Genomic DNA, 72,089 nt, shown 5'->3' with positions numbered 1-72,089 from the left:
TCAATACATACATCCATACTCCCAACCAAGAGGGGATACATCAGAAATTTACATATAACAACCAATTACATTACATCATTCATCCCAGGCATGGTGGGGAAACCAACATAGGCCGTTACATGACCTTGAGATCATAAAAGAGATAGCACAAAAGAGATACATGACATAGAGACGAAAAATCTAGACCAAGACTTATGCAAGTCACCAGCATCATCTGATAATCCTCTTTTAGATCAACAACCAAGATTTCCTTCTGTGCTCCTTCTCCTGAAACCAACAACAGTTGTGAACAAGAACCAAAAACATCTAAATGCCAACAATGCTTTATTAGACTTTAAGCTGCTCCCCCTGAAACTGTGCCTGCTGCACCCCTTGAAACTGTGCCTGAAGGACTCTGGCATACCCATCTCAGACCTTCTCCAACCAAAGTCTGCCCTTGCTGTTCAGCACTCCATATACGCGACTTCACCTGCATAAATCAGCGTATGTACGCGGATATCCCTTATACAACACGCGTACACCAACTTTTCTTTAGAACAGACAAGCTTCAACAGTAGGATGAAGCATCAACTACTCCTAGCTTTTGTCTAAGATATTCAAAAGTCTCCCTGGGCAGTGGTTTTGTGAGAATATCAGCAACTTGTTCTTTAGAAGAAACATACTCCAACTTGACCTTTTGTTCAAGCACTTGTTCCCGGAGGAAGTGATACTTGATTGGTATGTGCTTGGTCTTTGAATGCATGACCGGATTCTTTGAAATGCTGATTGCACTTGTATTATCACATAAGATAGAGACAGGTGGAGTGCAAGTGATTTGAAAATCCTGCAAGGTCTGCATCATCCAAAGAAGTTGTGTGCAACAAGATGCCGCAGCCACATATTCTGCTTCAGCTGTAGATAAAGCAATCGAACTCTGTTTCTTGCTGAACCAAGATACTAATCTGGAACCCATGAAGAAAGCACCACCACTTGTGCTTTTCCTGTCATCCACACTTCCGGCCCAATCTGCATCTGTGTAAGCATGAAGAGTGAGATCTGTATCTCTAGGATACCATAAGCCATAGTTTTGAGTCCCTTGAAGATACTTGAAGATTCTTTTGACTGCCTGAAGATGAGTTTCCTTTGGGTTGGCTTGAAATCTTCCAACAATTCCTACTGCATGCATAACGTCTGGTCGGGTACCTGTCAGATAAAGCAAACTCCCAATCATGGATCTATAAGTTGGTTGATGAACTGCTGTTGATTCATCATTTGTACTAAGGCTGCATCCTGTAACCATGGGGGTACATACTAGCTTTGAATCTTCCATGCCATATTTCTTCAAGATCTGCTTGAGGTACTTGGTTTGAGACAAGAAAATACCTCCTTCATTTTGTTGGATTTGCAATCCAAGAAAGTATGTCAATTCTCCAAGTAATGACATTTCAAATTCTTTCTGCATAACCAAGGCAAAGTTTTGACTCATAGCCTCTTCATTGCTGCCAAATATAATATCATCTACATACACAACAAGTATTAGCAATTTGTTATTTTCAACTTTCATATAGAGATTGCTATCTGCTGATCCTTTTGAAAAACCTTGTTGGTGAAGATATTTGTCCAAACGATAGTACCAAGCCCTTGGAGCTTGTTTGAGACCATAGAGAGCCTTTTTCAATCTGCATAGAAGGTTTGGATCATTCCCAAGAATGAAACCATCTGGCTGCTCAATATATACTTCTTCTTCTAAGTCTCCATTTAGAAAGGCTGATTTCACGTCCATTTGAAATACCTTGAAGTTTTGAAAGCTTGAGAGAGCAAGGAACATTCAGATGGCCTCAAGTCTTGCAACAGGAGCAAAGGTCTCTTCAAAATCTATTCCTTCTTGCTGTGCATACCCTTTACAAACAAGTCTGGCCTTGTTTCTAATTACTTCTCCATTTTCATTCAATTTATTTTTGAAGACCCATTTTGTCCCTATGACATTCTTATCTTTTGGTCTAGGAACCAATTCCCAAGTGCTGTTCTTTTCGATCTGCTCAAGTTCTTCATCCATTGCTTTGACCCAACATTCATCTTTGCATGCCTCTTTCACATTTTGTGGTTCAGTGGAAGAGAGTAATGCCAAATAGCTTGAAGCTTCTGCAATTGTTCTTCTTGTTTGTACTCCTGCTTCTTTCTGCCCCACAATCTAAGATTCTGGATGATTCTTCTGAACATATCTGGATGGACTCTTCTCTTCTATTCTTGTCTACTCCTCTGGTTCTTCTTGAGGTTCTTCTTCTTCTTGAGGTTCTTCTTCATCATTCTGTCTTTGAGGGTAGCCTTCATCTTCTTCGATGTCTTCATGATGAACTTGCCTAGGAATGTATCCCTTTTCATCAACCACAACATCAATGCTGTCAACAATTCTGCCAAGTCTTTTATTGTAGCACTTGTATGCTTTGCTATGTGGAGAATAACCAAGAAGAATGCCTTCATCTGCTCTTGGTTCAAGTTTGCCAAGTTGCTCATCAGTATTCTTAATATAACATTTGCTCCCAAAGATTTTGAAGTGCTTCACCGAAGGAGTCTTACCACAGCAGAGCTCATGAGGAGTTTGAGTGTTGTTTACTCGGACATTTGTTTTGTTGAGAATAATAACCGCAGCATGTGCAGCTTCACCCTAGAAAGTTGCCGGAGTACCTGATTCATCAAGCATAGCACGAGCCATTTGTTGGACTGTTCTGTTCATTCTTTCCACAACTCCATTTTGCTGAGGAGTTCTAGCTGTAGAGAATTCTCTTCTTATCCCATGTTCTTCACAGAAATCGAAAAATTCATTCGAGGTAAACTCCCCACCTCTTTCAGATCTGAGGCACTTAATTTTGTGTCCTGATTCATTTTCATCCAAGGCTTTGAAGGATTTGAATTTTTCGAATGCTTCATCTTTGTGCTTCATAAGTCCTAACCAGACAAACCTGGAGAAATCGTCAATGAATAATACCAAATATTCTTCTCCTCGAGGTGTTCTTTTTCTGAATGGACCACATGTATCTGTATGTACTAGCTCAAGAGGCATGCTAGCTGATCCTTCCTTCTCAGGAAAATTAGTTCTGGTTTGCTTTCCAAACTGACATGATTTGCATATGGTGTTGTCAGGAATTTTGATATCTGGAAGATCACGAACTGCCTGATATTTGCATGCTTTCCTTATTTGTGGAAAGCTTAGATGCCCCAACCTCCGATGCCATAGCCAGTGTTCATCATCCTTGCTCAAATAACATTGTTGTTGTCTTTCTTCAAATATGTATAGATTATTTGGAGTCCTTCTTCCTTTGATCACTGTTTCACCTGTATCAAGATCATGAACACAACATCCATTTGATCTAAATATTACCTCTGTTCCTTGATTGCACATCTGACTGACACTCAGAAGATTATGCTTCAATCCATCAACATACAAAACATTTCCAGCTTTGACCTTCTCTTTCAACGGAGCAACGCCTTTTCCTTTTATCGCTGCAGAGATATCGTTTCCAAAAGAAACTTTCTTTCCCTTTTCTAATGCGGTATATGATTCAAGTTTTTCTTTGTCACCTGTCATATGCTTCGAACATCCGTTGTCAATGTACCATAGACTTTCTTGACCTTCTGCATAAAAGGCTATCCCACATCTTTCTGGTTGCGGTTACTTTATTCTCCATGTTCTGACATTTGAGGTTTGTTCCTTCTGAGTTGTCTTCCAAAACCTGCTCCTGCATTCAGAGTCTTCATGACCAAATTTATTACAAATAGAGCATTCAACTTCATTTTCAAGAGCCGAAAAGTTGTTATAAGTCCTTTTCATGGTTCCAGTCATACTTCTTTTCTTTTGAGCTTCTCTAGTCATGATTGTCTTGTAGGAAACACATTGAGCTGCTTTGTGACCGAAGTTATGGCAAGAAAAACATTGGCCATTAAAGAAATTTCTGCGATAATCAGATCTATCATCCAACCGATTGTAGCTTCTATTGACATCCATTCTTGGGGCAAATTGGGAAGATTTTACCTGTGGCTGATTGTAGCTTCTGTTTGTCCTTAAGGAAGCTTGTCCCCGAATTTCTTGATAGTCTTTATTTGTTCTTGAGGTAAACTGTCCCTGATTCACCTGATGACTTTTATTTGGTCTTTGCTCGCTCCTCCTTGCTGCATCAAGATAACTTTTAGAGGTAGAAGCTTGAGATGTTTCTCCATTATATCCCAGACCTGTCTTGATCAGAGGAGAACGCTGCACATTGATAATCTCATCCAAGGTTTCAGATCCTTTAACAAATTTAAGATTAATCGCTTTTGTTTTCTCAATCTCCTTTCTAAGAAAAACAATCTCACATTCCAATTTTTCAAGATGTTTTTCCTTTTCCGCCAGTTGAAATTGTAGAGAATCAATAATAGCATTTTTCTCTTCTAAGAAAACTTTGAGATTATTCATTTCTTCACAAAAGCCTTCTACATCTATAGCATCCATGTAGTCATCATCTTCAAAGCCATTAAAAGTTTATATCTATTACCCTGTTCATCTTCGTCACTATTTGAAAGACCATCACTATCTTCATGAGTGTAATAGCTTTTCTTCTTTTCATTCTGTTTCTTGTTCCATTTAACAGATTCCTTTCCCTTGTCATTCTTATCTTTGTGAGGACATTTGGCAGCATAATGACCTACTCTTCCACAAGCAAAGCATTTAAAAGGTAACTTACCTCTGAACCTTCCAGAACCCCTTTGAAGATTTCTGACAAAATTTGATTATTCTTCTTCATCTTCTGGCACGTGACTTGCTTCATAATAATCTTCTTTGCCTGAAGCCTTGAAAGCAGCTTCTCTTCTGTCTGATGGACCTCCTTTTCTCATTTCATAAGCAGTTAGAATTCCGTGAAGCTGAGACATAGTAAGAATTCGTAGATTTTCCTTTTCTTCTATTGCAGACACTTTAGATTCAAATTTGGGGGACAATGATCTTAGAACCTTTTCAACCACAATAGCCTCTTTTATTTCTTCACCCAAGTTTTTCATGCAATTAACAATCTCATCTACCCTAAGGAAATAGTTAGCCACACTTTCATCATTATACATTCTGAGAGTCTCATACTTAATCCTGAGAGTTTGAATTTTAGCACGCTTTACCTGTTCGTCTCCTTCATAGCTCGTGACAATTTTGTCCCATATTTCTTTTGCGGATTTATAGTGCATTACCTTCATGAATTCCGATTGGGATATACATCCTAATAGAGTACTGACTGCTTTCGCATTTGTTTCATATTTCTTTTTCTCGGCTGGATCTGTAGGAGTAGCTGAGGGAAAAGTGTAGCATGTCTCTACGATGTCCCAAACTTCTGTACCAAGAGATTGAAGATAGGCAGTAACTCTTACCTTCCAATGATTGAAGTTTGTCCCATCAAAAACCGGTGGCCTGATTGATGCTTCTCTCTCGTAGTTGCTCATGATAAACGATCTACCTTCAAGCGATCAAGCTTCTCTGAAGGACCTGCTCTGATACCAATTGTTGAAAATAATACTGAGAGGGGGGGTGAATCAGTATTATCAGATCAATAAAACTTTTTCAATACTCGGAAACATATACGCTACTTCAGTTAAGTGAACCAGCGTGTACACGCTACTGTGTCTAAAGCAACCAGCGTATAACTAGAAATCTTATGATTTAGTTAGTTTATCTTCAGTAAATGCATCAGGACGTTATTAACCATATTAAAAGTAAACAGGTGTAGTATAACAGAACAGATCATCACACAAACGCCACACACATGAACACCATGATATAAGGTGGAAACCCAATGTGGGTGAAAACCACCTGTTGCAAGTCGTCTCTATCTTTCTTTAATAAGAAACTTCAGTTTACAATCTTTTGTACTGGTGCAGCCTTATACCAGTACGCAGGCTACAACCTTCTCTCGTTTTCCAAACTCTCCTGGAAGGGAGTTCCAACCCCCTTTGCTCTTGTACTAGCTAAGATACTAGTACGAAGGTGCTGGCCTACAATCTTCTTTCCTTCAGGTACCACTTTTCATCAATTTTCAGACTGGATACTCCTGAAGCACAACATTACAATCTGAAGACCACGATTCATTCACTTTTCATAACAAATCATTGAAGCACAAAACAACCAATACTAGCATCATCAATCTTTGAATCACTGAACCACTGAAACCCTGTCAACACCCAGTCACCAGAACACAGAGCAGACTACAGAACTCTGCAATAACAGTCAGACCCAACTGCAACACCAAAAATTAAGCTTCAAAAGATATACGCTACTTCAATGAAACAAACCCGCGTATACACGCGCTTTTACCGAAGCCAACATGCGTACAGATCTAAAAGTATTTTCTTAAAACTTCGCAGCTGTACCAGACATCAGTCATACCCAGAACATAACATTGCGTCAGTATGCAAATCTAAAAATACGCATAATCAACCATATAAAGATAGCTCATTTCAAACAATTTGATCTCGATCTATCCTTAGATGTAATCTTCCATCAACCGGTGTGATCTCTCCTTAGCTCAGATCAAGCAATGTATCATCAACCCAGAACCTGCATACTAGATCTCTTTCTTCATTAGATATTCAAGACTTTTTCGATATAATTGCCTAAAGATCTTCTTCTCTTTATATAGCCTTAGGCCCTTCTCAATACCACGGTCCAAAACCATAGTAACACAATACCATCAACTTCAAAACTCTGGATCAACACGACTGTCGAGATACCTTGGTCCAAAAACATAGGCTCAAGTACCGAGGACTAACTACCACGGACCAAAGGGAAGCTTCTTGACATGTACACTCTTTTCTGTTCATGAAACTACGTGTATACGCGACTTCGTATATAGCGAGCCTGCATATCCACGACTTAGTATATAGCGTACCAGCGTGTATACGCAACTTGGGCTTAATGAACCTGCGTATATAAAATTTCTCTTCATTCTTGTAGTCTGGACTGAGATCTATCATCAAAGAGAGTTTCCATCAAGGACAACACCTGTACCGTAGCGCCACACCTGTGCCAAAATGCCAACATACCTTGTCACCACTAGGAAGCATTTCTTATCGCAATTTTGACAAACCTTCCTTCAAACCTTCTAGGTCCCTTTTCAATTTTTTTTTTAAAACACCCTTCAAACCTTCCATATTGACATTCATCATTACTTCCATGTCGTATTTCAAGCCATCCATCTTAGCTTCAAGTTCATTTTTGGTTACTCTTTGTGAGAGTGAAATTTGTTGCACTTGATCTCGCAATTTTGATATATCATGCTGCATTTCTTCCTCTTCTTCATGTGTCATAGAAGAGATTTTTGGTTTCTTACTAGGTGTGTCCATTTTTTGTTTCGAGGAATTTTGAAATTAAACAATGATATCTATGCCTCACTATTCCCTTTGAATCACTTCATACTGATTTTTCAAACAAAAGTTATGCAACATTTAAAAAATACACACCTTTTTCTTAATTTTTAGGAGTTCAATATTGATGCTATTATATCTCTGTAATTTTGAATCTCCAAGGTATGAAATTCCATCCTATAGTATTCCTATAATTTTTCTTTCCAACCGAACAAGTCTGAGCAAGGTTGGATTCTTCAAGAAAGAGTTATGCCCAATCGCCCATTATGACCTGAGTATAGACTAGTTCAGTAAAACGAACTTTCACGGAGAGCCACATGTCCTTGTTTCAACATTTCACCCTGAAAATGATACCCAAACAACTACAGTCCATCTCTTTTTAGTCACTATTTATGAAATTCTAATCTGATGCTCAACGGGAAAGCTATGATGATTTTCTCAAGGTCACCTGCTTGAGATGAAATTATGGAACCTGCAAAAACCCTAACTCCCTTGGATCATATCTACAAAAATATAGTGAGACAAGATCCAAAATTTGTACATGAGGTTCACCAATATCTTAGCACCACTTGGTTGCATTTTTAGCTTCTGAACCTTTTTGGGAAAAACATTATATCAAAAATTCCAAGATGACCTGTTTGAAGAAGAGAAACCTTTAGAATCCAAAGCTCTGATACCAAATGTTATGGAACCAACTCACAACATAAAATAAAATATAGATCAATGACATAAAACTTATCCTCTTTGAGGAAGAATCCTCCTTTACATTACACAAATGAATAATTCTTGGATGATACAAATGACAAGACCTCCTTTCTATATATAAGAGTCTAAGGGGTCTCAATATAATCAAATCCTACATAATAATAATAATGTAGGGGAACAACAATAACAATAATGGGCTTATATGGGGCACAACAGTAATAATATGGGGACTACGTGGGAAAAAAATAACAATAAGTGGGCTACACTAACAATAACAATAAGGGGATACACTAGTATTATAGGGACCTAATAACATTATGAAATTTCCATCCTTTTTTCTTACAAACAATGATGAGTCTCCCAAGGGGAAGCACTTGGTTTGATGTATGATTTTTCTAGAAATTCCTATAATTGAATTATTAGTTCCATAAGTTCTAGCATACCCATTATGTAAGGTGCTTTTGACATAATTGTGGCTCCTGACACCAACTCAATTGTAAAATCTATGTCTCTTTTTGGTGGTAATCATGTAATCTCATCTGGGAATACATCCTTAATTATTTAATCACTTCCATATCATCTATAGTTTGGTTTTCTAGTTTTTGTGTAATCTCTTCTATCTAAACGACAAGCATATTACAACATTTCTAGGAACATTTTTTCAGTTGTAAGGAAAAACAATTCCTAGTGGAAAAAGGACTTGGTATTACTTTTATCAATTGTATATTTCCTTCTTTAGTGGTGTATGCAATAATTTTCTTTAAACATTGGTTATGTTCTTATGTTTCTCCAACCAATCCATTCCTATCAACAAACCATAGGAACCTAGAGGTAATATATTCATATTTAATTTTGTTAGTAATGCATTTAAAATTACACTGCAATATTTAACCTAATTGGTCACATTTCTTTTAGTTCTTGTAGCCATCAAACCAACCATGAACTTTTAAAATTTTATTTATCTAGTTTTCATCTTTCCACAACATGTGCATGACATAGCTAAGACTAGCTCCTAGATCTACTAAAATAGACATAGGCTAATATAGAATCATACCTTCAATTTTGATCATTGTTCATTGATGTTCCTACTGTTACTCTAAGTTTGCATTAATCCTTGTGTTGGGCATTACATAATTGAGCACTCCTCATGTGTTTTGTGACATTTTCTTAACTTCCTCTCAAGGATCTGTTAATTCTAGCCATGCATCCTTTTACTAATACCTGTGGGTTTTGGTTTATCAGAAATTATGTTCCCAACAAGTGGTATCAAAGCCAAAGGCCTTGAGTTTGAAACACACCTAGGTCACGCTGGTGGGGATACTATTGGATATAGGATAATGCAGTGCTTCCAGTGTGTTTTTTGACATGTGCTTAGCTGCCTCTTGAGGACCCATTAACTCTGGATATGTGTCAGTTTATTAATACCTATAATTTTTTGCGTAGTGACAATCATGTTCCCAAAACCTTGGTATATTTATTTCTACATCATTTACTATAGATTCCACCTATATTTCCTCTAATGCTTGAATTGATATGGTATTATAGGGGCAACTTCTGACTAAATTGGGTTCTCCATATCCTTGACACTTTAAAGGTTATCTCCAATTTCCACCATTCATTCCTTTATTGTTTAGATCAATTATTTTGGAACCTATTTGGGACTATGCAGGCTATTGTTGATTGTAGCAGCTAAATTTTCTGGGTTGACAAATTTTCCCAAATTTTCTCAGAATGGAGGATTTGGACTTCTTCATTCTAGTTCCAAATATATTCTTTTAGTTATTAAACCATGATTTTGAGCCCTCATTTTTTTGTTTAAATTATTGATAACAGATCTTTTCTTTCTTCACAGCATTTTCCATTGGTTGTGGATTATGAAATTCAATTCTTTCCTTCCATGGGAGAGGGAGGATTGAGATAGTTCATAAAACGTTGCACTTTCACTTTATCCTCTTGGATATAGGGAACATACCTAAAAAGGTTTGTGAACTTTGCCAAAAAATTATCCATACCCATTTCTCCTAACTTTAGATCATGAAATTATTTCACCTTATCATCATAAATATTTTAGTTAAATAATTTTCGTTGAAAATTTTCTGAAATTCTTCCCAACTTACTGTTTTTTCTTCTATATTGTGTATTATTCTAATTCTTCCCACCATATTGAAGCTTTTCCTTGTAATTGATACACTACCAGTTTGGCTTTGAAATGGCTAGAATATTCATATACTTGGAAATATTTGGTTATGTTCAGCAGTTAAGCTTCCACTGACTCTTCCTTTTAACCATCAAAATTGGGTAGTATGTTCTTTTTGAACTCTCCTTAGAGTTCTACTTTTTTTTCTTTCTCATTATATGCAATTTCAAGGATGTTTTATCTAAATTTTTATCGCTTTTAAGTTTATCATGTTCATTTCTGTATTTTTCATACTCACTTTCAACAGTTCCATCTGACTTTTTCTTCTTTAAGGAATCTTCTCAACCCCTCCTCTACATCTATATCTAGAGGTCTGTGACTTGATTTTCTAGTCAGATATTTAATCTAATTCTCGTGCTTAGCACTTTCCTTTGGAAAATTCTCCTTGCTAGCCAACGCTTGTCTCATATCCTTTACAATTTCCAATATTTGGGTTGTTGGAGGTGAAGTGTCATGTCCCATCTGAACCCGAATTTGTTCTCCTTCACTAGGAGTTGTGGAAGAAGGTTCCACCATCATTTTAGTCTTTTTTAATTATTTTTATATCACCAAATCAAAAACATAATTATGTTTGTGAGACATAATAATCACTATACAAAATCAAAGTTGTGGTTTGTCCCTTATACCTTAAACTTTGAACCTGCATATATGATACCAAACGTAACATATCTCTTTCACACGCTAATGGTATTTTTTGTTTTTCTATAATATATAGAAATTCAATTCTTCATTTAGATAATACATATGACTACAATGTGAACAAGATTAATCTTCAAGTTTTTCTCTGCAATATTGAGCTACAAGTTGAATTTACATTCTCACCCAAATGGTTTACGTATAATTTCCATCTCTCTTTGTTAAGAAATTAACTCATTTTTATACTATAAGTACTTATGATTTGAGTAAATTATAAATTGCCATATACTCGTGAGGAATGAATTAGACTCATGCCTCAGATAACATCCTAACCCTCTTAAGTATTTTGTGATCCTTTTCTTCCATAATAGTAATAAACTTATGTGTGCATTTTTTTCCTCCTTATTAGGATAACATAAGGTTCGTCGACCCATATCTATCTATCTATCTATCTATCTATCTATCTATCTATATATATATATATATATATATATATATATATATATATATATATATACACACACATGCACACACACAAATTAGGGAATTTTCCCCTTTTTCTCCCATTTATGATTTCATAAGAGTGTTATTTATACATTGGCTATGGCACATAACTTTCGATTTAATGTTCCAGGGTTTTAATGGGCATGGATTTTACTTTTTCCAAACCTTAGGTGTCGCATGATTAGATTGTGGGGGCTAGTGGTTGCCCACATGGTTGAGTTTGATGGGGCCACAAACAAAGCCCCCCACTTGTCATCACTTGATCACCCCTGGAACATGTACTTCATGAATCAATGGTCTAGATTGGTTTTCGTAAACTTATAGTGATGATTGGAAGGGTTTCCATTAGGTCGAAAGAAAACCCAATAACCCACTCATTTGGTAATTTTACACTTGGAAATTTTACTACTAGAGTGCCACTCATCTCTTCTTTAAGTAATTTTTTCTTTTTCATTAATGTTCGTATAATTTCTATAAGGGGTTTACATTATTTTAGGGTTTTAACTCGACTTGTTTCCTATTATTTATACAGGAATCCTACGTAGAAGTGGTGTCAATCCCTCACTCATTTAACCAAGGTTTCATCTTCTTAAGGTAAATTTATCTCCTCTTCAATTTATTCAACTATTTTCACTTTACATATCAGGGTTTGGTCATTTCTTGACCTAGGGATTTAAGTTTATAACCATGACATTTCACTGTCATACTCTAGCATAGGAATAGACCATGGAAGTGTTTATTACAATGTGAAAACCTTTTATATTGATGTAATGCTTCAAGGTTTTTGGTTTATTTTTCAAATTTATATATTCACCCATTTACGAACTATTATGACATCATATTCTCTTAGGTTATTTTGTAGATAACTTGTACACAACTAGGGTTACTTCCTTTCTCAAGTGTCCCTTCTAATCTCTCTTCCTCTTTTTAGAAACTTTATAATTCTAAGGTAATACCCATAATGTTTTCCTCTAACTGGGTTTTGTTTTGACCCTCATTATATGTATACCATGTTAATGGAGTGAATATGCACTATTTTGTTCCATATTTGGAGTTCAAATTCATTTTCTAAGACTAAGTTAAACTTTCCTTCGTACAAGTCGACCACACACGCTTTATGACTTTGTGTCAAGAATCTTCTTGTAACATTTTTTTCCATGATTCCTCCACAAAGGATGCAATACAAGTGTTTTCCATTCTAAATAACTAGAGCCTTGCTATGTTTCTTCCTTAATAGTGTTTCTAAGTTGTCAAAGGCAATATGTTTTTTACTTAGTGTAGATATTACTCAAATCTGAGAGCCTGTGTACTTATTTATTTTCTTAAATGAATGGGTCCATTTTGACCATCTTTTTGTATTAATATTTTTGGGACTTTATAAAAGTACCAATAGTTCAGTTGGGTTGTAATTTATATAAAGTTTGTGATTATTTTCTTTCTCTTCTACACATAATATAAGGTATAGTTGTTGTTTGGTTTTTCTACTACTATACTCATATGTGATTACTATGTAGTTACTGTAAATTGAAGTGTCAACCTCTGCCATAATTTACTTCATAATTATATATTAGTCTATACCCCAATTGGTTTATTTTCCTCTCCTCAATTAAATTAATATGCACTGAGATATCACCCTTACTTATACAAAATTTATTTTATTTAATTATGTTTTGATTTATGAGTGCTTCATTTCTTTATCTCTACATTTGAACATAAGTCATCCCTGTAGACTATTATTCTTATAATTTCCTATCGTTGAAGTGACCAGAGATTAACACAAACTAACTATGTTCCAACAATCCATATTGTTACTATATAAAATATATAAAGGGTTTTATATCTTAAGGGATTATATATATGTGTGTGTGTGTGTGTCCACTTGTTATGGCACATCCTTCTTTTTTTATCATAAAGCTTCCATTTGTATTCTAGAAGCTTGGCATAGTAATTTCATTATAATTTATACCCCTTGACCTTCCTTCGAAGGTTATATCTTGCACAAAATTTTATGTTAGTTACTTTAAATAATTTATATATACTTCCTTTGTGCCCGCTTACCTAAAGTGTCACGTATTTATAGAAACTAGAGATAGTGTTCTGCTAATATAAAGATGGGATATTTGACCAAACTTAAATAGTGGGTCTTAACTAGCCTCATAGATGGAATTTAATTATTTAAATATCATTTAGGAATACTTACATATTCCATGTTTCCATATATGTTTAGCATTATTGTCCATATTTAATTTCTAGAGAAATCAATCGTAATTTATATTATAATCAGATCTAATTTATTTTATTATTATCAATTTTAATCTCACACTTCTTGCATGTACTTTATATTTTATTTTCTTCCTCATTTTCTTGCGGCTTGGGGATAAAGTTCTACACTCTAGTTTTTCCTTAATTCTGCCTACTGTCTCTCGATCCTAGTTCCCTACAAAGTAGGGTGAATGTCTATATTGTTAGTGTTCAAAATTACGGGGAATTCACTGGGGGAGCAATACCATACCACCTGTGTGCATATTAGGGTATATACATTGAGTGGAAAATGAAATAATATGTTGGCCATATAATAGAGGGTAAGGGGTTTTTATAAGTTGTGTATAAAAAATGGAGCTCAAAGTTAATGAAAAAATTTAAAGGGTATGAAAAATGTGAATGAAAAATGGATACCTACAATATCTAGTGAAATTAGTGGTTTTTAAATTGTGAAGGTGTATTGGGTTCATATTAGTGGGGGGTTAAACAAAGTGATTTTTAGAGGTATTTTCCAAAATGTAGAAAAATAAAGGGTATTGTTTAGTATGCTATGATGCATGTGATATGGCATAGGTTCATTGAGTGAAGCCCCCTTTTTCAGAATTAAATTGCATGCAATAGTATAATTATATTCACACCACTCAAAAGAATAGCTCAATCTGTATTAAACCTTCTACTTCATTACTTTATAATATATATAAAATATTGTTGCACATGAAAAGATACTCTGTGACCAACTATCTTATTTACCATCCTTGGATAAAATCATTAAATTCAAATTGAATTCATAATAATTGAAATAAGTTATTAATCATATTTAACCTAGTAAGCATAGGAAAATCACAATCATCTAATCGTAACTAATCACTTGGGAAAACTTAGGGACAAAGCATGTTCCTCCCAAATAAAGAGTTTCCACCATCAATCCCCTTAGAGCTAAAAATTCTAGCCCCTAATAATAACAATGTATTTTGTATTCCTTAGTGGTATTTTTATAATTCTTCCCGACAAATTTTTCCTTAACAATTTCCTTCTATTAGGGTCCCCACCACTTAATTACCTAGGATTTTATTTTTAATTAAAAAAAAATATATTTCCTTTTTTCTTTAAAGCATGCCTTTCTCTCCTGTTGTTTTTTCTATAGTTTTTCACCCAACTTATCATTTATCTCTAACTAAGTTCCTAGCATAATCTTTCTCTCCCATTATGTTATTCTTGAACTAGCAGTTTTCTGCTAGGATTTTTATGAGAAGATTTGGGAAGGTCCATTATGTGGATTTGACCACTTAACAACTTTTAAAGAATAGAAATAAGTATCTATTAAGCATGTGCTCTTTCTTGTTTATTCCAAAAAGTGAAATCATTTATTCATCATATAAAATTTAAGTACATAATAAACTAATTCCAATCATGACCTCCACAACTATTAAGTCAAACAATAATCACAATGTTCTAAGAAATAGTTGTCTTTTAAAAAGAAAAACACAAGGGTAACACACCTCGAAAAATGGATATATATATTTATCAATTGATTTGATGTTTGGAGGTACTCTAGTCTCTAGGACACCTTACACAATGATCACTCCAAAGCTCAGAGAGCTATAGATGCAATTGGAGAAGTTGGTTAAGAAGGGGTACATCCAACCATGTATCTCCATTGGGTGCTCTAGTCCCGTTTCTTAAGAAAAAGGATGGAACCTTGCACCTATATGTATATTTTTGGCAATTGAATAAAATTATTATCATGAACAAATATCAATTTTCGAGGATAGGTGATCTATCTGATCAACTTCAAGGATCTAATATATTTTCCAAGATTGACATAAGATCAATATATCACTAATTTTGAATTAAGGAGGAAGATATCAATAAAACGACTTTATGAAATTGTTATGGACATTATGAGTTCGTGGTGGTGACTTTTGAATTAACCAATGCACCAAGCATTTTCATGTGTTTAATGAACAATGTTTTTTGAGAATATTTGGATAAGTTTTTTATTGTTTTTATGGATGATATATTGGTGTGTTATAAATACGAAGAGGAGCATGAGAAACATCTAAGGTTAGTTTTATAAGTGCTTTGAGAACACCAACTATATGTTAAGATTAGTAAGTGTTCTTTCTATTAGAAGTAGAGTCATTATTTAGGCCATATTATTTCAGAGGATGGGGTAATTGTAGAACCAAAAAATATTAACCTCACCAAGGAATGGAAAAAAACGAAAATGTTACAAAGTTTAGGTATTTTATGGGCCTAGGTGGTTATTACAGAAGATTCTTGAAGCATTTTTTAAGATTCCCCATCCCATCACTTTATTGTAGAGGAAGGGTATTAAATTTAGTTAAACCTTTGAGTGTGAGGAATCATTTTATCATTTGAAGGCTTTCTTAACAAGAACTCTAGTACTAAAGATAGTGGATCCAAATGAGGATTTTCTGGTATGCACTGATGTATGCTGAGAAGGTTTAGGTAGAGTGCTTATGCAAGATTGACATGTGATGCTACGAGTCTTTGAAGTTGAAAGAGAATGAGAAAACACATGTTGCAAAATTATCAAATGAGTTAAATATTTGAATTACATACATATTACTATGGTTTGAGGCACCTATTTGAGTAGAAAAATATGAATTCTTGACAAATCAAAGGCCTTTAATTTTTAATTGAATATGATTTCAAGATTAAGTACATTAAAGGAAATGAAAACAAAGTGGCATATGCTCTTAATCAAAGAGATCATTTTATAAATTCTTCAACAATAAGTATATGTAAATTAGATATAATATTGAAGGTTAAAGAAGCTATAAATTTGGATGACCAGTAATTCACCATTAGGAATAGTTTACAACATGAGGAGAAACAACCAAAGTATTTAGATTATGAGCTTGGAGAAGATGAAGCTATTCTTTATAAAGTTTGTATATGTGTGCCAAATGTGTAGGAGGTGGAAGACTTGATTTTAAAGGAAATACATGGGTGCCTTATGCAGGAAACCCAAGATATTAAAAAACTATTATAGTGGTCAAGAAGTAGTATTTTTTGCCAGGATTAAAGAAGGATGTGGACAACTACATATCCAATTGTGTAGAGTGTCATAGATAAACACAAGTGTCCATATTATGTAACCAGATCAAAAATAGATAGACCTCCTTTCTATATATAGGAGTCTAAGGAGTCACAATATAATTAGAGCCTACATAACAATAATAATGTAAGGGAACAAAAATAACAATAGTGGGCTTCTATGGGGCACAATAATAACAATATGGGGATTACAAGGGAACAACAATAACAATAAGGGGCTACACTAGTAGTATAGGGACCTAACATGCCCCTCTAGTTCAAAAAAGTGTTTTCCTCAATGCTTGATTAGTTATAGATGCTTCTATATAAAATTCTCATCCTCCCATGTGGAATCTTTAGCAGGTAAGTTCTTCCACTTGACGATATACTCTAAAATTGATCGATTTTGTAGCTGTCAAGTTCTTGTTTTTGTGACTGCTTCAGGTTCCAATATTATTTTTTCCTTCCTTGTCAAGTTCTGGAAATCTTATTTGAAATAGGAGCTTGTCACCTATAACCTTCTTTAAGCATGAAACATGGAAAACTAGGTGCACTCGAGAAGATGCATGAACCTCCAATTTGTATGTGATAGTACCAATATTTTGCAACACCTTGTAAGGACCATAATACTTTTGTGACAATTTATTATCCTTCTTAGCTTGCTTGAGCAGAATTTGTTTTTGTGGTTTTAGCCATAAAAATATCCAGCCGCCTACATCAAAACGTTTTTCAATACAATGCTTATTTGCCTGTTGTTTCATTCGATTTTGCACCAAAGTGAGGTTATCCTTTAAGAGTTGGAGAACTTGTTTTTGATTCTCGATGTCATCTTCCACTGCTTGAACCTTAGAATCTTCTCTTAAATGTGATGTGATGGATGGTGGATGATATCCATAAAGTGCCATAAATGAGGTCATTTTTATTGCAGTATGGAAGTAAGTGTTATACCACCATTCAGGCGGAGGTAACCACTTGACCCATCATGTTTGTTTATCAGATAAAAAAAAATGAATATATCCTTCCAAAAATTTGTTCACTATCTCTATTTTCCCATTAGAATGAGGATGATAAGATGAACTATGAGCTAATCGAGTACCTAGACAAGAAAATAATTTCGTTCAAAAATTTCCAATGAAAATGGGATCTCTATCGGTTACAATAATCTTTGTGTTTCCCTGTAGCTTTTGAAAATTTTCCATAAATTTAGTAGCAACTGTATTGGCTTTAAATGGATGAGATAATGAAAAAAATGTGCATACTTGGTAATTCTATCAATTATCACCATGATGACACTCTTTCCTTTGGAATTGGGTAAACCTGTGATAAAATCCATTGAAACCTGCTCCCAACATTGACTTGGAATGGCTAAAGTTTGTAACAGACCTGGGATCTTAATTGTCTCAACTTTATTTTGTTTGCAAACATTCCACCAACAACTTTTGAATATCATATTTAAGGCCCTTGCAAAATAATTCCTTCTTGACTTTGTGGTAAGTTCTTAAAAATCTAGAGTGCCCTCCTAAGGGAGAGGTGTGCAATTCCAAAAGAATATTTTGTTTGAGTTGGGAATTCTTACAAAGAAATAAGTGACATTTGTACCATAACAAATAATTTTTCTAGCTAAATGTATACGATATATTAGGCTCTTGTTGCAACTTTTGAATGAGTGTCCACATTTCTTCATCATTATTCCATTCATCCCTTACTTCGGTTATCCAATCTAGCTGGATAATAAAAATGGTACAAAGTAATCCATCCACATCCTCATCCTTTCTTGAGAGTGCATCTGCAACAACATTTTTCTTCCCTTTTGTGTATATGATTTCAATGTCATAACCCAACATCTTTGTGACCCATTTTTAGTACTCTTCTGAAAATAATATTTGTTCCAAAAAGTATTTAAAACTATCATGATCTATTTTTACTTTGAATTGTTTTCCCATTAGGTAAGGTCATCATTACTTTAGTGCATGTAGTGTTTCCAAAATTTTCTTCTCATAAATATGTTTGTGTAAATACTTTCCTTTGATTTGGTGACTTTCAAAAGAAATGGGTATTCCTTATTGCATTAAAACAACACCAATTCCATTTCCTAAGGCATCACATTCCACAATAAAGGTTTTTTTGAAGTTTGGAGTAGCTAAGGCTGGTGCTTGGCACATTGCCTCTTTTAGATGTTCAAAGGCCTTAGTTTCTTCTTGATTCCAAGAAAATGCATCTTTCTTTTGAAATTTTGTTAGAGGTGTTGCTTTTCTCCCATAATTCTTAACAAACTTGTGATAATACCGTCACCCTGAGAAATCCTTGAAGATGCCTTATGGTTGTGGGGATTTTCCATTCCTTAATGCCTTTAATTTTGTTAAGGTCTACCTTAACACCCTCATCAGATACAATATGACACAGATATTCCATTTCTTGTACTCCAAAGAAAAATTTGGAGGTTTTTTCATATAATTGTTTCTCCTCTAATAGTTTGAGAACCCTGTCAACATGTTGAACATGATCCTTCCAAGACTTGTTGTAGATTAGTATATCATCAAAAAATACTAGCACAAATTTTCTAAGAAAGGGTTTGAAAATGGAATTCATCAAACCTTGAAATGTATAAGGTGCATTGGTAAGGCCAAAAGGCATGACCAAAAATTCGTAATGACCCTCATGAGTTATAAATGTTTTTTTCAGAATGTCTTCAAACTTCATTATAATTTGATGATATCTCGAATGAAAATCCAACTTGGTGAAGTAAATTTATCCATGTAATTCATCCAAAAATTCATCAATGACAGGAATGAGAAATTTGTCTTTAATAGTGGGCTTGTTGAGCTCCCTATAATATGGAAACATGCACCACGATCCATCCTTCTTATGCACCAATACTATTGGAGTAAAGAGAGAACTTTGATTAGGTTGAATTATACCAATCTCTAGCATTTCTGTAACCATACGTTCAATTTCACTCTTTTGGGCATAGGGAGATATGTAAGGCCTGATGTTTGGAGGAACACTTCCTAGAATCAAATGAATAACATGATCATGATCACGAATAGGTGGGAGGCCTTGGGAGTCTCAAATAACTTGGAATGATTGTCCAAGACATTTTGGAGATATGGAGAAATAGATGATTTCGATGTTTGAATCTCTAGTGAGCATAATTGTTCAATTATGCCCCATTGTTATTTATTTAGAAGATTTGTCATGCCATTAGAGATTATTATATTTCCTGGTTTCCCTAAGATACCTATTAATTCAACTTCCTTTCCTTCCCCAAAAAATCAAGTTTTTTTCTTGAAAATTAAATTTATCATACCCAAAGATTGTAACCATTGAAATCCTAGTACAACATCAACACCACCCATTTGAATGGAAAGAATTGGACTATTCAATGCATACTCCCTCATGGTTAGCTTGATATTATGGTGCTTTCTAGAGAAATTTACAAGAAATTTTGAGTAGTAATTCTGGCCAATGCATTATAAGATATGGTCGGATTCATTTCTTCTTTCTCTAGGGTTGGTTCTTGGTGTATATCATGTTCTTTTGATGTTTCTTGCTCCTTTTCTTCCTCCTCTTGACAATATATGTAAAATAATTTCTTCTCGGCACAATTATGACCTTTAGTGTATTTTCTATCACAACTATAAAAAATCCCTTTTTATTTTTTTTCTTCCAATTGTTGTGGTGTAAACCTCGTGGGTTGTGGAATGCTAGGAGCAACAATACTTCCATCTTTGTAGTTGTGAGTGGTAGACTTCCTTGTTGCTATATTTTTCCTTTCAACTTCTCTTGCCACCCCGAATGCCTTCTCCAATGAATTAGGTTCCTAAAGGCGAACCTCATGTTAGATGTTATCCTTTAAATTCCTTATGAAGACATCAATCCTATGTTCCTCTAGAATATCATTTACTCTTATATTCAACTTTTGGAAGTCCTCAATGTGCTCCACCATTGAACCTTTTTGTTTGAGATTTATCAATTGGCTAAAGAAGGTGTTGCTCCGTGCATCCTCATAATGTGCTATCATTTCCTCCATAAAAATTGACTAAGTGACAAGTGGTTTACAAGAAAAAATCAATCGATACCATACAAACTAATCCTTTTGTGAAAGTTGTAATGCATACCTTTTGTGTGTGTTGCACATTATGGAGATCAAAATATTGCTCCATTTGTAGTATCCATGTTACTAGATCCTTGCCTTCAAACTTCCTCATATTGATCTTTGGAATATGGTGGGTCTTGAATCCAACATTAGAGTCTTCGAAATCATGATTAACATTTATTTTGTTTTCATCATGAGTTTCATCTAATATCTTTTCGCCATTAGGAATCATTTCTTTTAGAAACTTTGTCGAACCTTCTTTCAAACCTTCCATGTCTGCTTTTAAACCATCCTTCAAACCTTCCATGTATGATTTTAATCCAGCCTTAAAACTGTCCATGTTTAATTTTAAACCATTCTTCAAACCATCCATCTTAGCTTCCATTTAATTTTTTGTTACTCTTTGCGAGAGCGAAATTTATTGCGCCCAATCTCTTAATTTTGATATATCATGTTGCATTTCTTCGTCTTCTTCATGTGTCATAGAAGAGATTTCTAGTTTCTTACTAGGTGTATCCATTTTTTTTTTTAGAGGTATTTTGAAATCAAACAATGATATATATGATTCACTATGCCCTTTGAATCACTTCAAACTTATTTTTCAAACAAAAGTTATTCAAAATTTAAAAAATACACACCTTTTTCTTGCTTTTTAGGAGCTAGATATTTCAGTTGTTGTATCTCTGTAATTTAAAATCCCCAAGATATGAAATTCCATCATGTAATAGCCCTATAATTATTCTTTCCAACCCAAAAAATTTGACCAATATTGGATTCATCAAGAAAGCGTTATGCCCAATCTCCCATAATGGCCTGATTATAGACTAGTTCAATAGAGAGAAATTGTATGGAGTGCCACATGTCATTATTTCAATCTATGGCCCTGAAAATGATATCCAAAAAACCACATTTCATCCTCTTTGAATCACTTTTAATGAAATTCAAATCTGATCCTTAAAGAGAAAGTTATAACAAATTTATCTAGGTCACCTGTTTGAGATGGAATTCTAGAGCTTGCAAAAACCTTAACCTCCTCGGATATATCTACGAAAATATAACGAGAAAAGCTCTTAAATTCATACATAAAGTTCACCAAGATTTCAGCTCCATGTGGTTGCAATTTTATCTTTTGAAGCTTCGCAAAAAACAATTTATAGTGAAAATTCCACGATGACTTGTTTGAAGCAACTAAACCCTAGAATCCAAAGCTCTGATACCAAATGTTATGTAACCAGATAAAAAAAGAGATAGATCAATGACTTCAAATTAGCCTCTTCAAGGGGGGAACCTCATTTACATCACGTAAATGAACAATTCTTCAATGATACAAATGAAAAGGCCTCCTTTCTATACATAGAAGTCTAAGGGATCACAATATAATCAAAGCCAACATAACAATAAAATGTAAGGGCACAACAATAACAATAGTGAGCTTCTATGGGGCATAATAATAAAAATATGGGGACTACATGGGAACAATAATAACAATAAGGGGGCTACACTAAAAATAAAAGTAAGGGGTTATTACACTAGTAGTAAAAGGACCTAACAATCCAACAGGATTGTTACAAATCATACCCATTCTTGAGTGGAAGTGGGATATTGTATCAATGAGTTTTATTACTAAGTTACCCAATAGAGCTAAAGGGCATGACGTGACTATGGTGGCAAAATATTACCAAAGTTTATCATTTTATATTAGTAAAATAAATGCACAAGGAAAATAATATAACTGATATTTTTATGAGAGAGACTGCTAAGATGCGGGGTGTACCTAGGGTGATTATTTCAAATAAATATATGAAGTTCACATCAAACTTTTTGATGGGGTTACTTAAAGGGCTGGGTAGTAATTTGAATTTTATTACTACGTATGACCCTGAGCTTGATGGACAAATTTAAAATGTTAATGAGGTAATTGAGGACACATTATGAATGTATGTCATGGGTAAAACATCCAAATGGGAGGACTACCTATATTTGGTAGAGTTTTCATATAATAATGGGCATCAGGCTTCATTGAAAATGAGTTTGTTTGAAGCATTGTGTGGTAGGAGATGTCATAATCCTCATGATCCTATGAGATAGAGAAATCTAGTGGATAGAGTCATGGTTGGTATGGAATTTCTTACAGAAATGGAAGAGAAGCTTATGAAAAATAGGAAAATCTTAAAGCTACCTAGGATAGGCAGAAAATTTATGTAAATATTCTTAGAGTTCATAGTTAATTTAAAGTCCTAGATCATGTATTTTTAAAATTTAGAACATGGCAGAGCTCATTAAAGCTAGGAAGTTATACCAAATTAGCGGAGCGATTCAGTTGCATACAGACTTGCTTTGCATATAGCCATGCATTTTCATGATGTATTCCATGTATCTTTGCTTAAAAAGTATATTCCTACTATTGATCATGTAATTCCATGTACAACCCATATAGATCTTGGAGAGGATGGTCAAGGTGCTCGAGAATTGAGTCGTGGGCATGGTAAAGGTACAATGGACCCTCCTTGATCCCGATGAGGCCACTTGGGAGAATGAAGAGGTAACGAGGGCAGAGTACCATTGGTGGTCCTACCTACCTTCTTGCTAAGTTCCTTGCGTTAAAGCTTAAGCCCTTGGTTGGTCGTACGGAGTCCTTCATAAAGGACTCTGCTACCTTCATTAAGGAGCTCAAGGACATCAATCTTGACCCTGGGGACATTCTTGTTAGTTTTGATGTTGTTTCCCTCTTCTCTTGCATCCCTATTAGTGAGCCATGGAGGTGATCAACCACCTAACAGATCCTGACACTGCTAAGTTAGTTGAGATCTGTCTCACTTCTTCGTTTTTCTGTTTTGAGGGAGAGTTCTTCGAGCAAACCTGCGGGGTTGCCATGGGCTCACCCCTTTCCCCTGTTGTTGCTAATCTTTTCATGGAAGATTTTGAGTCCAAGGCTCTAAACTCTTCCAGGCTCCTGCCAAAGCTTTGGAGAAGATATGTGGATGACACCAATGTTATCTGGTCTCACGGCCAAGAGGAATTAGATCTCTTCTTCAATCATCTCAATAATCAATCCTCTGCCATTAAGTTCACCATGGAGCAGGAGGTCGATGGTTGCCTTCCGTTCCTCAATATTCTTATTTCTAAGAATAGTGATGGTTCCCTCGGCCACCAGGTTTTTCGGAAGAAAACGCATACTGAGCAGTATCTTCATGCCAGTTCCCATCATTTCCCGGTTCAAAAGATGGGTGTTCTCAATACCCTGGCTACTCGGGCCCTAAGGATCTCGGATAAGAAGAGTTTTGAGAAAGAAAAATCCCATCTCCTTGATGTCTTTGTTGAGAATGGTTATAGTAGATTCCTGGGTCAGAGGGCTTTCCTTAAAGCTTCCAAGAATTTGCTGTCTCATCGAGAACCAAAGGAGCGAGTTCCAGGTGTCCTTCTTCCATATGTTTAGGGGACTACTGATAAGATTGGTAGGATTCTCAAGTCGCTTAGTGTCCCTGTGACCTTTAGGCCCCTGAACACCATTCGCATGTCCCTCAGATCAGCGAAGGATCCTATCGACCCTAAAGATATGAAAGGTGTGTACTTAATCCCCTGTTCCTGTGGGACCCCCTACATTGGGGAAACTGGTCGCTCCATTAATCAGAGGATTGGTGAGCATGCAGCAGACCTTAAGCATAGGCGTACTAAGTCTTCCGCTTTAGCTGAGCACACCGAGAAAACCAATCATCATGTTTGTATTGAGGAAGCTAATGTTATTGCTAAGGTTTCGCACTTCCATCATCGGAAATTTAGGGAGGCGCTTGAGATTGAAAAGAGGCCGAGTAATCTCAATAGAGATGATGGCTGGAAAATCAGTCGTTGTTAGGTCCCAGCACTCTCGACCTAGTCTTCTTCTTCCTTTTTTTTTTTTTTTTAACTTACGTATTTATTTATTTATTATTATTCTGAATTATTTTATTATTATTCTAGTTTATTTGATTTTGATTTTGATTTGATTTGATTTGATTTTTTATTTATTTATTTTATTTATTTATTTTATTTTATATTATTTTATTTTATTTTTTATTTTATTTTATTTTTTTATTTTATTTATTTATTTATTTTATTTTTATTCTATTATTTTTATTTTTATTTTATTTTTATTTTTATTTTTTATTTTTTATTTATTTTTATTTTTTATTTTTATTTATTTTATTTTATTTTATTTTATTTTTATTTTTATTTTTTTATTTTTTTTATGTTTATTTATTTATTTTTTAAACTACTTTATTATTTTTAGGATGACTCATTTTAATTTTTTCATCTCTATTTCTTTTATATTTATTTATTCATATAAGAATGGTCCTCTTTTTAATTCCTTCTTATTTTTAATTATTTATTTGTAACTAACTATTATCATGAAATATTTTTAATTACTACTTTAACTTATAATTTTTTTTTAATTATTTATTAATAATTTTTAACTAAATATTATCATTAAATCATTTTATTTTAAGGGGTTGGTCCCCCTAGGGTAACTTTTTCCTTTAAATATAATTTTAATTATTTATGTTTAACTAACTATTATCATGTATTATTACTAACTATTATCATTTTTATTAATAATTTTTTTTATTATTATCGCAAAATTATTTTATTCTAAGGGATTGGTCCCTCTAGAGTAATTTTTTCCCTTAGATATAATTTTTAATTATTTATCTTTAACTAACTATTATCATGAATTATTTTTAGTTACTAATTGAACATAACTGTTTATTTATTTTTAATATTTTAAATAAAAATTTTAATTATTTATTAATATTTTTATCTAACTATTATCATAATATTATTTTTATTTAAAGGACTGGTCCCCCTCTAGAGTAATTTTTTCCCTTAGATATAATTTTTAATTATTTATCTTTAACTAACTATTATCATGAATTATTTTTAGTTACTAATTGAACATAACTGTTTAATTATTTTTTAATATTTCAAATAAAAATTTTAATTATTTATTAATATTTTTATCTAACTATTATCATAATATTATTTTTATTTAAAGGACTAGTCCCCCTAGGGTAACATTTTTATTAAAAAGGGTTTTTGGTCCTGGTACCTAGTCAAAAATAGTTGTTAGTCTTTTTAGCCGTTGGAGGCTTTGCTCTGTCTATTTAACCTGCTAAGCTGGATCTGTTTCTTCAACTTGTCCTGACGATGAACCACACTGGTTGGTTCGAAACGCGTCGACAAATGATGTCTCATGTGATCTTCGCCGAAAAATCTTTTGTATACCCTTAGCATTCTAAATGATGTACTATATATACATGTATATAAGTGACACTAAGGAAAGTTCACAAAATAAAGTGGGTGGGTATGTAATACCTACACCTCTTTTTGATGTAAATATGTAAACCTTGATATTAGGTTCTTCAGTTAGAGACATCTTTTGCGGGCCTATGTGACTATGTGCTAATTTTTTATATATTTGGTGGGCTGACATGCTCATGCTTATTTGTTTGGTTTCGTTATATGGCCAAAGGGCCAAGATTGTAAAATGATGTAACGAATGCACATATGTATGATAAATTAATATAAAATAGTCTCGGTACGGATCCCACTACATGGTAAGAGTATGGGGGAATACAAATCCAAGGTGACATAGGGGAAATAGTGGTGGATGAAATATGGATGATGAGAGCATGTGGGGCCCATGAGGCTTTGGAGTGCCACATGGATGAGAGAGGCCATGCAGTTAAGGGAAATATATACATTCTTTCCTTCAGGCCTCAATTATTATCATTATCATTATTTTGATTACCATGATGATTATGAGGATTGTGATGATAAGGATTATGCTGAAGATGATGAGCATGTTGATGACAATTAAACTTTAGTCTTGTGCAAGAAGTTGGTGAGCCATGAGCTTGTGTTCTGGACCAGTTGGGAGTTATATTGCTTTGTGGCCTGGAGGGTTCCTTGATCCCTAGAGAAACATTTCTATTAGGTTGGAACCTTGGTACTTGTGGCTTGGAGGGTGCCTAGATCCCTAGGACAACATGGTTGTTGGGTTGGCACCTTGGTCATGGAAATATGATTATTATTGGTCACTATTTCCTATGGAGTTGTAGCCCCAACTCGAGGGTGATCAGTAGTTGAGATCCATGAACCAAATGGTCTATGGTAGGGTGGAACATGGATAACCCATAACTAGTTGGTTAACTTAGCCAGATAAGTAATCAATTTCATGTGTCATGTTGTTTATGTAACTTTATGTTGAAACCCTAGATTCATAATTTATGTGTAGATGAGTATCATGATTATAATTCTACTATGTATTATATTGTTATGTGTTATAAATTTCTTAATGATTATGTATTTTTGTGTGCTTTTATTAATTATTTTTAAAAGCCTCATATTTGGTACTTTGTACGAATGGTTATAATTACCTATATTTCATTGTGTATGTATATGAATTGCTAGTTAACGTGATGTTTAATTCCCATTAATCACCCTTACCATTGTGCATACTATAATTACAAGTTAATTGTGTAAATTTGGTATTATAAGAGGTTTGGGATTTTAAGTGTTGCATAGAAATCCCGTGCTTGAAGTATAGTGGTGGTGTAGCATTACCAAATAGGAGGCTGGGGATGTTACACTAACTGAATAATGTTCAGGTTCATAGTTTTTTTATTCCCATTTAAATCAACAATACATGTCTTTACCCAGTCAATAACTTTTCGTTTTGTGTCAGTAGGCAACTAGACTAGCCACAAGCTTTTGTACTTTTTAGAATTTAACTTAGTTTTTTTATATAATATGGAGACTAATGTAACTCAAACTAACACCAGGGTATTTAAAAATAGAATTAGGTTGGTTAAAAATTGTACCTAATATCTCCACCATGGTGGATTGATTTTTTTCCTGACACTCTTCCAATGTTGTGTTAATCTAAGTAATATTCCGTAGCCCCATCATTTTAATGGTTCCTTTTCCTTCACACATTGTAATTCTATGTTCCTTGTGTCTGATTATTATTTTTGTTGAAATTCCATCTTTGGTTTCCGTTACTAAATTTCTTAAAAATACCAAGTTTCCCTCTTTTTCACCCTGTGAAAATCTATCTTTATTTTTATTGGGCCACGATTTTGCATTTTCATTTATTTTTCTATCACGCTGATAATAAATTCTTGTTTTTCTAATGGTATCTTCCATAATTTTGAGTTTATTGTATTCGGTTCATTCTTTAAAAGAAAGAGGAAGGTAGTTAATAAAACATTATACCTTGTCTTTTTCTTCTCGTATATATGGAACATATGTTAGAAGATGAGTAAATTTCATCACCAACTCTCCCATTGTCATTTGGCCAAGTGTTAAATCATGAAATTATTTGGCCTTGTCATCATAGTAATGATAAGCTATATATTTCTCCTTGAATATTCTTCGAAAGCCCTCCAAGCTAACATTATTATTCCCGAAATTGTGCATTGTTCTAACTTCTTCCCACCACGAGGAAGCTTTTCCCCATAACTAATATGTAGCCAATTTATATTTCAATTCACTAGAGTAAACATAGACTTGAAAATACTCATTGATATTAAAAATCCACACCTTTTCTTCCTCTTCAAACTTTGTTGCAGGCTGAGGATCTAATTTTCTTGAATTCCCCTTGCAATTCTGTTTTGGATCTTTTACCTTCATTCAAATGTAATTGTTTTTGAATTGTGCTATGAATCTTCATCATCAAACATAACCTCATTAATTTTAGCCACATCGTTAGGAATTTTTTTGCTTCGGGGTCTCTCCTCTATATTCCTTCTCCATTACTAGTTCCATGATCTTATGATTTGATTTATCTATTAATTTTTTAATGAGTTCTTCATGTTCTACACTAAATTTCAATAATTTTTCATGTCCTGGATTGAGGCTTACTAGCTTTGTACTCATATCTCTAACCATATTCATCAAATATACTATAGGATCTTGTGATTGTTCCCCTATATGTACCCATATCTATTCTTCACCTATGTGTGTTTATCCGAGAGGCTCTGTCATCACTTCTCTTTTTTTTTTTTTTTACTCCTTGTTCTTCTATGCAAAACAAGCACTCAATTTGTTAAAAAATATCATGTTCAAGCTCATAGGCCATAGTGTTGCATCATGTGTGCTTTGATACGGTATAAAATTACATAAAAGGATTTAACTTATTTTAAATGTTATAGCTTCTTTGATCTCTTATAATATGTAAACCTATGACTACAAGGGTTACAATTGAGTTTGATATTACATCAAAAGAGTTTTTACAAGGTAATTTCCCTTAAACCTCACATCATATACTTATATATTTGCAATATCTACACGGACGGTCTATGATATTTGAACTCATAAAATCATTAGTTTACAAAGTGACTCCTCTATTGGGATATGTGGATGGTGTTATATAGTTTCAAAAAACTTTAGTTATAACTCTCTTTGTCTCCAATAATTTTACCCTGTGGATTCCATACATAATTGTGATCCCTATGGTCGATGAGCCTCTCAACTTAAGGAGTTTTGGCTACATATATGTATGACACCTCACCTGGTCACATGATATGATAAAAAATTCAATGGTGGATATATCTGGTTTTAATTTGATGGATTTGTATTGCTCGAGTGGTTAGGGTAGCCACCTACTGATGAGAGTCATCATTGGGTAACTATATGGGCCTTAATACACCTCCTAAATTATTTAAATAAACTCTTCTCATAATATCTTACATACTTTGATTATATTTTTCTTAATGAGATGAGTAAAAGTGAGATATTATGCCTAGTGGACTAATGCGCATTGATTGTAGGCTTTTGAGAGCAAATCAGGGAAATTTTGGCTAATTAAGGGAAAAAACTCGAATGACACAAGGAGGAGAGATTGTAGGAGATAGATCCTCCTCATTTACTCCTCATTCATTCAAATATTCCTCCATCAAATCTCTTATGAAACCAGCTCAAGAAAAGATAGAAAAGATAGATCAATGCCTTAGAATTCAGCCTCTTCAAGGGGGCAACCTCCTTTACATTAATTAAATGAAAAATTCTTGGATGATTCAAATGACAAAACCTCCTTTCTATATATAGGAGTCTAAGGAATCACAATATAACCCAGCCAACCTAAAAATAATAATATAAAGCCACAAAAATAACAATAGAGGGATTCTATGGGGCACAGTAATAACAATATGGGGATAATAGGGGCACAAAAATATTAATAAGGGATGCAACTACAATAGTAACGGGGTAATCACTAGTATTATAGGGACCCAACATGCCCCTCTCCTTAAAAAAAGTGTTGTCCTCAACGCTTGAGTAGTTCTGGATGCTTCTGTATAATATTCTCATCCTCCCATGTGGAATCTTCAGCGGATAAGTTCTTCCACTTGATAAGATACTCCGAAATTGATCGATTTCGTAGCTGTCGAGTTCTTGTTTCTGTGACTGCTTCTAGTTCCAATATAATTTTTCCTTCATCGTCAAGTTCTGGCAATATTGTTTGAACTGGGAGCTTGTCGCCTATAACCTTCTTTAAACATGAAACATGGAAAATTGGGTGCAATCGAGAAGCTGCAGGAAGCTCCAATTTGTATGCCATAGTACCAATCTTTTGCAACACCTTATACGGACCATAATACTTTGGTGATAATTTATTATCCTTCTTAGCTTGCTTGAGGGACATTTGCTTATATGGTTGTAGCCTTAGGAATACCCAATCACCTACATCAAAACTTATTTCGCTATGATGTTGATCTGCCTGTTGTTTCATTCTATTCTGTGGCAACATGAGGTTATCCTTTAAGAGTTGGAGGACTTGTTGTTGATGTTAGATGTGATGTTCCACTGCTTGAACCTTAGAATTTTCTCTTAAATATGATGTGATGGATGGTGGCTAATATCCATAAAGTGCCATAAATGGGGTCATTTTTGTTGCTGTATGGAAGGAAGTGTTATACCACCTTCAGCCAGAGGCAACCATTTGACCCATTGTGTCTGTTTATTAGATACAAAGCAACGAAGATACCCTTCCAAACATTTGTTTACTGTCTCAGTTTGCCCATCAGATTGAGGATGATAAGATGAGCTATGAGCTAACTGAGTACCAAGACAAGAAAATATTCTGTCCAAAAATTTCCAATGAAAATAGGATCTCTATCACTTACAATAATCTTTGGGTTTCCATGTAGCTTTTGAATTGTTTCCATAAATGCAGTAGAAACTGTACTGGCTTTAAATGGATGTGATAATGCAAAAAAGTGTGCATACTTGGTAAGTTTCTCAACTACCACCATGATGACACTCTTTCCCTCAGAATTGGGTAAACTTGTGATAAAATCCATTGAAACCTCCTCCCAACGTTGGCTTGGAATGGATAAATGTTGTAATAGACCCAGTGTCTTAATTGTTTCAACTTTATTTTGTTGGCAAACCAAACATTCCGCCACAAATTTTTGAATATCCAATTTAAGGCCATCCCTAAAAAATTCCTTCTTAACCCTGTGGTAAGTTTTTAAAAATCCTGAGTGCCCTCCTAAGGGAGAAGTGTGCAATTCCATAAGAATCTTTTGTTTTAGTTGGGAATTCTTACAGAGGTATAAGCGATCTTTGTACCATAAAGGATCATTTTGCCAGCTAAATGTATCAAACGTACTGGAATCTTGTTGTAACTTTCGAATAAGTGCCCACACTTCTTCGTCATTCTTCCCTTCCTCCCTTGCTTCGTTTATCCAATCTGGTTGGATAATATAAATGGTGCACAACAATGCTTCCACATCCTCATCCTTTCTTGAGAGTGCATCTGCCACCACATTTTGCTTCCCTTTTTTGTAGATGATTTCAAAGTCATAACCCAACATCTTTGTGACCCACTTTTGTTGCTCTTCAGAGGATAATATTTGTTCTAAAAAGTATTTAAGGCTATCATGATCCATTTTTACCTTGAAGTGTCTTCCCATTAGGTAGGGTCGCCATTTCTTAAGTGCATGGAGTATTGCCAACATTTCCTTCTCATAAATAGCTTTGTGTAAAAACTTTCCCTTGATTGGACAACTTTCAAAAGAAATGGGTCTTTCATCTTGCATTAAAACAACACCAATTCCATTTCCTGAAGCATCACATTCCACAATAAAGGTTTTTGTGAAGTTCGGTGTAGCTAAGACCGGTGCTTGGCACGTTGCCTCTTTAAGATGTTCGAAGGCCTTTGTTGCTTCTGGAGTCCATGAAAATGCATCTTTCTTCAATATTGTTGTTAGAGGTGCCACTATTTTCCCATAATTCTTAACAAACTTGCGATAATACCCTGTCAACACGAGAAATCCTCATAGATTCTTTATGCATGTGGGGATTTTCCATTCCTTAATGGCTTTAATTTTGCTAGGGTCTACCTTAACTCCTTCATGAGATACAATATGAACCAGATATTCCACCTCTTGTACTCCAAAGAAACATTTGGATCTTTTTGCATATAATTTTTTCTCCTCCAATAGTTGTAGCACCCTATCAACATGTTCAACATGATCCTTCCAAGACTTGTTGTAGATTAGTATATCATAAAAAAATAATAACACAAATTTTCTAAGGAATGGTTTTAAAATGGAATTCATCAAACTTTGAAATGTTGAAGGTGCATTGGTAAGGCCAAAAGGCATGACCAAAAATTCATAATGACCCTCATGAGTTCTAAATGCTATTTTTGGAATGTCTTCAGTCTTCATTCTAATTTGATGATATCTTGAATGAAGATCCAAATTGGTGAAGTAAATTGATCCATGCAATTCATCCAGTAATTCATCAATGATGGGAATGGGAAAATTATCTTTAATAGTGAGCTTGTTGAGCTCCCTATAATCCGGACACATGCACCATGATCCATCCTTCTTGTGCACTAATACTACTAGAGTAGAGAAAGAACTTTGACTCGGTTGAATTATACTAGCCTCTAGCATTTCTGCAACCATACGTTCAATTTCACTCTTTTGGGCATAGGGATATTTGTACTTCCTGATGTTTGGAGGAACACTTCATGGAATCAGATGAATAGCATGATCATGATCACGAATAGGTGGGATACCTTTGGGAGTCTCAAATACCTTGGAATGATTGTCCAAGGCATTTTGGAGATCTGGAGAAATAGATGATTGCAATGTGGAAACATCTAGCGAACATAATTGTACAATTACACCCCTTTGTTCCTTTTTTAGAAGCTTTGTCATACCCTTAGAGTTGATTATCCTTCCTAGTTTCCCTGCAATACCCCTTAATTCAACTGCCTTTCCTTCCATAGAAAATTTCATGAAAAGTTCTTGAAAATTAAAAGCTATTGTACCCAAGGATTGTAGCCATTGGACTCCTAGTACAACATCAACACCTCCCATTGGAATGGAAAGCATTGGGCTAGTCAATACATATTCTCCCATCGATAGCTTGATATTATGGCACTTTCCAGAGCAATTTATTGTTCCTCCATTTGCAACCATCACTTGACACTCTGGTGTTGGATAAGAAGCAATTCAATTCTTTTGCTACCTTACAATGAATAAAATTGTGGGTACTTCCTGAATCAATCAACACTATTACCTTTTTCTTCTTGATTTGTCCTTTTATCTTGATGGTTTGAGGAGTGGTAATTCTCACCAATGCATTACAAGATATGGTCGGATTCATTTCTTCTTTATCTAGGCTTTGTTCCTGGAGTATATGCTCTTCTTTTGACCTTTCTTGCTTCTTTTCTTCTTCCTCTTCGCAATCTATGTAGAATAATTTCTTCTCAGCACACTTATGACCTTTAGTGTATTTGCTATCACAACTGTAACAAAGCCCTTTTGCTCTTTTTTCTTCCAATTATTGTGGTGTCAACCTTATAGGTTGTGGAAGACTAGGGGCAACAACACTTCCATCTTTATAGTTGTGAGTGGTATGCTTCTTGGTTGCCATAATTTTGCTTTCCATTTTTCTTGCTAACCTGAATGCCTTCTCTAATGAATCAGGTTCCCAAAGGCAAACATCATGTTGGATATTATCCTTTAAAGTCACTATGAACACACCAATCCTATGCTCCTCTGGAATATTTTTTACCCTTATGTTCAATTTTTGGAACTCCTCAATATGCTCCATTATTGAACCCTTTTGTTTGAGACTTATCAATTGGCTAAAAAAAGTGTTGCTTTTTGTATCCTCATAATGTGCTGTCAAGTCTTTCGTAAAAATTGCCCAAGTGATAATTTGTTTATGAGAGCAAAGCCACTGATACCATACAAACTAATTTGGTTCCAAATATAAAGTTGCAATACGTACCTTTTGTGTGTTTTGCACATTATTGAGATCGAAAAATTGCTCCATCTGTAATATCCATGTTGTGGGATCCTTGCCATCAAACTTCCTCATATCGATTTTTGGAATATGGTGGGTCTTAGATCCCACATTAGAGTCTAAGAAATCATGATTAACATTTCTTTTGTTCGCATCATGGGTTTCCTTTACTACCTTTTCACCATTAGAAAATTTGTCAAATCTGTCTTCAAATCTGCCATGTCTGTCTTCAAATCTGTCTTCAAACCTGCCATGTATCTCTTCAAATCTATCTTCAAATCATCCACCTTAGCTTCCATGCCCTTTATCTTAGATTCCACGTCATTTATCTTAGCTTCTGTTAGCTTTTGTGAGAGTGACATTTGTTGCACTTGTTCTTGTAATTTTGATATATCATGTAGCATTTCTTCCTCTTCTTCATGAGTCATGCTAGAGATTTTAGGTTGCTTACTAGGTGTTTGCATTTTATTTCCTTGAGGCATCAATTACCGATAATAATGCTCTACTATTCCCTTTGAATTCCTCCAAAATAAATTTTCAAACCAAGCTTAAGCAAAAATTTAAAAAAATCTACACACCTTTTTTCACTTGTAGGAGCTTGATATTGCCTCTGATGTATCTCTGTACTTTCTGATCATCCAGTTCTAAAATTGAAATTTGTAGTAGCCCTCTGTGTCCTCTTTCTAATGCCACCAGTCTAACCCAAATTGGATTCTCCAAGGAAGAGTTATGCGAAATCTCCCACAGTGACTTGATTATAGACTAGTTCAGTAGAGCGAACTTGTACGAGGTGCCACGAGTCCCTGTTTCGACCTTTGGCTCTAAAAATCACCTACAAGAAACTACAGTCCATCATAATTTTGTAAGTTCTTATGAAATTTCAATCCGATACTCAGAGAGAAAGTTATGACGATTTTCCCTAGGTCACCTGTTTGTAATGTAATTCAGGAGTCTGTAAAAAGACCAACTTCCTCAGATCATATCTCTACAAATATAGCACGAAAAGCTTTGAAATTCGGACCCAAGGTTCAGTGTGATGTCTTCTCAAATGGGTTTTTTTTTTAGCTTTTGAAACATCTCAGAAAAAGCGTTATAGTGAAAATTCCACGATGACCTATTCGGAGCAGCGAAACCCTAGAATCCAAAGCTTTGATACCAAATGTTATGAAACCAGCTGAAGAAAAGATAGAAAAGATAGATCCACGCCTTATAATTTAGCCTCATCGAGGGGAAAACATCCTTTACATTACATAAATGAACAATTATTAGATGATTCAAATGACAAAACCTCGTTTCTATATATAGGAGTCTAAGGAGTCACAATATAACCCAGCCGACCTAACAATAATAATATAAAGCCACAAAAATAACAATAGAGGGATTCTATGGGGCACAGTAATAACAATATGGGGATAATAGGGGCACAACAATATTAATAAGGGATGCAACTACAATAGTAATGGGGTAATCACTAGTATTATAGGGACTCAACAAAATCACACTAGCTTAGAGTTATAAGCAGCCAAGTCATGAAGATCAAAAGGCAGCCGAGCCAGTGACACTTAAAGAGTCAGTTCATCTTGAGTTTGGGAGCTGAGACTCCCTAGATTTAAGGAATTCATTGGAGACTTTAGTTGTATAAATAAGGAGGCCTAGAGCCTCATTAGGATTCAAATTTTTGATGTAAAATCACTAAGCATTTTCAAGTTCAATACTTGTGGAAGACATTGTTATGTAATTTTCTGATTTGATAATGAGAATGAGAATTTCCTTGATACAACACTGAGTTGACTCAGAGGGCTAAAGATCTTGGGTTAGGGCCCAACGCTAGCAGCAAAGGCTCCTCTTTTTATATTTGTATGCTTAGTTAATTTCATAGATTAATGATTGAATTGTCTTTAACATTATTTCATTGCAAGTAGTTGTGGATTTGATTGATTTGCTTCCATTTGTGCATTGTTGTAGCAGCAGCTTTGGAAGGTAAAGGAATATCCAAAAGCTGTTAGTGGGTGGATCTGGTCTCACTCCTCCTTACATGGATCATGGTTTGAAAAAATAACTCCTATGCAGCCCCAAAAAGACAAAAATATGATTTCTCATGGAATTTGGGGTTTTCTGTTAATTAGGCCAGCATTTTACTAGTTTTCAAGAATAGGATTTAATTTCCGTTTCTAATGTCTTCATACTTGCATTAGATCTCATAAAGGTTTCACATTATTCTACAAGTTTTCCCATGCACAGGTAACTAGATAATAAAATTATGTTTTTCTTTAGTTAATTGAAAAGCTTTCTTGTTTAACATGATTCATGGATAAAATGTCAGTGATTGATGCATTGCAGGAGTTTCAACAGTACAAAGAGATTTCATGACCAGCAACCCCATCCTAACCTCATCCATCCATGGTTATCACTTTCTTTCACTAAATCCCTCACCAAATTCATTATTCCATAAGAATACTTCTTCAAGCTTGTTGAGCAAATCCAACCATCTCACAACTATGTTTTGAGCTCTGAAAGAGTCCTAGGCACTCCCTTGCCTCATTTCACCCACCATTCACCTTCCCTAATCCTTACATCACCTTCCAAATCCATTCTCTTTCTCTCGGTTGTATCCTGTAGGAATACAGGGGATCATGTAGGAGCATTAGGACACACTGTAGGACGCATTAGGACATCATGTAGGTTGACCTGTAGTGGCCTATTTTGAGGCTGGATTATGGAAAAGTCCCCTAGGAAGATAGGAGAAGACCCCTACCTACCTCCAAAGCCATATGACCATTCACCATCATCCCTAATCCACTTACCACACCACCAAGAGAAGTTAGCATTCACATTTTCACACAAAAAATAGACAAAGAGGAAAAAAGAGTTATTTTGTTCATTTACATGCACATCAGTAGAATGTTTGGATGTTTCAAATTGCATGCTCAAAATAATAGGATTGCACATATGTTAACTTAGAATTCTTTTGAAGCAAATCCTCTTAGCAGTTAGTTAGATGAATGGTGTGTTTAGCATTTGATTTCAGTGTTTTCCTTACTACAGTAGACAAGATTTACTCCAGTGAAAATTTCCCTTTTTTTCTCATTGGTAATCAAGCTTCTTCTGAATCAATAGAAGTATGGTTTGAAAAACCATAAGTGGTCTATCTCCAGCTTAGCAGTGACAAAGAGAGGACCTATCACATCTACTTATGTATACAACATTGTCACCTCCAAGTTTGTACGAACCCCCGGTTGATAAAGTAAATTTGGTAGCGCAGGAGTTGTAACATTCTTACTGCAATATTGGTGCTCATCACTTTTTGGCTCCATTGTCGGGGAGGTGTCTGAGTAATATGTGATTTCTGCTTTCTTTCTTCCATTTCTTATCTCTAACATTCTGCTATTAGCTTCATTTCTGCAAAAGTAATTGTAAGTTAGTTTTCTTTCTTTTACATTTTGCAAGTGAGAATTCATTCAAGTAGTTAGTTTTCATTCAATTAGTTAGTTTCCATTCAGTTTGTGATTTGAATTTTGCAATTATTCTCAAAGCTTGAAAAAACACAAAACAAAACAAAGACACTTCTTTCATGCCTCATAGGAATAGGGATAACTTAGGGAAGTTTCTACCAAATACCCCCACCACTTCAAACATCTAACCTTTTGTCCTTTTCAGTGCCTATGAATTGGAGGACCCCTTAGGTGAAAAACGAGAGATATTTGAAGAGCCTACAGGGGGAGAAGGAGAAGGACAACCCATTCCAACTGACCTAATGGCTGAAAATTACATCTCACATGATTGAAAATTTGTTAAGCCAGCACAAGATCAAGCATAGAAAATCCACTCCTTATTGCCCACAAGCTAATGGGCAAGTGGAGGTGACCAATAGAGCACTAGAGGGAATTCTGACCAAAGTGATTAGCAGAAGTAGAAATGATTGGGAATATAGATTAGTTGAGGCCACTTGGGCCTACAATACCACCTGGAAGACCACCACTAGATTCACTCCTTATGAGTTGGTCTATAGGAAGAAGGCCCTGCTGCCCATTGAATTTGAGTACAACACATTAAGAATGGCATCACAACTAGATATGGATCTCACTAGGGCACACCAAAGAGAAATTGCTCCAGCTGAAGGGTTAGATGAGTTTAGAATGTAGGCCCTCCTGCACATAGAGGTGACTCAAGTTCAAAGGAAGATCTGGCATGACAAGAACATAAAGGACAAACAATTTCAAGAAGGTGATTGGGCTTTGTTGTATGATTCCAGATACAAGGATTTTAAAGGCAAGTTAAGGACTAGATGGTTAGGGCCTTATGTCATAGAGAAATGTCATGATAATGGTTCAGTGAAAATAAGAACCATTGATGCAGAGGCTATTCCTTTACTTGTCAATGGGAACATATTGAAGGTCTATAAGAAGCCCTTGTCAAAGCAAGAATTCATTGATGGCATCAGCAAGATAGTGATGGTGGTGGAGAAAGTCTCAGCTTCTACCCCATCAAGTCACTAAAAAAGAAAAAAAAGAAAAAAAGAGAAAAAATAAGGAGACTCAGGTGAAAACCTCCATGAGGCACCTGAGTCCCACTGCTGGGTTGAAAACTCCTTGAGGTGGCTCAATGGTGTCAAAAAAAAAAAAAAGATAAAAAGATCTCTAGATGGAAACCTATTTTGAGGCACCCAGAGCAAGCAACTAGGATGAAAACCTCTTGGAGGAAAAGTAGTTGTTTAAAAAAAAAAAAAAAAAAAAAAAAAAAAGGAGAGAAAAGAAAACTTTGAAAATGTTGTTTGCAAATCAGCAGGAGTAGGATTAGAAAAATAAGAGAGGATCAAAAGGACCTATACAGTTCATGTTTTTATTCCTCCATTCCATATCCTTCATCATCCCATCATTCCCCAAATTTATGGACTCATCTAGCTCAGTTTGCAAGGGTTATGTGTTTTCTACAGGATTCCCTATAAACCTACAGGATTCCCTAAAAACCTACAGGATGATCGTGTAGGGATTACAGTGGCTTGGGAATCCCAAGGAAAGTGACCCTAGAGAAAGGGGATGACCTACTGGTGTCACAAAAAAAATTACTTCACCACCTCATCACCATGTCCCTCTCCACCATGATTACCCTTGCATTCATCCGATAAGTCAGTTTATTTTTTTTTTTACAGTTTTCAGAGAAAAAAACAAATAAAAGAGGATAAAGACAAAGAACAAGGGGACAACACCTGAAGGCTATACCTCTCATTCACCAATCCCTAGACCCCTTCTCTACCCATGACAACCATCCTCATGCTCCAGAAGTGAAGGAATGAATAAAAGTTTGGGGGAGAGGCAGCTACAGGACATCCTGTAGGAAATCCTATAGCAGCCTATCCCACAAAACAAAAAAAATTCACAGGTTGCAGTCATCTTCAGCATGAAGATCCAAATGTCAAAGAAGCTCCTCCAGAGCTTAGCAACAGTAGCAGTATCATCAACATCACCATCTAGTACCTGCATATCAAAGAAAAAACATCAAAGGAGGACAATAAAAAAAGAGAACAACACATGCAAAAAATACATAACAAGGACATCACCCTCCATCACCCTCCAACAAGCAACATCAAGGCATCTTACCATAAGTATGTTATCTCGCTTAAGCTCTCTCGTTAGCATAATATGATCAAACATGTAGATTTGTGAAAGGGTTGGTTTTAGAAGAAAGGATGGCTAGTTAACTTGGCCACCTTCGGACAGTCAACGAGGAGAATGCAGTTAGTTCATTACACACGTGGCAACAGTCAAATCAGGAGAAATGAGAGATGAGATCAAAAGTGGTTAAGTTACAGATGCTCGAAGTGGGAGTTGATTATGAGGTAAGGAGATTGATGATGTGGTAGTGGGACCAACGGTCCAAAAATAGGTACTCGTACCTCGGTTGCTAGCATACCATCCTACTCAAATCACCCATATGAGGAAATAAAACATTGATTCCCATGCATACGAGGCATTTGCAATCTTGAGGCTACATTGAAGAAAGCTTGCTCTTGGCCCCTGAAGTAGTCTATAGGAAAGATAGTGAGTGTTTTTTTCAGTGCAAAAGCACCTACAAGATCCTACAGGAAAAACTATAGGATTCTACAAGAGATCCTACAGGATACAGAACAATCATCTATAGGATTGGCAGTGAGCATTTTATAAGGGAAAAACCAAAGGTTGGCTTCATCAAGCAATGATAAGGAGGATGGAGCTATACCTTCCCACATTTTCCAAGTTAAAAATATAGAAAAAACCTTCTATTGTGTTAAGGAGATTGTAGTCTAGGGAAGTTGAATACATAATTGTCATTTAAAATCTCTCAACCATTGGAATTTGGAATTAGACCCCTACAAGATTCCACAACCATCAGAGAAAAATGACAGGGGAATTTAATAAGAGGGAACCCACCAACACAGTGAGAATTCATCAACACCCTCTTGTAGTAGAGATATTCACAAGGCACAATTGGATGGGTTTCTTTTAAAAAATGAGGGGATATGATGATGAAGTGGCCAGAGACTTTTCTCTCTCCCTTATACCACTAACTAGGACCCATGCTACTACTATGGTCAAAGGCCTCTCTATAGAACTCACCCTTGAAGTCATAGGCAGAATCACCACACTTCCTTTAGGGTTGCCTTGGAGAAAGGAAGATAAGGGTAACAACCAAATTGCAAAGAATAAATTCTTTTTGGAAGGAGAGGAGGCAATGGAAGACAAAAATGGGGTCAGAAGAGCAAGGTTGTCATATCCTTGGAATGGAATTAGCTACCACCTGATTAAATATATCATGTGAAGGTAGGTACAGTGTGGTATATGGGTACCATTTCAGGCTTCTCTAAGAGCTGAGGTTTGGAGGAGATGCACCTCCTCAAAACAAACTAAGCATACCCTACTTTATTTTTCAATCAATGATAGATATGAGCATTAAGGTGCAGGAAGGAAAACATCAACAATTAGCCCATCATGGGTTAATTAAAATTATCCTAGAAGATAGCCTAAGAATCCCTATTACATGGAAAACTTTCAAAGACATGTAGACATAGGGAGACATAAAATCCCTTGAATATGACAAAAGCCCCACTACCAGTGAAAGGGATGAAGAAGAAACATAGAGGGATGAAGAAGAAACACAAGGGGATGAAGAAGAAATAGAAAAGGATGAAGAGGAAACAAAGGAGGAAGAAGAGGCATAAAATGAGAAGGAAAGTGATGAAGAGATAGAAGAAGATGCAAAGGAAGAAACTGATGAGCAGTGTGAGGAACTAGAGGGAGAAGAAGAGGATAAAGACAAGGATGAGAAGGAGAATGGAAAATAGGAAACAAAAGGAAATGAAGAATAAAGGTATACAATGCAGGGAAAAGAAGCGGAGGACTCACCTAGGGTATCTCCATAACCCACTGAGAAAGATGCAACAGCTGTCGTCATTGCCCTAAGTACCCCTATCAAGAAAAAAGGGAAGAGATAGAGACAAACTCCATTGTAATTTAGGACAAGAAAAATTACAAGGATTAGGCAAGGAAAACCTCAAACACCCACCAAAGTTCCTATTATCATTGAAGACTCACCAAAACAACAAGAAAAGATAGCTCCTCTTGTGAAAAGCCAAGGAGAAGGGTCATCAGGACAAGCCTCTCCCAAATCTCCTATCACTTATGTTAGGGGGCTTGTCACTAGATCTACCTCATCCAAAGGAAAAGGTCTCCTACAAGAGACACAGAAGGACCTACAGGAAGTAGAGGCCATCCTACAGGAAACTCTGCTAAACCTACATGAAACTTAGAAATTGGAGAAAGAAGGGATCATGTAGTAAGAAACAAAGGAGGATCCAAAACTGAGGGAACCCAGTCCTCAACCCAACCTTGACTCCTACTACAGGCTCATTAAAGGGGGTAGGGTCATTCCACAGAAATTTGCCATCCCCTTATTCTTTGAGATTGAGAAATAAAGGGAAAGAACACATATGTGGATGAAAATCACCAAATCTAAAGGAGTGGAGGATATCGGCCACATGGAGGAGAAAGTAAAGGAGATGGGTAGAGAGCTGAGCAGCATGAGGGACAGAGAGGTAATGATGAAAGCTTAGTTGGAAGCAGAGAATGCATGGCTAAGGGGACAATTATAAGAAAGAGAATGTCAATTGGCATCCATGGCCAGTCTATCCTTAGAGGCAATCCAGTGAAGGATGCCAACAAATTCTTATGCATTGTATCTTAAGGAACAGTGGCTACAGTTCCAAATCAAAACTTTAGCACAAAGAGGCATTATGCCCTTCCAAGATTATAGACAATTCATTGATCTCTGTGATCAAAGCACCTTGGAGGATATAGCTAAAATGTTTGAATTTTACCTACATAACTTGGCCCTGACAGATCTGAATGTGTGGGACCCTAATTCAAAACTATGGGACTTGCAATTGATGGCCTTGGCATCAAGGATGAATCATGAGGAGGCAAGAGATACAGAGATGAAGAAAGTAATGGCAAGAGAAGAGACAGAACCCCTCATGATAAGAGCTAAGAAATCAAATCTAGTGGCTGTCATCAGCACCCACAACCTGATTGCAAATGACCCTAAACTTTCACCTAGGTACCTTGCTTCCCGAGAGAAAGCAATCACACACTTTGAGGAAATTTTCAGGTTGTTAGGGGATGATAGCATGAAAGCTTTCCAAAGGAGATGGAACACTTTTCCCTACAGTTTGAAAAACAGAACACCCATGTACAAGCAAGCTCTCCAAAGACTCAAAGTCGATTGGATTGGCATGAGACTTAGTCCACCACTACTCTTAGGAATGTTGGAAGTAAGTAAGGAAGAGGAAGAAAGAAAGCAGTGGGAGGAGATAGAGAGGAAGGCAAGATTCTATGCACAGGAAGAGGGAACTACAATAGAAGCATGGGATGTTAGGGAGGCCACTAGAGAAATGAAAGAGATGGATATAGATTGAGTTGCTCAAAGGATGAGCAACACTTTCAGTAGGGGGTGATGATGAGCCTCATCATTGGGTAACTATACGGGCCTTAATACACCTCCTAGCTTATTTAAATCAACATTTCTCATAATTTCTTACATAATTTGATTATATTTTTCTTAGTGAGATGAGTAAAAGTGAGATATTATGCCTAGTGGACTAATATGCATTGATTGTAGGTTTTTGAGAGAAAATCATGGAAATTTTGGCTAATTAAGGGAAGAAACTTGAATGAGACAAGGAGGAGAGATTGTTGGAGATAGATTCTCCTCATTTACTACTCACTCATTTGAATATTCCTCCATCAAATCACACTAGCTTGGAGTTACAAGCAGCCAAGTCATGAAGATCAAAAGGCAGTCGAGCCAATGATAGTTAAAGAGCCAGCTCATCTTGAGTTTCAGATCCAAGCCTCCCTAGATTTAAGGAAGTTGTTGGAGAATTCAATTGTGTAAATAAGGAGGCATAGAGCCTCATTAGGATTCAGATTTTTGATGTAAAATCACTAAGCATTTTCAAGTTCAAGACTTGTGGAAGACATTGTTATGTAATTTTATGATTTGATAATGAGAATGAGAATTTCCTTGATCCAACACTGAGTTGCCTTAGAGGGCTGAAGCTCTTGGGTTAGGGCCCAACCCTAGCAGCAAAGGCTCCTCTTCTTGTATTTGTATGCTTAGTTAATTTCATAGATTAATGATTGAATTGTCTTTAGCATTATTTCGTTGCAAGTAGTTGTGGATTTTATTAGTTTGCTTCCAATTGTGCATTATTGTAGTAGTAGCTTAGGAAGGTAAAGGAATATCAAAAAGCTATTAGTGGGTGGATTTGGCCTATGCAGCCCTATGCAGCCCCAAAAAGATAGAATTTTGATTTCTCATGGAATTTAGGGTATTTTGTTACTTAGGGCAACATTTTACTAGTTTTCAGGAATAGGATTTAATTTCTATTTCTGATGTCTTCAGCCTTCCATTATATCTCATAAAGGTTTCGCATTATTCTGCAAGTTTTCCCATGCAAAGGTAACTAGATAATAAAATTATGTTTTTCTTTAGTTAATTGAAAAGATTTCTTGTTTCACATGATTCGTGGATAAAATGTCAGTGATTGATGCAGTGTAGGAGTTTTAGTAGTATAGAGAGATTTCATGACCAACAACCCCATCCTAACCTCATCCATCCATGGTTATCACTTTCTTTCACTAAATCCCTCACCAAATTCATCATTCCATAAGAATACTTCTTCAAGCTTGTTGAGCAAATCCAACCATCTCACAACTCTGTTTTGAGCTCTGAAGGAGTCCTAGGCACTCCCTTGCCTCATTTCACCCACCATTCACCTTCCCTAAGCCTTACATCACCTTCCAAATCCCTCCTCTTGCTCTCGGTTGTATCCTGTAGGAATACAGGGGATCCTGTAGGAGCATTAGGACATCTTGTAGGACACATTAGGACATCCTTTAGGTTGACCTGTAGTGGCCTGTTTTGGGGTAGAATTATAGAAAAATCCCCTAAGAAGCTAGGAGAAGACGCCTACTTGCCTCCCAAGCCATTTGACCATTCACCATCATCCCCAATCGACCTGCAACACCACCAAGAGAAGTTAACATTCACATTTTCACACAAAAGAAAGAAAAAAAAAGGAAAAAAGAGTTATTTTGTTCATTTACATGCACATCGGTAGAATGTTTGGATGTTTCAAATTGCATGCCTAGGACAATAGGATTGCACATATGTTAAGTTAACATTCTTTTGAAGCAAAGCCTCTTAGCAGTTAGTTAGATGAATGGTGTGTTTAGCATTTGATTTCAGTGTTTTCCTTACTACAGTAGACAAGGTTTCCTTCAGTGCAAATTTCCCTTTTTTTCTCATTGGTAATCAAGCTTCCTCTGAATTAATAGAAGTTTGGTTTGAAAAACCATAAGTGGTCTATCACTAGCTTCGCAGTGACAAAGAGTGGACCCATCACATCTACATGTGTATACATCACTGTCACCTCCAAGTTTGTACAAACCCCAGGTTGATAAAGTAAAATTGGTAGCCCAAGGAGTTGCAACATTCTTGTTGCAATACTGGTGCTCATCACCTACACCCCCCCCCACATTGCACCTATTGTCATTATGCACTTTTGAACCTTTGCTCTTAGAGCTCTTACATTTTCCTTTGCCAGAAATTAATTGTGGTTCTTATAGACATCATGTTGGCTTGATTATTCTCCTGGTTTCTTAGGCTTGAGTCTACGACATGTAATATTGTCTTTTCTCCAATATATAAAGCTTCTTTCCATAATTTATTCTATTGATTTATATTTTGATATGACTCTTATAATTTCACATCTTCCTAATCCCTTTCATGATAGGACTTACAGATCTAGAATGGGTGGGAATCAATAGTTATATCTCAGTTAGCTATTATCAGGTTTTTTGATAGTAATTTAAACCTTAAGTCTCTCAAATTTCCTAGTTATTTGAACTTATGCATTCTTGTTTTTCATATGGCCGAAGGTCATGCAAGCAAAATTTAATATGTAGGTGTATGAATTCTAGGTTAAGCACCAAAGTTGGCATACAAATTCCATTTTTTCCTCTAAAGGGGTTTTCTATTATCTAATATTGAATTTTTCATTGTCCATTGTAGGTTCTGACTCATATTTAGTTGGATGCCTCTTGTTGATGGCTGATCGCTTACTTTCTTGAAATAATGAGGAAGAAATTTCCCTTTTCTTTTTCTTCAATTGATCCTCCTACAAAGGTTTTAATGGTTAAGGGTTTTGAGCTAAATTTGGCAAAATCCTAATCCCCAGAGCCCCAAGTGAATGAATTTCTCCTCTATGAATATTTTTTGGCAAATCATTCGACCCACGTCTAGTTGGGTTTATATGTATATATTTCTTTCTCAAATAATTTCAATTTTTTTATGAAATTTGTATAAATTTTGCATTAGGGTTATATTTTTGAGAAATTTATTAATTTATTTCCTTATATCATATCATTTTAGTAATTTTTCTTCTTACATTTGTGAAACTAGGGTTTGGAAAACCAAGTAGAACTTGGCTTCAAGGTACCTTATTACTAGCATTCTTTCTATAATTATTATACTTTATTTTCCTTCCTTTTCCACATTTAAGTCTGAGTTTAATCTGTGTACTTGTATGTTTTCAGGTCAATTCTGGACCTTTTATTGTAACATTCTCTTGCGCATATAGCTATAGTTATATGTCACATTCAAAATTATCCCTTTTTGAATTAGTATTTTAGAAGCTTTCAAATTTCCCTTTAGGAGAATTTTTTTGTATGTAAATATTTATTCAAAAGAATTTAATGTATGATGTAGCAAGTCTCTCTTAAGATAAGTGCAGAACTATTTATGTTACAACTCGTGGAAAAAAATACATGTTTCTTCTTTTAGGGGCTTTAATAGGTACTCCATTAATTTCAACACTATCGTTTTCTATTTTATTCTCTGTTACACACTATTTTTCATCCATGGTTCAAGTATTGGAATCCTCTTGGCCCAAGTAAAAAAATATCTTATCTTCGTTATTCTTCATTCCATTTTTAATCATTGAAAGTTTGTAACCATCAAGAAAAAATCCAATCTATTGGGCCTTGATTTGTCTTCAATATTAAGTTAACATTAGATACAAAGGTGAATTGTCTCCGATCATTTATTTCAGAAAACAATTTATTTAAAATATTTATTAGTTTTGTGGATGTCCTAGGCATCAGTTCTTTCAGCTAAGAACTATCTCTAGGGAACAACATCTACATCAAGTTTTATTTTAAGGATCAATATTATGAATATATATATATATATATATATATATATATATATATATATATATATATATATATATATATATATATATATATATATATATATATATATATCATCGACTTATATTATAGTTAATACTTGATGGTCAATGATCCACATAACATCGAAACTCAAATCTCAGAGAAATGAATTGGGACTCTCAAAATAATATCCTAGAAGCAACTGCCAATATGATGTGGTGGGCATAAAAAGTATTTGAATTGTTATATCCCCTCCATTCTCCTCAGATACCTAGTGTAATAAATGTTAATATATGAGACATATACATGGTTACTCACCCCCATACATTTTCATCCAATCCACAAAATAAAACACAATTTGTTTTATACAACGAGATCGATGACCCCATTTTTGAGGATAATTAGATGGTCATATTTGAATAGTGGGTTGGGGGGTGAGGGGGGCTCATGACATCATCTAGAAGGGGGGTGGGGGGTGTGTTATTAAGGTTTCGCCTCTCGGTTCTGCCTCTCCCATCAAACGACTACTATCCACCTAGCCAATATGATGGTATGAGGGGGGTATGGTCCCATTTGCCATATGATGAACGGGGTTTCTCACTATCACAATTCCTCCTCCTGTTCTTCCCCTCCAATTGGAAGACTATTATCTTCCTAGCGAAATCCACTATATGCAGGATTATGGTCCCATTTGGCATACAAAGAGGGAGGGGGTTCCTGCTATTTCAACTTAAAAATAATATTTCGTTTATTATATTTGTTTCTCGCACAAGAACGAGCATCACAAAATAAGAAAAATCTAGTGCCTACTATATTTGTTTCTAGCACAGTTATAAGCATTGTTGGTGGAATTATATGTATTCTAATTCCAACATTTAATTATCGAATCCAAGATCGTAAGACTTAGAGACGCAAGAACAAGAAATATAGGATTAGAGCCTAATTTAATCTAGTTGAGAATACAAAATGAACTTTGAAAGCTTGAAAGGAAATGTGCATGAGTTTTAGGCCTGCCTAATCTAGCCTCTATCCATGATCCCTTAGTTTGGCTCCGGAACTACTATCTTTCACTGTTCATGGCAGGTGTTCAAGTGTTCAATGCAGGTTGGATCAACTAGTAAAGAGGTTCTAGTTCTAGTCCCAAAACTTGTTAAAACCAAATGCTGAAAGGAAAAATAAGGAATGTAAAGTAAATACTTGAAATGAAATTTACTTCAAAAACTATACTAGGAAATTAAGTACAGATTGTTAGCAACTAATTGCTAAATGCTTGAGAAAGGAAGCTATTGATCCGGATTTAAACAGGAATGCAACAAATTACAAAGATAATCATAAATATAGATATGCAGCCAAAATAATACTTCATTTCATTACTGTAAAATACTGAAATATGCTTACAAACAGAAATCGAAAGAAACCAACTAGGGCGATGGTAGCTTATCTCTGAGAATAGATGTGGCAGCTACATGCCTTTGAACTGTGTTACAATGAGGCTTGAAGGCCTATTTATTGTTGAGAAACAATGGAAAACCCTTAACATCCCAAAACATAGCCCTAGAAGATGAAACGCCAAATTGTGGGACCCGTTTTGTGTAAGTTGGTACATCAAATTATTGGGGTCATAACTTTGGCACCCAATCTTCGTTTAATGCATACAATAGCTCATTAGAAACATCTATTCGAGCACTACAACTTTGGGAAGAGAAAAATTGGTCCATGGACCCATGTTGCTCCCATATTTCCCAAAAAACGTCATTTCGGGCCTCAAAACGGCTCCGGAAGTTTAGGACCCGAAAAACTACTAAAAATAGTAAATTGTGCTACAATTAAGGAAACTGAAAAACTGAAAGAGACAGTTGTGGGGGTCCAAGTGGGATAGGTGGGTGGCCACCAACATCCACCTGGATCATTCCTCCCTCCTTAGGAAGCAATGGTCCCCATTGCGTTGATTTCCTCCATCTACTAAACTTGGTCCTTGGTGAGCTGTTCTGCAATCTTTGATGTGTCCAGTAATGGTGGGAAGCATGGTTGAGGGCTATACACTTGAACACTTGGTGCAGGTGATGGAATGGAGGAATGTTGTGCTCCAAAGCATTGTTTCCCACAACCTTGGTAATGCTGTAAGGAACATGTCGGAGTGGTCTGAGCTTCTAATGGGCTCTTGTAAGGTGTTCTTTGTGCATATGTAACCAAACTTTATCGCCCACTTGAAACTTGTGTGGTAGCGCTATGGGTGAGGAGAAGTTGTTCCTGTGTTCTTTCATGACCATATCCCTCTGCTACTGCTGCTGCGTGGAGGAACCCTTCGCCTATGTCATGGATGTGGCAATGATCTTCCCCTTACTTTGGGAGCGGACCAAATAGAAAATGAATTTCCTAGTTTGGGAGACGATCTTGCTGCATTTCTTAGTAGAGATCAAAGAGGTGGTGGTAGGTGGGGCTACCTATGGTATCCTATATAATGAATTACCCAAAGAAATAATAACAACATGAGGCCTTGACTCATACACAACATGTCGCCTTCATAAGTATGGTTGGCCTAATAAGACATCACAAACATCATGCGGTGCAACATCACACAATTCCTCGTCTGTGAAGGGTTTGGTGTTGTAGAGAAATCGGCACTACTGGAGGACTCGGAGACCTCGTCCTTCATTAAGCCACCCAATATTGTACGGTTGTCGGTGTCGTGTAGTTGGTAGGCCCAAATTCTTCACGACCTCTGCTGAAATGAGGTACTTTTGGTTGCCACCATCAACAATGAATTGTAGCAGTGAACCCTTCACACACATTTGTGAGTGGAAAAGATGCTCCCCCTCCTTTGGCTCTTTGGGCTCATTCTTCTGGATCTTGGCAGTGGAAACAGTGGCGCTGGGTTTCGCATCAATGATCTGCTTCCCTTTGCCATTCCCCTTATCGAGTTCTGGCTCAGGGTCAGAACATGCATCTGGTTTTGAAGCCTTCAACTCGGCGACCAACAACTGTTTAGTCCGACACTCACTCGTGTTGTGAGTGGGGCTCTTTTGGAACTCACACCACTTTCCTATGTCCTTCTTTGACTTCGTGGTGTTGTTCTTTTCTTGCGGCTTCGATGGGTCATCTTGGGACACCCCGCCTTGGATCTGTCCTTTGGTCTTCGGATTTGCAGATCCAAAGTCTTGCTTCTTTTGTTTAAACTTCTGCTCAATCTTGACAACGTATTGGTATGATGTGCCGAGCGAGGAGATGTTCAGGAACTCCATCTCTTCTTGGATGTATCTGTGTAGGCAGTTGTGGTATTTGAGTACCAGATCCAACTCAGAATCTTTGGTACCCAACGGTGTGTGAAGGGTATGAAAAATGTTGGTGAACTCCAGCACATCTTGGTCCCTTCCGTGCTGCAACGTAGTCCACTTTATGTATTTGTCCTCATAGCTTTTGAAAGGGTAGTACAGCTTCTTGATGGCATCCCGGAATGAATTCCAAGTGGGTGCAGCTGAAAATACTGAGCCTGTACTTTCATCTTTCTTCTCGCAGTAGGTTTCCCACTAGTCCTTGACATGGGGGCCTGCTTCGAGCAGAGCGAAAATAATATTTTCTCGACTCGAAAAATCATGAACAGAAAATTACCCATCTAGCAAATTTAACCATTTATCTATAGCATTTGCATCTATTTGACCCTTGAAGATGAGGATTTCTAAATTAAATTGTACCTTAAAGGGTGTGGCATTTCCAGAGTAGTCGTTGGAAGCCGATGCATCGCCTCTGGGTAGCCGTTGAAGGATCTGGGCAAATTTATCCATTATCGCATTCCTTTGTCGCTCGAGGGATTCTTCAAGAAATATTTTAATAGGATCTCTTGCCCCTGGTGTTTCTTTTCATCCGCCATGGGAGGATATCAAGATTTGCGAGGCTAGTCTTGCAAAGGTTTGACCAGTTCAAGCCCTAACTCCTTATATCCCGACCTCATTGGGGACATGCACAGAAAAACAAAGAAAAAACAGACCGCTCTGATATCATTGATCCAGATTTAAACAAGAATGAAAAAAATTACAGAGATAACCATAAATACAGATATACAGCGGAAATAATACTTCATTTCATTACTGTAAAATATTGAAATATGCTTACAAACAGAAATGGAAAGAAACTAGCTAGGGAAATGGTAGCTTATCTCTAAGAAGAGATGTGGCGGCTACATGCCTCTGAGCTGTGTTACAATGAGGATCGAAGGCCTATTTATTGTTGAGAAATAATGGAAAACCCTTAACATCCCAAAACCTAACCGTAGAAGATGAAATGCCAAATTGCGGGACCCTTTTTGGGTAAGTTGGTACATCAACTTCCCAGGGTCGTAACTTTGGTACCCAATCTTCATTGGACGTGTAAAATAGATTGTTAGAAAGATCTATCTAAGCACTACAACTTTTTAAAGAGAAACATTGGTCCTTTGACCATGTTGCTCCCATATTTCCCAAAAAACATCATTTTGGGCCTCAAAATGGCTCCGGAAGTTCAGGACCCAAAAAACTGCTAAAAATAGTAAATTGTGCTACAATTAAGGAAATTGAAAAATTGAAAGAGACAGTTGTGGGTGTCCAAGTGGGATAGGTGGGTGGCCACCAAAATCCACCTAGATCATTCCTCCCCCCTTAAGAAGCAATGGTCCCCATTGCGTTGAGTTCCTCCATCTACTGAACTTGGTCCCCAGTGAGCTGTTATGCAATCTCTGATGTGTCGAGTAATGATGGGAAGCATGGTCGAGGGTGGTACACATTGAACACTTGGTGCAGGTAAGGGAATGGAGGAATGTTGTGCTCCAAAGCATTGTTTCCCACAGCCTTGGTAATGCTGCAAGGACCATGTCGGAGTGGTTTGAGCTTTTGATGGGCTCTTGTAAGGCATTCTTTCTGCATATGTAAACAAACTTTTTCACCCACTTGAAAATTATGTGGTCGCGCTGTGGGTGAGTAGAAGTTGTTCTTGTGTTCTTTCATGACCGTATCCCTCTGTTGTTTCTTCTGCGTTGAGTAACCCTTCGTGGGGGTCATGGATGTGGTGATGATATTCCCCTTACTTTTGGAGCGAACCAAATAGAAAATGAATTTCCTATTTTGGGAGATGATCTTGATGCATTTATTAGTAGAGATCAAAGAGGTGGCGGTAGGTGGGGCTACCTCTGGTATCCTGTATAATGAATTACCCAATGAAATAATAACAGCGCAAGGCCTTGACTCATACACAACATGTCACCTCCATAAGTATGGTTGGCCTAATAAGACATCATAAACATCAAGCAATACAACATCACACAATACCTCATCTGTGAAGGGCTTGATGCTATAGGGAAAGCGGCATTGCTAGCAAACTCGGAGATCTCGTCCTTCGTGAAGCCACTTGATACTGTACGGCTGCAGGTGTGGCGTAGTTGGTAGGCCCAACCTCTTCACAACCTCTGCTGAAATGAGGTTCTTTTGGCTGCCACTGTTGACAATGAATTGTAGCGGTGAACCCTTCACCCACATTTGTGAGTGGAAAAGACACTCCCCCTCCTCTGGCTCTTCGGGCTCATTCTTCGGATCTTGGTAGTGGCAACAGTGGAATTGGGCTTTGCATCAATGATCTACTTCCCTTTGCCATTCCCCTTATCGGGTTATGACTCAGGGTCGGAACATGCAACTGGTTCTAAAGCCTTCAACTCAACCATCAGCGACTGATTGGTCCAACACTCACTCGTGTTGTGAGTGGGGCTCTTGTGGAACTCACACCACTCTCTTGTGTCCTTCTTTGACTTCGTGGTGTTGTTATTTTCTTGTGGCTTCGACGGGTTATCTTGGGTCACCCCACCTTGGCTTTGTCATTTGGTCTTTGGATTTGCAAATCCAAAGTCTTGCTTCTTCTGTTTAAACTTCTGCTTGATCTTGATAGCGTATCAGTATTCCGTGCCAAGCGAGGAGATGTTCAGGAACTCCATATCTTCTTGGATGTATCTGTGTAGGCAGCCATGGTATTTGAGTACCAGATCCAACTCATAACCTTTGATACCCAACTGTGTGCTAAGGGTATGAAAAATGTTGGTGAACTCCAGCACATCTTGGTCCCTTCCTGCCGCAACGTAGTCCACCTTATGTATTTGTCCTCATAGATTTTGACAGGGTATTACTGCTCCTTGATGGCATCCTTGAATGAATTCCAAGTGGGTGCAGCTGAAAATAGTGAGCCCATACTTTCATCCTTCTGCTTGCAGTAGGTTTCCCACCAGTCCTTGATGTGGGGGGCTGCCTTGAGCAGAGCGAAAATAATATTTTCCTGACTAGAAAATTAATGAACATAAAAATACCCATCTAGTAGATTTAACTATTTATCTATGGTATTTGCATCTATTTGAACCTCGAATATGGGGATTTCAAAGTTAACTTGTACCTTAAAGGGTGGCATTTCCAGAGTAGTTGTTGGAAGCTGATGCGTCGCCTCTGGGTAGCCGCTAAAGGATCTGGGAAAATTTATCCATCATCATGTTCCTTTGTCACTCGAGAGCTTCTTCAAGCAAGATTTTGATAGGATCTCCTGCCCCCTTGTCTTTCTTTTCATCCGCCATGGGAGGTCGTCAAGATTTGCGAGGCTAGTCTTGCAAAGGTTTGACTAGTTCAAGCCCTAACTCCTTATATCCCGACCTTGTTGGGGACATGAACAGAAAAACAGAGAAAAAGTAGACCGCTTTGATACCACTAATCTAGATTTAAACAGGAACGCAACAAATTACAAAGATAACCATAAATTAAAATATGTAGTGGAAATAATACTTCATTTCATTACTGTAAAATACTGAAATATGCTTACAAATAGAAATGGAAAGAAACCAGCTAGGGCGATGATAGGTTATCTTTGAGAAGAGATGTGGCAGCTACATGCCTCTGAACTATGCTACAATGAGGCTCAAAGGCCTATTTATTGTTGAGAAACAATGGAAAACACTTAACATCCCAAAATCTAACCCTAGAAGATGAAACGCCAAATTGTGGGCCCCATTTTGGGTAAGTTGGTGCATCAATTTTCCGGGGTTGTAACTTTGGCACCCGATCTTCGTTTGATGTGTACAATAGCTCGTTAGAAACATCTATCCAAGAACTACAACTTTGGGAAGAGGAAACTTGGTCCATGGACCCATGTTTCTCCTTGATTTCCCAAAAAACGTCATTTCGGGCCTGAAAACGGCTCCAAAAGTTCAAGACCCAAAAAACTGCTAGAAATAGTAAATTGTGCTACAATTAAGGAAAATGAAAAACTAAAAGAGATAGTTTTGGGGGTCCAAGTGGGATAGGTGGGTGGCCAACAACATCCACTTGGATCATCTATCCTAACTCTAAACGTTGTTTTTAATCCATGACTTCTTTACATACATGCAACCAAATGATATTCACACCATAAGTGAGATGAGAGTACTTGCAAACAAATCATTGCATAGCCATAACATTCCACGTATTATTATCCATTCATATTATATTCAAGATATATCACAAGATTCAAAGTAATATCTTCAATGAGTAACTCACACCTTATATTATTATACCAAGATATCAAAGCTTTGTTCCAAAGAAAAATACTTTCACAAATGATATCTAAGGCTTGTTCACAAGTATGTATTATCAAAGGTCAAATAAAGGTCTTGTAACAAGCTTTAATATGTTTTGAATGATAGCAATCCTATTCATTTTATGGTCCTTGTTATGTGGGATTTATGACCTTGGACATAAATATCTCCCCTAGGTCTGGTGGATAACCTAAAACAACAGAAAGATAAAGGACCCAATATTTTCCTTAAAGTAATTATATGAGGGGATGAAACCTACTTGGAATATGTTGTATGTTTCGCTCCTTCTTTGGCTTGAATGATCCAATCCTAGCTCCAGCTTCCAAAATTAGAACTTGCACAACCATACAACACAAGCCAAGAAACTATGAGATTTATGTAGAATAATTTATCTACTACATTCAACAGATCAACATGGAATTGAAATACATGAAATAAAGGCACCACATATAGGAAAAAAAAAAGAACTATTTGTACTGATATAAATGGAGTGAGTTACAACCATAAATAGGTGTTGATCTTGTATAAGAGCTCCTTCAAGTTGTTGACTTGTCCTTCCTTTGTCACAAAATTCACCTCCAATCATCCTAAATGCATGAAAGGATAACTCTCACAACAACAACATAAGGGTAGAATCACTCTCCAAAATCCAACCCCTTCCATATGGAAGGTTGTAAACATATAGAGGAGTGAGGTAAGTTGGGAGTTCTTATCCTTTTACCAATCTTGGGATTGAGATCCACTCTTGATGGGACGATAAGATCTAAGGATAAGGGATGTAAAATACAAGGTATGATAGGATAGGATTCAAAATTTTTATTAGAGGTAAATGGTTACAATAGATCCTAGAAGCTTCTAGAAATGGAGGCTTTAGGATTCTCTCTCTTTTTCCTGAATTTTTAGAACCAACACAGGTGCAAAGGGGATCAAATTGCAGGTGATGAACATAGGCCACAATGGAGCAACCTGTAGGTGGATGTTTTCCAGTAAGAGGCCAGGGTATGTTGGTCCAAAAACTAGCTCAGATGGTGTAGTTTAGGGCATAAACTCTGGGGAATGAGAGAGTCATGCATAGGCCTTTATGCAATGATGATATAAAGGGGGAATAAGACGTGAATGATACCATTAGGAGGCTGATTGATAAGATGAGACAAAATATCCTATAAGAATCCTACTCTATATCAAACCCAAAACAAAAATATTTCAATTTTCAAGTAAACATAAATTCAATATTGAAATTACTAACAACAATAGGGTTATGATGAAGTGGTTGAATGGAATTCGACCTCAAACCAAAATAAAAATCTTAGGTTTATTCTGTGTGAACACAAACAGACCTATGAATAACAAATTAAACAACAAGAGACAAAACACTATTATTCATATAAATGATGTATCTTATCAAACATATAAATAATAGCAAATCTGAAATTATACAACCACACAAATGAAGTGGAGAGGAAATTAAATTAAAATCCACAATAAAATACTAACAATTAAACAAATGAAATAAAGCAACACTTACTCACACTGAGGGGCCCTACTCAGGTGGCCAATGTTGTCAGGAAAGATCAGATCAAGCTAAGAAGATGTATCACAATTCAACAACCATCAATTCTTTATTCACATAAAAAATGTTGTTATAAATCAACTCTCTAAATCTCTCAAAAACTAATAATTGATCTCCTCTATTACAATAATGAACAACCTCCTTTATCTACCATTTTAGCCTTTATTTATATATAAAATATAATGAGGAAGGATAAGATCCAATCCGGCAAACTCAGAAAATGAATTTACAGCTTTGGAGGAAAATATCAAAAATATGATTTTTGTGTAATTTTATACAAATTGGTGTTAGATAACTAGCCATATATTATCAACTATGATGTTTTTTGGGGATATGTTTAAATGGAACCTAATTTGTCATATTATAAACAAAAAAATCTCTTTTAATTTCCTAATTCAATTCCACGGCCTCAAATAATCATGCCTGAAGTTAGTTGTTTAGATACTTTTACCAATCTAGGTTTTTCAGAAATTTTGTACAAATATGCTTCAAATAACTAGCTATAAATTTTAAACCATATGGGATTTCTAGAAACAGTTTGAGATATATGTAAATTACTATGTTTTTCAAAACCCCATTTTCCAGATTCTTGAGATTCATCACCATATGCACGTAAATTGAGGCAGATCATGGAGGTTACAAAACTGTTACCTATTTTTTCGTCTAGCTTAAATCATGTGTTAGGATCTCATACGTGTGAGATGGGTATATTCAAAGGCTTGTACAAACATATTAATCCCATGTGGCACCTAATTTACCATGATTTGAGAAATAATAACATATTTTATAATTTTGACTTTTTTTCCTCCATTCATACAAGTGCAGAATTAAGGGCTAGACTGATACAAAGATTCGAATTTTCATAGCGAAACATGTTCCTTGGACACATAAGCACATTAGTAAATTGTCATTGATAAATCCATATTAAAAACTCATTTAATTATTAAAAATACAATAAATATTTAATAATTAACCACAAGGTAAAATGAATGCATTTAATGAAAATTGGTAATATAATAGTTACATAATATTTTGTAAGTGTATGAATATGGCTTATAAATTGAAGATTTGGATAGAGAATTCTATATTATATTTGGGGCCCAACATCCCCCAATGCCTAAGACTTTAATTTCCATCATGAAAAAAAATATGGACTAGGAAGGGATGGAGGATGATATAAGGCGATGATGAAGATAATGGCTAAATAAATATGGACATAGAAACTTGTAAGACCATTGCTTATTTTCTAGTTATTTTCTGAGATAAGAAACAATGACTTCATCCTCTTATTGAGAGCATTCAAATGATGATTTTGTGAATTTTTTATGATTTACAAGGAGAAGAAACTATAGATATTCATGTACCACAATCATTCTTATGGTCTCACTAGAATATGCATTAATGGATTTGGAAATGGGGGTTTAATGGTAGTTCAAGAAAGATGGAGATATGTAATGGGAAATGTTTAACCATCAAAATTCCTTAAATTTTAATGACTTAAAGAGCCTTTAAACATGCATTACCTCAATTATACCTTTTGAATTTTGATTTATACTGGAGGATGGAAATGAAGTTGTATGGAGCATGGTATATGCTGGTTAAAGTTGAAGATGAGGTAGAGTAAGGCTGAGAGTTTGGAATGATCTAGAAGATATGGATTTGATGGGTTCCAATATGATCTATTGCAGGAAGCTGAAGAGAATGAACTGAATTTTCTGAAAGGGTCCCAACAATCATTCCACCATTCCTGACTTTTTGCATGTCCTCATGCAAACAAGGTGAGATATTGAAGAAGTGAGGAGAGATGTTGAGATGGCTCTAGTACAAAGGAACCTGAAAAATAAAATAATGGAACTAATGAGATGAATACTAAACAAAAACAAGTAAAACAAATTCCAAATCACTCATGACATATGATTTTGTCAATGCTTAATAGTTTTATGCTCAAGAAAAAGAAATTTAAGGGGCTCTCCTTCTTTATAGGTAGGATGATTTTTTATCATCACAACAAATGATGAACCAATGAAAAATTAGTTATTACTAAGAAAATCCCCAGGTCTTATAGTTATCCAAGTATTACAGATCATAACCTTTACAGTTGAGTTTTATTAATTCTTTGTGATCATAGGTCCCACTTCTAATGTAATTAAATCTTAGATACAATATGAAAAACCAATGATAGAGGACTCAAGGTTACCTTAAGTCCATTCTTTAGCAGGAAATTAATGGAGTTCATTTTTCCCTTGAGTTCATCCACACATGGTTCCTTTTGATTGTAACACTATAGAGTAACCATCATACGTGTAGAAAAAAAACCCTAGTTTTGTTGACACTTCTTTAGGAAGAATTCCCCATTACCCATGGCCATCCATAGCCATAATTGGTTTGCCTAGTGGTGTCATAGGTCAGTACCCACTATGAGAAGGTGTTCATAGCCTTGAAGGAATAAACTCTTAAACCTATTTTACATTGAAGGCTCTAATCCCATGTTTCTTATCATTTTAGGTTTAAATTATGGATTTTTCTTTTGCAATTGGTAGACAGGGGAGCGAGTTCAGAATGACCCTTAAAGACATAAGATTATACCTTTTATAGTGACTTTGATTACCAACATAATGTCTTGGACGCATTAGGTACTTATAGGTACTGAAATGACATAGCATGAATAAGCCATTTTAATATGAGATGGATGAGGCTACTAAAATATAAACAAAATACACCTAAAGTCCTAATAATCATAGTTTTCATATATATTTTTTGCTTTTAAAGTAGTGTTCCACTATGAGTAGAGACTTTAATAACTCTACCACAATTCTTAATAAATATTCTCAGATATCATGCTTTGGTGTTATAGATATAGTATTTAAGTTTCTTTTTCATTGGTATCATTGCATGGACCTTTTAACTTTGTTTTAATTCCCTTTAGTATGCATTGGTAACTATATTTTTAGCAATTGTTTCATATTGATAATTGGAAATCTATATGTATACAAAAAATGAAATTCCAGAAAGGGTATATCAGCTATGAATAGTTTGGAATTATCATTCAATTCAACTTTTATGAAAAGGATTGCTTATTCAATCATCTTTATGAAATAGGAATCTTAAAACAGATAAGTAATGATAAAGCATGAATGTATATTTTTTAAAAACTTAAGTTAAAGGGAAAGATGTCATCAAATACTCCCCTAAGTGTTCCATTACATTTATGAAGGTGTCTTTTCCACTTTTGAAAATATTCTTCTAGTATTTAAGCATCCCAGATGAACAATATCCTTGAATCCTGCTTTGGCTTGAAAAATTATAATTTGGTACCAAAATTTTGGGCACGGGTACCGAATTAAGTGCCAAAGTTATAGAAACTAAAATTATGAGTGTTGGTACCGAATTGAGTACCGAAATTCTAGAACCTGAAATTTTGGGTAGTGGTTGGCTGAAATATGATGTCAGACAATTGGTATGCAGTACTGGATGATATTGCAATGCAATCATTTCCAACTTCAGATAAGATTCCAAACATAATGGTCATAACTTACTTTATTGAAAAGAAACACTAGAAAGAAATCTAACTATCATAAATAAATAATAAGTGGGAAATCAAAGTAATAGTTGAACCATGCTGCTAGTTGAAATAAGATTAAGCGGTAAAACAATATGTACCCGAAAAAACATCAACATAAATCTTCTATAGGAACATAGATCTCCCATTTTCAACTAGTTGTCTTTTTAACCAATAACATTCCCACTTATACAAAAAAACATGAGAAATATGTTGCATTATATTTTTAGATCTAAAATAACTACTATATGCAACATTTATTCATTTATTTACTATCCTACTCTACCTGAGAAAAACAAATTCCTATCCTCAAGTATATGAGTATTTCCAATGTAATCATATACATAATAGGTATAAAAACACATCCATAGTCAAGTTTAGAATATAATATTCAATGAAAACCTAGGTATGAAGAACATTTTAATGATGATGTCAAGAATTAAGGAAAAATGAAGGAGTGGTATGGCCTTATAATTTCTTGAAACCAACTTTTAACAAAATAAAAAAGCTCTTGGTTTACATCTTATTTGGCTCATTTAGCATATCCCCCTTTACCATTCCATGTAGATCTTCTAGCATTAGATGGTTTTCCTCTTGTGTGCTCAGAGGATTGACAAATAGCCATGTCAAAAGTTATTCAATCTCAGGTTATAATGGCTTCTCTCCATTAGATGCGGTCCATGATTCTTTAATTTATTCGACAAGATTTCAAGGGTGAAGATATTCTTGTGGATGTGGTTCATGGATTTGTTGTTCTTGTATCACTTATGGAGAGGTAAATAAGTTCTTGATTGTTGTCAAGATGTGTTCTTCTTGAGAAGAAGAGATCCTAGCTACTGCGACGATTTCAGAGAGTTCTTCCAAACTCTTAATCATCCTTGAATACTACTTTGTTGATTGATAATGCCTATCCTACGGATGTATTAGTGTATGGAGTTCTTAAAGTACCAAAAATTTTAAAAATCCTAAAGAAATAAAAAGGAAATTCACTGAAAGAAAATAAAAGCAAAGCAATCATGTACGTGAGGTGCCAACATGCTACTAAGACCCTACTATCACCAAGTTATATGTTCACACAAGTTAGGCTTCTCTTCTTTTCATGAATTAATCTAAAGGAAAACACACTTGCAAGGGAAAATAAGGAAACACCAAGGCTATGGAGTAACCCCACCAAAGTGGATGCACATCTCTTACCTTTCATATTATTGTTTTATGTCCACCCCCAGGTTGTCCCTGTAACTAAAATCATGCAAAAATACTTGTGGAAACAAAAATTCTCTAATCCCTTTTTCACCTCCCCGAAAATGACGAAAAAAATGTCGGTGGAATTATATGTATTCTAATTCCTACATTTAATTATCAAATATGGGATCATAAGACTTATAGATGCAAGCACAGGAAATGTAGGATTAGAGCCTAAGTTAATCTAGTTGAGAATACAAAACAAACTTTGAAAGCTTGAAAGGAAATGTGCATCAGTTTTATGTCTGTCTAATCTAGCCTCTACCCTTGTTCCCCTAGTTTGGCTCCGGAACTACCATTTTTCACTGTTCATGGAAAGTGTTCAAGTGTTCAATGCAGGTTAGATCAACTAGTAAAGGGGTTCTATTTCTAGTCACAAAACTTGTTAAAACCAAACACTGAAAGGAAAAACAAGGCACGTAAATTAAATGCTTTAAAGTTAATTTCATTCAAATACTATACTAAGTAATTAAGTATAGATTTCTAGCTAATAATTACTAAATGCTTAAGCAAGGAAACTAACCTAAGTCTAGACATTGTTTTTAATCCATACTTATAACGGGAAAGATATAAAAGAAATTTATTTTCATGTAACAAGGTCATATAAAAGGGTTAAACAAGTTTTTCTTACAATTTTTTTGCGGAATTCCAATCATAAATAGATGAAGAGAATGAAAATCAACTTTTGGTAGCAACTAAATGTTGCGTGAAAAATTGTCTTCAACATGTAGATAGGAAGGCCATTACAACAAATAGAAGGGGTTTGAAAGACATCAATAAAATTTGTATCAAGGAATTTTCATTGAATTCACTCCTCTCAAATAGTCATGTGAGAGAGCCATGACCATGGTCTACCTCCTATTGTTAGGAAAGTAAATGACATGAGATTTAATGGAAATATTATTTGTAAGAAAGCATGGTACAAGATGCATAATATTCCTCAAAGAACCTTCTATAAGCACTAATGTTGTTTTGAATGTGGAGGTTTTAATTCCATTCATAGTAGCACAACAAATACAAAGAACGTGCACACACCGTGGTGGCTAGAGAAATATTGCACAAGATTGTGATGGATAATTTTGTTTTTTCACCAAATGAAACATGTCAAGTTGAAAAAGATGGAAAGTCTACTCCTTTAAGATTGTTTCCTTTAACTTACACGCAAACTTATTTGTTGAAAGAGATAAATGGTGCTCTTCAAAACTTCAAGTACCCATCAATATCACAACCAACAATGAGAAAGAGTGGAATACTCATTTTCATGATGTGGCATTTTCAAAGAACACCAACTTCAGTAAATGTTGTGAATGTATTGTGTAGAAAGCACAAATGAAACCAGTGACAACAAAAGAGTTGGAAGAAAAGGTTACAAGGTAGATTGAATAAACATAACAAGACTATTATGTGTGGAAGATATTTCTACTATACGCATAGACTAATGTTAAAGTGGTTTCCAAACGAGTATTTGAGCACTATCCATGATAAAATGGACAAAACAAAGACATTAATCCCAAGTTTGTGTGAAACAAAAATCTATTGCAGGTACAAATTTAGGTTTGTCATTGATAGGTATGCTAACACATGGGCATAAGATAGATTTTTTTGTTCATTTCTCCCTACCATTTGTACATATGGGATCACAATTTACTATTACATCCCTTCCACAGTGATTGCGGGATATGGAAGACACAAACCTTGATATGCATGGCGATCTACTTTATGATATTAGAAGCTCAAGAAACCTCCTTGTTGGAGCTTAGAAAATTTTGTTTTAGTTATTGTTAAGTGTAGGATAATGCAAACGGATTGAGGGGCATGGAAGGTATGGATGGTGCATAGCACGGGGTTGATGTAAGATGTAATTGTTGGCTGTGTGGGGCCCAACCTAGGTTCAGTGTTAGTTAGTCAAACAAATCCCTACACTACTGGCCCTTTTGGCATCAGTCTGCGGAGTGCGGACTGAAGTCTCACCCGAAGCAGTATGGGGGGATGTTGGAACCAAGTTTCCTATTGAAAATTGGCAACAAGAAATTGCTAAAAATAGAAGTGCTAAAAATAGCAGTTTGGGCATCAGTGTTGGATTGGGAAATAGGGAATGAAAAATAGAAGTGCTAAAAATAGAAGTTCTATTTTTAGCAGTTCAAGTTGGATTCCTATTTTTAGACAATCCCTGGTCTAAAATAGGAAGTAAAATTAGAATTTGGTCTTACCAGTAGTTTGAATATTAATTAATTAATTCTCCATGAGTTAATTAGTTAAGGAAAATCAAACTTGAAGTATTTGTGAGAACGTGCAATAATTTCTCCACTGATTGGGGAATGTGTCCTTGATTTTCTCCACTGATTGAGGAATTAAGAATGAGTTCTATATTGAGAGGATCAATTGACTTAGTTTAACTTAGTCAAGTTCAGTTAGATTAATTTAACAAGTTGTTAAATTAATGAGATATAGGATGTTGATGCTTGCATGCATGTGACAACTATTATTTTCAAATATCTGAGTATTCACTCATGGATAAATAATGCATGGTAGTTCAGAAAGAGACCCAGTTGAGATCGGATGAGGGATAATGTACTATCAGATGCTAAGATCTTCCTTGTGAATATTCCTTGCATGCAGGAGGAAATTGAGTCCTTAAGGATTGTGTAGTTGGACCTAAGGTTGATGGCAGGTATGATTGGGACCAATTCCCACATGTTATGTAATTGGACCCCAATCAAAATTGCACAAGGAAATAAGGGATTGGAGGACTTGTGCCCTATATATTGAGGCCTAGGTAGTCTATGATCTACATCATCAGAGTACAGAGAGAGCAGGATAGCTTTTGAGCTAATTCGTTTTGTATGTTGTTGAGAATTTCCACTTGATTGATAATACAGTGTTGGGGTTTTATTTTGGTGCTTTCCCCAGTGATATATTCTATGTTATGTGTGATTGATTCCTTCTTATCAATTATATGTGTTCATGCTTGATGTTGCTCATGTTCGATTAAGCTTCCACAAAGTTTATGGTAGATGTAGATCTAGTATTATGCTTTAGTACATTGCATATATCGGTTTGATCTGTAGGTGAAATTTCTACATGATATCAGTGAGCTAGCTAAATTGTAGAGAAAATTCTACATGGTATCAGAGCTGGCTGATTTGTAGAAAAATTCTACATGGTGCACAGGTGATCAAGGAATAATAGTATACAAGAAGGAATTTGAAGTTTATTATTTAGGATATAGATCTCAAGTTCTTATCACATCTATTTCATCGATGACATTCTATGGTTTGAGGCTTGAGTATGCCCTTGATGGCAGCTCAAACTATATAGCTTGGAAGGATTGCATGGAGGTAGTATTGGAAGATAACAGCCTTAAGGACTTCATTGATCAAGAAGTCCCTAAGCCTACTGATGCTACTCAACTGGCGGAATGGAAGAAGTGTGTGGGTAGAGCTAGGAGAATTCTCTTGGAGAGAGTGCGAGATCACATTGTCTCGAGCCTCCATGGGAAGGAGACTCCGTTTGCAATGTGAAAAAAATTGAAAGATTTATATCAAAATAGCAGTGATTAGAGGAAGCTAGCACTGAAGGACAAACTTCGAAAGATCAAGTGTGAAAAGGATGAGATGATCTCTATGTATCTGACCAAGCTCATCACATGCACGGATGAGCTGGCAAGTGTAGGGGTCATGAAAACTGATGATGATATGGTGAGTCTAGCACTCCTTGGCCTTCCTAAGAGCTGGCACAACTACGAGGACTTGGTTAATGGAAGGGTGAAACTACCAGATTGGGAACGACTATGGTCGGATTTGATGTGGGAGGAGATCACATGGAGCACCAGAGACGGTTCTTCATCCATGGGGGATGAGAATTGTGCCTTAGTGAGTAAGTCAAAGAAGGGGAAGGAGAAGGTTTCTATTTCTGAATCTAGTTCTTCCAATCGTGGGAAGAAGGTTGAAAAATCAAAAGTGCGATGCTTTCGTTGTCATGAGGTGGGCCATTTTGCTACAAATTTTCCACAGAGGAAATCCAAGAAGGGATCCGAGGAAGGATCTGAAGATGAGGCACTTTCTTCACAGTTCGAGTTGGATTTCACACTCTTCGCATGCATGGTTTCATCCATGGTGGGAAGTGGTTGGCTTCTTGACAGTGGATCTTCTTTCCACATGACCGGTGACAAGAGTTTGTTCAGTACTTTGGAGGAGAAAGATCTCCAGATAGTCATAGCGATGGGTAATGATGAAAAGTATAGTGTCTTAGGTGTAGGCACGATTATTTTTTAGAGGGAGCATGGAGCTTGCCTTACCTTAATCGATGTCAAGTATGTACCAGGACTGAAGAGAAACTTGGTGTCGATCATGATTCTTGAAGATAGAGGCTATGATGTAGTCTTCAGTAAGGGAAAGGTTTTCCTTAGACACATCATCACTAGACAGGTGAAGCAGATCAGTTCACGGGTCAAGAACCTGTATGCACTTAAGGTAAAAGATGCATGCAAAGCCTTGAGGAGAGGAAAAGGTTAGATACTTGGTGGTTGAGAGGGAGAGTATATTACCTCTCAACATGCAGCATGAGAAGAAGTCTCAGACAATTGTGGAGGAGCCACAATTGGTGAAGCAGCTTCAGGAGGTTATGGAGAAGCCACAACTGGGGAAGCCGAGAGGAGACAGAGTTGAGGCATCCACTCATACAGAGACCTCCAGTAGGGGGAAACTTCAAGCCAGGTGGGCTAAGGGATCACATGCAGCCATACCTCCAGGTAGGAAGAGGGCGATGTGGAGTGATTGTCCCAAGTAGGAGGGGTAGGATCCTTGAGGTACCTAACCTCTTTGATTCGACTTTGCTATGGGAGCCTCGATGAGGAGTAGTAGAACTGAATGATTGGGTAGAGACAGATGTGGATGGACTGGTAGAGAGAGCTAGAGTGAAGGGAATCTCAGGACAGCGCAGAGCTAGCAAGCTACAGCAATGCGAGAGGCACAAGTGTGTTGCACAGTGTAGGGTAGCACAGAGAGGTGTGCAACGATGCGAGATGAATGGAGATGTTGCAGTAGCATAGAGGTTAGAGAGGGAGCATTTGTCAGCAGCAGGTAGAGCTTCAGCATTAGAGTATGTTTCTAGCCCAACAAAGAGGTCAGTTGGGAGTTTTTTTTGTTTCGAGAGTTGCTGGAGCAACCACACTTGGTAGATGGGTTGCATGCAGAACATTCCAGAGGTACATGATCGAGTTCAAGAGGAAGCCTTTCTTGTTGAGATGGGGTGTTGAAAATTGGCAACAAGAAATTGCTAAAAATAGAAGTGCTAAAAATAGCAGTTTGGGCATCAATGCTGGATTGGGCAACAGGGAATGAAAAATGGAAGTGCTAAAAATAGAAGTTCAAGTTGGATTCCTATTTTTAGATAGTCCCTAGTCTAAAATAGGAAGTAAAATTCGAATTTGGTCTTACCAGTAGTTTGAATATTAATTAATTAATTCTCCATGAGTTAATTAGTTAAGGAAAATCAAACTTGAAGTCTTTGTGAGAACGTGCAATAATCTCTCCACTGATTGGGGAATGTGTCCTTGATTTTCTCCACTGATTGAGGAATTAAGGATGAGTTCTATATTAAGAGGATCAATTGACTTAGTTTAACTTAATCAAGTTTAGTTAGATTAATTTAACAATTTGTTAAATTAATGAGATATAGGATGTTGATGCTTGCATGCATGTGACAACTATTATTTTCAAATATCTGAGTATTCACTCATGGATAACTAATGCATGGAAGTTCAAACAGAGACCCAGCTGAGATCGGATGAGGGACAATGTACTATCAGATGCTAAGATCTTCCTTGTGAATATTCCTTGCATGCAGGAGGAACTTGAGTCCTTAAGGATTGTGTAGTTGGACCTAAGGTTGACGGCAGGTATGATTGGGGCCAATTCCCACATGTTATGTAATTGGACCCCAATCAAAATTGCGCAAGGAAATAGGGGATTGGAGGACTTGTGCCCTATATATTGAGGCCTAGGTAGTCTATGATCTACATCATCAGAGTACAGAGAGAGCAGGATAGCTTTTGAGCTAATTCGTTTTGTATGTTGTTGAGGATTTCCACTTGATTGATAATCCAGTGTTGGGGTTTTATTTTGGTGCTTTCCCCAGTGATATATTCTATGTTATGTGTGATTGATTCCTTCTTATCAGTTATCTGTGTTCATGCTTGATGTTGCTCATGTTCGATTAAGCTTCCACAAAGTTTATGGTAGATGTAGATCTAGTATTATGCTTTAGTACATTGCATATATTGGTTTGATCTGCAGGTGAAATTTCTACATGATATTAGTGAGCTAGCTGAATTGTAGAGAAAATTCTACATGGTATTAGAGCTGGCTGATTTGTAGAAAAGTTCTACATTTCCGCACCCTGATATGGTTGTGATGTTGATTTTTACCCTTAGCCCCCACTTTCACATAGGTTGCTAAGCCTTAGGCTCTATCAGTGTACCCTTTATTTCGCCCTTCATTACCTCCGTAAAGGTGTACGATTGACCTTCATGTAGCATTAACCCATGATCCAAGTACTTCTGCGTAGCTATGACAGCATATTATATAGGTTCCAAAGTTATCTTAAGTGTTCTACTTATGTTACTAATCAGTCACAGTTAACGCCGCATAAACTGATATTTTTACTTGCATTCAATTAACCAATATAATCACATATATTTGTGCATCACATAAACATTGTAAATTAAACCCAAAATGCAATATAAGTAGATGCATTAACAAGAAATAAATACATAGTAATTGCAGAATACTTCTATTTGTTGATATCTTTAAGTTAATATAGACTCTATCACCCTGCTCACACAGCTGCAGGGGTCTGTGCACTCAGCTGCTGACTTCCACCCTAGGCCTTGGCCTCTATGTACTCAGTTGTAGAGCCTCTAACTATGCTAAGACTCGAGTACACTTAGACTCCAATGCTTAAATCCTTACTTCATTCTTCGCAATCCACTACTTAGAGCTTACTTACTTAGCTCCTTTTTATACAATCCCATGGTTTGTGGACCATGGGTGGATCTTTACAGCTAACTTTACACTTTACAAAATAAGGGTAGACAACCCTTTATGACTCTTGACACCTTCGTGCTTCGCGACCACAAAATGTGGGGACTTTACAACTTTATTGCAAAATTTTCTCAAAACACGGGCTTTTAGCCCCAAAATTGTCCTTGTGGGAACCCGTTCCCAATAGGCCCCCAACACAAACATGGTGACTCACCCTTGAGTCACTCTACAGGTGCGGAGATCTTAGCACGAAGACCTCCCATCTCGACCTGTATGACGACAACCTCGGCGGTGCACTGTGCAGCTGCCTGCTTCACTTTGTCAACCAACTGTTTTGTTGCTGGCCCTGAACTGTCAGCCTGAAGCTTTTCCTAAGTTGCTTGCAGATTAGCAAGCTTTCCTTCAATGGAGGTCATGAAAAAATAAGCTTAGTCCAACAAGGGATTCAAGCACGCCTTCAGCACTATCTCCTTGTGCTGTGCTACATCAACCTATTGCTTCAATGTTTTGGCCTCCTACAGTTTCACCACTCTTTGTGTGAGAGTGACAGTGCACACTATACCTTTTACTTTGTCGTAGTGCTACTATAGTTCCCACTCTTCTGTCTCTAGCCGCTGTACATTAGGATCCTCTTGCAGGCTCGCCAGGACCTCGAATGACTGTTCAAAAAGTTTTGTGCAGTCTACTACTACACTGTTTACCACCACTATCATCTCTGTGATAGCGGTTGCACGTTGCTCCTTTACTTTTGGCGGAGTTGAAGGTTAGGCCTTCAACTGCAAATATGCAATCTATAGGCTCAGCTCCAGCTGAACCTTAGCCAACTCTGTGTCAGCATCATGCACCCCTGTAGCAAGCTTGCGAACGCGCACCTCGACTGGTTCTCCCTTAGGAATGGCCAACTCCGAGACCATTCGGCATGCCTCTTCCACGACCTGAACTATGCGCTTGTTTCGATCAGTTACCTTGATTACAGTGGTGATGGCAGAGTCTCGTTGTAGGGCTAACTACACATTATTGATCATCCATTCACTGATTATTTGCACAGCACATTGTTTGTGGGCCCTCAGCTTTGTGATCACTCCATCCTACAGTAGGTGGAGCACCTCGTGAGGGAGTGCTGCCAAATTCAACCCCACTCCCTTGAGGGCACTAACAGTGGACCTATCAGCTTCATTTTCTGTGGTCAGTGCTCCATCCGACAACACTATCGCTCAGGAGATCTTCGTACGCAACATCTTGGTAGCTTTTGAAGTATCGATAGTGAGGCTGGTGGACTCCATTCCAGCCTGTGATGCGCAGATCTATAGCTCATGAAGACTAGTCTAGATGGCCCTCAATAGTTGCTATTCTTGTTGCTCGAACTGCTCTAGGACCTCCGCAGTGACATTCCGCATTGTGTCTCTAATGTCATTCAAATCTCCCTCTGTGAGGGTGATTGGGTCTAGTGACAACTTATTGGCCTTAGATTTCTTCTGCGGCCCCACTTTTTCTAGTTCTCTTAGACATTTGATGTGGTATGATGCTGTCTATGGGTCCACTCCATGCTGCTATGTTTGCTCGTCCATTTCCTCCTTTGTTTCGGGTGAAGGCAACCTCACACCTTTCTTAGATCCACACTTTGTTTCACCTATCTGCTTTTCTGCCTATTGGGCAGCATCATGCTCTGCCTGGGCCTTATCAATGACCTCATTCTTCCTCTTCTTAGTCAGCTGCATCATCTTGAGCTTGGCCTCCTCCTTTTTGCATTGCGTAGCGGACTTGCTCGACCCGATCGCCAAGTCTGAGGTAGTGCACCACTCTGCCTGCCAGTGGTCAAGTACTGCATCAATCACATCATTTGTTTCTAAGTAAGGCAAGTCATACCATGTCTTCTCAGGGTCCTTCCGTGCCCTGATTGATATGCAGTGAACGTCTTCCTTGAACTCTGCGTACTCGTACAGTTTGGAAAACATAGAAGGTGATAATCATGGTTTGTGATTGATAGCCATGTGGATGTTCATTTCCATCAATGTCGAGAAGATATTTCTATTCTTGATGCACGAAAAATCCTTTCTCGCCCATAATGAAGTGTACTTTGTTGCTTCTGGTAGGTCCAGTGCAACCGAGGGGAATTTATTGTCTTCTGGCAGCTCCTAGGCTACTAGCACAATAGACAGCAAGAGTGATGCATAGTGGAAGGTCTTGTTGAGATCTTGTGCCTCACGGCAGTTTGTAAAGAACTCACCGCAGAGATAGCATGCCTAATTAAACTGGACTCCTTCAACACATTGAGCTGCTAGCGTGATGACTAGTGCTGACACCTCATCTCTGCGACACTTCCTCATAACCTTTCCTGCCAAAATCTGCGTGGCCACCTTGACCGCAAGGTTGCAGATACTGGAGATGGCATAGCCTCATATCTTCTTCACGAGCTTGAATTTCTCCTTCATGGCCTCCGCGAGGGCCTGTGGTGGGCCCCAGTATTGCAGCAATAATGTTGCAACTCCTGAGAGTCCCTTCTTTAATTTTATCAACCCAGTAGTTCGTAACAAACTTGGAAGCGACGGTGCTGTATGCACAAGTACTAGCTCTTGCCGCAGCTATCACTTAGTCAGCTAGCACAAGTCCGCTAGGAGCTTAAGCCAACTTATATGAGCTCTTAGAAGAAGCTTTTTAATTGATGGATGAAAGCTAACTCAAAGGAAGCTAATCTACTTGCGGAAAGAAACTGAAAGCCAAACAGAAACGCAAACCCTAGCAAACCCTAATTCTACCAGCTAGTCCTACTGATGCAAAGATGAGAATGAAAACTACTAAAAGATATGTCATTACTTCTATGAAGGTAAGATACATGTGTCTAGACTACCTCTACCTGAAGAAAACATCTTTTTGTATTTTTGACTAAGTTAGTAGAATTATCATGCATGTGCTTTTAACTGGCTTTTCACTGTGCAGGGGTGGATCAAGGAGGAGAAATGCTTGGAAAAGGTTGGGATGGTACAAAGAGGGCCTAAGGGGTCCCTAACACCATTCCAGAGAGTTTCACAGAGTTTGGCTATCAAGAAACCTCATTCGTGAGCTTCTACAGGAAGTCTGCAGGGGTTCTACAGGATGTTCTGTAATTTTTCTACAGGATGTTTAGCAATGGAATTTTGGAGCATGGATGGAGGGAAAAAGGTGGAGGAATGAGTATGGAGGTGAAATAGGGGTGTAGGGGAGTTCAAGACTTGGAGGATGGAGTTGAGGAGAAGGTGTAGATGGCTGGACTTGTTCCAAGAAGGCTGGAATAATGCTGCACAAAAGGTAGGGTTATGAGGGAAATGTGGCAACGTGAGGCAAGAAACCAAGTTAGGAGATGGATAAGATGAGTTTGAGGGAGTCTGGGCAGATAGAGAAGTGGTATAGGTGCCCTGCAATTTTTGTTTCCAACTGAACCAACAAAGACATGCAAGAAAACAAAGATCTAGCTATGCTACCCTAATATGATCTGGCTAACAGTAACGAGAATGGACATCAGCTTTATTTGCAAGGAAACCATGTATATTAACTATGAAATGAAGCATTCAAATATCTGAACATGTAACCAACCTCTGCAAATGAAAACAACACACTAAGGATTGCATGGTAAAGCAAACTAGTATTTTTGTTTGGGACAGCACGGATATTCCAACTCCAGCCCCTGATCCAATAAGGAAGAGGTGAAACCAAAAGTGTTTCCTGGCCCTTTTTTGGAGCCTTTTTCTTGTTATTATCCTACCAATCTATTCTAAACATGAGAAGCTACTTTAACCATCAAAAGAAATCTAAATAACAAAGCAAGATTTAAATATAAATAACAGATTTTATTCTAAGAATGCAGCAAAAACACATAAAGATAAACAAAGGAGGTACTAGGCGCTTGAGATGGGCCCAACCCCAAGAGCTGTAGCCTCCTAAGAGAGATTTAGAGCTAGTGCAAAGCTAGATTCATCTTTATTGATCAAGAAATGTTACATTCCAAAAACTGTCCACGAGGAGAACTTGAAAATGTGCTAAAAGCAAAGCTAATCTACTACCTAAAAATCGAACTACAAAATGACTACAGAATGACTATAAAGTGACTAACTACTAGCTACAAAATGACTAACCACTAGCTACAAAATGACTAACCACCAGCTAACTACTAGCTAACCCAAATGAGGCCCTAAGCCTTCTTATTTATACAAATTGAGGACCCCAACAGTCCTCCTAAA

Source organism: Pinus tabuliformis, chromosome 2_2, assembly GCF_031772625.1.
Source record: "Pinus tabuliformis cultivar Carrire ecotype Pingquan chromosome 2_2, CPIR1, whole genome shotgun sequence".
Classification (NCBI taxonomy): Eukaryota; Viridiplantae; Streptophyta; class Pinopsida; order Pinales; family Pinaceae; genus Pinus; species Pinus tabuliformis.
Note: the sequence above shows the minus strand (reverse complement) of the source record.